The sequence below is a fragment of the Artemia sp. Qi Xiang Cuo genome, chromosome 13, assembly GCF_049724085.1.
Source record: "Artemia sp. Qi Xiang Cuo chromosome 13, ASM4972408v1, whole genome shotgun sequence".
Taxonomy (NCBI): Eukaryota; Metazoa; Arthropoda; class Branchiopoda; order Anostraca; family Artemiidae; genus Artemia; species Artemia sp. Qi Xiang Cuo.
In genome coordinates, this window is record NC_142806.1 from 10,386,362 (window position 1) to 10,458,450 (window position 72,089).

General features: G+C 34.8%; 1 long non-coding RNA gene across 1 annotated transcript; it reads right to left on the reverse strand.

Annotated features, from left to right (window-relative positions):
* Nucleotides 1-13,488: 13,488 nt before the first annotated feature.
* LOC148944931 (uncharacterized) lies at nt 13,489-39,284 on the reverse strand. The gene is made up of 3 exons (XR_016142744.1): nt 39,260-39,284; nt 31,607-31,843; nt 13,489-13,677 (listed from the first exon to the last, which is right to left on the reverse strand). It is a non-coding gene; the product is annotated as an uncharacterized LOC148944931 (long non-coding RNA).
* Between the last annotated feature and the right edge of the window lie 32,805 nt (nt 39,285-72,089).

Here is a 72,089-nt window from a genome sequence, read left to right on the forward strand (position 1 = left end):
AAGGGCTAGTGCCCTTTTTAATAGTCGAAAGGGAATAGAAGGCAACTAGCCCCCCCCCCCGCCCCCATTATTTCCCCAAACACACCGACTGACGGACCGTCTTTCAAACAATAGGCTATACGAAAAATGTGGTTCAATACCGCTCTCTAGGGCTATAATGAAAGATAGGTTGAGGTGGTTAGGGCACGTTTTGCGGATGAAGGATGACAGATTGCCGAAGAATGTTTTTTTCGGCCAACCCTCTAGGGCTAAACGGAAAGCAGGTCGTCCCCATGTGGGGTGGGAGGACGTCATAAAGAAAGATTTAAAGGAAAAGGGAACATCGTGGGCGGGTGTAAAAAGGGAGACTTTGAATAGATTGGGGTGGAGGAGGAGCGTGCGTATCTGTGTTTGCCTCAGGGGGCTTGATGCTGCGGTGAGTTGTTGGTAGTAGTAGCGGTAACTCATCACCTGAAGGCATGGAATTTGGAAGATCATTTACATAAATCAAAAAAATATTGGCCCCAATACAGATCCCTGTAGGGACCCTATATTTTATAACGGAAATATATGAGACGAGTCTTCACAAAACATGACTTTAAAAATTATTTCAGATAAACATAATCTAACTAAATCAAAGTCAATTAAAATTTTTAACAAATTTTAAAAATTGAAAAAATTATTTTAATTATATATTGTCTAAAAATATTTTTTATTTCAAAAAAAAAAGTTGCCGGCAAAAAAAAATAAACAAAAGCCACAGATAATAAATGACGTAAAGCAGCTACTGCTTGCTCTGTTGATCTACCACTCAAAAAACCAAACTGATTAGGAAAAAAAAACTTATTCTTTACCAGAAATGAAATAAATCTTCTTTTTATTATCTTTTCAAAAACTATAAAAACAGGTGATAAAATAGCAATAGGCCTATAATTGTTTGGTTTATCTTTATCACCTTTTATAAAAAAAGGTAAAATTTTAGCTACTTTAAGACAAACTGGGAAAAATCCATTTTTTATACAAGAATTAGAAATATATAAAAGCGGCTGAAAAGTACACAAGCTAATTCTTTAAACAGAGAAGTTGATATGCCATCACACCCTGTCGAAAATCCATTGTTCAAATTGGTAACAGCTTTTTGGTGCTCCGAAAACAGGATAGGGTATATAAATATAGTCTTATCTACTTTTTTGGTAAATATTTTCTATGATTATGTGTTCCAGCAGAAATTTGATCCACCAGACCATGTCCAAGTTTTCTAAAATGGTCAGCAAATTCTTCCACCATCCCTCTCTCATCATTTATCTTAACTCGTTCATGACTTGTAATGTGAGATGGAATATTGGATCAATGGTGATCTCACTGCTATCCCCAAGAAAGGTAAATCTAACGTTCAGTGTTCGACTTTTAGGCCTATAACAATCTCAACTACACTCTTTGAACTGCTTTTCGTTGATAGGTTAAAGGAGAAATATAGCATTCCACCATACCAGTTTGGTTTTCAGAATAAAATAGGGTGTGTCGATGCCCTAAGTGTTGCAGCTGTTGCAGCTTAGTGATGTTAGGCGTGCATTTGGCTCATTGGTACACGGAGCCAAGCTCCTTAATACGGCAAAAAGAAACGTTTACCCCTCTGTTATTCGCACCTTGAGAAACCTATATTCGCGGCTGAAAGTATGCATTAAAACTACAAGTCTATTTAAGTTATCATTTCCCAATTAATCAAATGTAGCACGTGCTCCAAGAAATAGGCTCTCTTGTCCCAGTAGCCTACCCAATGATCTGGATGATTTTTTTTTTTTTTATAAAGGAACACGTCAAGGTCCTATCACATCTCCTACTCTTTTTAACAACGGTGCCTTAGACGCTCAATCAAAATACATTGAGGCAGCAACAAACATAACACCTGTCTGTTATGCAGATGATGTAAGATTAATACATCCTATCTAAGGAAACTTCAGCATAATTGCAAGTGATCCTTGATCTTTTTATATTAACCTTTTTTTATTAACCTTGATCTCTCATAGAATTCAGCATCCTTGCTTGTAGGAGTGTTAAAGCTATACTTTAACAGTTAAAGCTTTTACTTTAACCACAATAGATTAGCAAATCAAGAAAGTTAACAACGTCATGTACTTGTGTTTAAAAAAAGTCTTAGCAGAAAGCACTCATATGAAAATTATTGAAGTCAATTATTTAGATTTGGACGCGGATCATTTGATACATGTTAAAATGATAGCTTTCTTATTCTTTTTGACTTTTTTCTTTGCAAAGAATTCAGAATTAACATTCACAGAGTTACTACCTCCACCAGAAAAAACCTCAGTGTTATACACTTGCTGATCCAGGATTTTTTTTGGGGGGGGGGTGCAAAATCGGTTTATCCGAAAACCCTGTGGTAGGAGCAAGTTTCATTAAAGCAAAATTGCGTTTCTTAAGCAAACAACACTACTTTAGACTATATTATGGGGCTCACCCCCCTCGGCCCTCCCCTGGATCCACCACTGTTGTTGCATCAGAACATAAGTAATCCTGATTCGTCAGTCAATAATCTAACTGCAAAATGTCAATAAAAAGGTTTAAAAGATAAAACTAGTCAAACTAAAACAAATAAAATAAATATATGGTAAAAAAGAATTAAAACGGGCACTAAAAAAGAAAAAGGGGGCCAAAACAAGCAAATAAATGCAAAAACCTGGGCAGCACCAATATCCAATAAAAAAAAGGAGAAACTAGACATGTACACAAGTACCAAAACTCCTTTCCCCAATGGAAATTAAAAAAATAAAACTCAAATAAAATTCTCAAATTTGGAAAGGTTTATTTTCCACAGGGAGGTATTTTCCGGGAGGGGGGGGGGGTTAAATGCCGGCCACCATGGTTCTTAAGAAGGAATGCTCGTAGAAACCTCATTTGATTGGAAATTGAAAGTTCTAGTTCACTTTTTACAAGTCAAAAGTGACCAGAGGGCAACTGGCCCCCCCCCCCTTTCGCCAAATGCATCAGATAAAAATTTTGAGATAGACATTTATTTAAAAATAGCTCGAAGTTCAGATAACAAAAACTCTGGTGTCAATACAACCCACTAGTTCCAGTTCACTTTTTAATAGTTAAGAGATCAGAGGGCAGCTACCCCCTATCCCCCAATGCCCTGTTTTCCCCAAATGCATAAGATAAAAGTTTAGAGATACAAATTTTGTTAAAATAGTTCTAAGTTCAGATAACAAAACTTTGGTGTCAACACAGCCCCAAGATCCAGGGACAGGTATTGCAAGTTATACCCTGGGGGCAATTCTGGTTGTTATAGGGATGCTTGTATAACTTCAAAGAGGGCTCAGTTGAGTGGAAATTGAAATTGGTAATTCATTTTTTAAGAGTCAAACGGCATCTAGCCCCCCCCCCCCAACTTTTTTCCCATTTGCATAAGATAGAGATTTTGAGATAGATGTTTTGTTAAATATAGTTCAAAATTCAGGTAACAAAACTCTGGTGTCAACACAACCTCCCAGGTTTTGGGGACAGGCATTGTAAATTATACCCTGGGGGCAATTATGGTTGTTCTGGAAGGGATGCTCATAAACACTTCAGAGAGCTCCTTACATAACCCCAGAAATTAAAGATTTGATTCAGTATAACAAGAGTAACTCTCACAGAGGTATGTTAGCCGTATCTGAAATAAGAAAAAAAGGTATCATCTTTGTAGGTTCATAAAGGGATTAAAATTGAAATTGCAACAAAAACGATTATTACATTGGGAAATAGCAAAAGCTGGTTGTAATACAAATGAGCTCATTTGATTGGAACTTGAAACTTGTTATTCACTATTTAAGAGTCAAGTGATTGGAGGATAGCTAGCCCCCCCCCCCAATCCATTTTTTTCAGTGACACTTCATATACAAGGGGTCGATGTATAAACTTCAAAAAGGGCTCATTCAACTGGAAATTGAGTTCTAGTGCCCTTTTTAAAAGTCAAAAGTGATCAGAGGGAAATTAGCCCCCCCATGCCCTGTTTCTCCAAATACATCCAATAAAAATTTTGAGGTAGCCATTTTGTTAAAAATCTTTTAATGATCATATAAAAAGGGGGCAAATACGGTTTTTATAGAAGGGATCCTTGTAAAACTTTAGAGAGAGGACAGAGAGATAGAAATAAATACATTCTTAGACCACACTGGCTATACATGACAAATGAAACTCAGAGGGAGAGAAAGTAACAAAATGAAAAATAAAATCAAAAAGGGTGAAAAAACGAGGATTTTGTCTGTAGGTCTGTCGAAAATCCAGACCTACTCAGAGGTGAAATTGTAAAGAGTATTCTTGATTATAGGCCATCTTTGTCACTTTCAACTCAATCAAAGGAAGAAATTAAAATCCTCCGAAATTTAAAAAAAGACAAAAACACAGTGATTACGAAAGCGGACAAGGGAAACACAGTTGTAATTATGAATTCTGCAGATTATGAATCAAAAGTTAACACCCTTTTAATGGATAAAAATATTTACAAAGAAATAAAATTTGATCCCACTGACAAATACACACAGAAGTTAAGAAATGAACTAGGAATTTTAAAAGATACTAGACTAATTACCCCTCAAATGCACAGAAAATTTTATCCAAAAGGTTGTTCAATCTCAAGGTTTTATGGTCTGCCTAAAATCCATATGAATGATATTCTGTTACATCCAATTGTAGCATGTTATAGGTCTCAAGCTACGGGCATAGGAAGCTTCTTAACCACAATTTTTAAGCCTCTATTAATCCCACACAAATCCTATATTAAAAACTCCATAGATCTTGTTGAGAAGTTAAAAAATCAAAGTAAAACAGAACATACCGTCTTAGCTAGTTTTGATACAGTTTCTATGTACACTTCATGCGATGTCCATAAATGTGAGAAGGTTTTACAAAGAAAACTGGAGGATAATTTAGCTTCATTGAATTACAAAATTTTGGAAATTGATACAATAATGACCCTTGTCTGTCTATGCAACAAGTTCTCCTCGTAGTTTAAATTCCAAAACAGTTTTTTTCTTCAAATAATGGGCTTATCCATGGGCACTGTCTTGTCTCCTTATTTGGCAAATTTTTACATGGACTTCATAGAACAGTCGGCTTTGAATAGTTTCTCCACGTAAAACACTCTATATCTGGTTTCGTTTCGTTGATTATATCCTGTCTGTTTTGGAACATGGACAAGACTCTCAAAGAGATGTGTTGGCACATTTGAACTCTTTTAATTCGAATCTCCAGTTCACAATGTAACTCGAAGATTCAGGTAAGCTGCCTTTCTTAGATGTTTTAATTATAAAAACTAATCCTAGTCTTGAATTTTCTATATATAGAAAGCCGACTCATAATGATCGATATCTACATTTCTCTTCCCATCACCCTCCTTCTGCGAAAAGAGGGGTAATAATCTCTTTAGTCGACAGAGTTTTAAAAATTTGTCCCCGTAATCATATAAATTCTGAACTAAATTATGTCAAGGATATTCTTTTCTGCAATGGTTACCCAATAAAACTCATTGAAAATATAATAGATAGACGATTAAAAAAGATAAAAGAACAAAATAGGGAGCTTGTCCCCCTTGTTTCAGTTACACCGGCAATTGAGAAAAAAACTCATCGTTTTACCATACATCCCGAAACTTGGAAAAATTAAAAAAAAACATAATCTCTCTGTTTCTTTCAAAACCGAACAAAAAGTTGAACACTTTTTCAACTCAGGAAAGGATAAAACAGACCCTGTACTGGGTAGTGGTGTCTACAGAATCCCGTGTTCTTGTGGAAAATTTTACATTGGAAGGACCCATCAACAACTAGTTGAACGTTTGCATGATCACAAAATTTCAATAGATAAGTCCCTGAGATTAAAAAATAACAATGACAACTTTGATTCGGCATTGGCTTCGCATGTTTTCGTAAATCCGACCCATCTAGTTCTGTTTGACAAGGCAACCTTAATATCAACTGTAAATGGTGTACCACAAACTTTTAAAGAGGTAATTGAGATAAAAATATATATGAACCAAAATTTAGCAATAAATAGACATACTGGATATATTTCATTAGGCCCAATTTACGATAGTTTAATCTTGAAGGACTCAATCAATATTTTCACCCGAAAAAACTTAAAAGAACCTATTTGCATACCTAATGAAAACCGAAATTGTAGACCAGCTAAAACTATTGCAAGACGAAAGATCCTTGCCCAATCATCTTGGTAAATTCATTTTCATTGATTCCTGCCTGGTTTTTTATTCAGTGTCTGTTCTGTTTTTTTATAGTAAACTTCGAAAGTTTAGATTCTCGTTCTTTTTCCTTTTTTGTTTAGCACTGAGGACGACTTGGCGGAGGTCCTTGTTGAAATATTTGCTTATATTTAATCATCTTCATGGTTCACTGGCTGACAAAATCCTCGTTTTTTCACCATTTTTGATTTTATTTTTCATTTTGTTACTTTCTCTCCTCTCAGAGAGATAGAAAGAAAGAAAGAAAGAGAGAGAGAGAGAGAGAGAGAGAGAGAGAGAGAGAGGGAGAGAGAGAGAGAGAGAGATAGAGAGAGAGAGACAGAAAGAGAGAGAGAGAAAGAGTGAGAGAGAGAGAGAGTGAGAGAGTGAGAGAGAGAGAGAGATAGAGAGAGAGAGAGAGAGAGAGAGACAGAGAGAGAGAGAGAGAAAGAGAGAGAGAGAGAGAGAAAGAAAGAAAGAGAGGGAGAGAAAGAAAGAGAGAGACCATACATGCAACCAAGTTTTTAGCACACTTAAATAGAGCAAAAGTATATAATATGTACACCAACTATCAAACAATGTCATCCACTCATTGCAAAGATGATCAATTTTGCTTACAATTCCCTCTCTTATTTTAAAACTGGCTTTTTCTATAATTAGCCATGGCTAATTGTAAAGAAAATAAAGTAATTGCGGGCATCATGCCATGGCTATTGTAGAAACAGATAATGGATTGATTTATCAGGTAACATTTTGTTATCAACGGCTATAACATCAATAGTGAGAAATATACAATTTTAAACTGTAAAAAACACTCTTTAGTGTCACTCAAAATGTAAAACAAATAAACTATAATATGAACTCCCAAAATCCAGCTGTTTCTCTCTATACAATGGAATATTTCAAGTGTTGATACAAATACTAAAGCAAGTCTATAGTTCTAATACTATCAAGATGGACGTGTACAAACTAATCATGAAATGTCCTTAAGAGCCAAAACGAGATTCAATCATTGGACTGAGCTCATTGTGCAGAAGTGATATCAAATTAACTGGGAAAAAAATAAATAAAACAAATCAACCATCCTAAAATGCTGTATTTCCTTCAATAAAATATTCTTAGTCAGTTTGCTTCTACTGTACCAAAACTCCTAATTGTTTTCTGTTTTCAGTAAAGCACTAGTTTTCTATAATTATATGAACATAGGGAAATGCCATCAGTTGGTTCATTTGTGCACTAGTTTTATCAATGTAAATTATTAAGGTGAAGTATTAATTTTTGTTTGGCAACTTTGCTCTTTTCTTTCCTTAGAAAAACTGTGTTTTTCTTTTATTAATAATGGGAAGTGTCAGGTGGTTTGGCTCCAACAACACATAGCACCTGGCCAAGGGCAGAGCATCAGGAGATTAGCACCTGCCCTATGCAGGCCTTGCTGGTCTGTATGCAAAAGTTTGTTTATTTTACACGTTTTTGGCGTAGTAGAGCTCACATGAAATTTAAGTAAAAAGAGCAGGGGATTAAAAGGTGGAAGGGGGTGAGTACCCCTCATATACATAGTAATATATGTTTGTCTTTAAATTTTAATTCCGCTTATTTACAAATTAACAAAAAATTCTCTTCTTTAATGGCTATAAGGACAAGTTGTGAATGCATTGGGTTTGACCTCCAATGAAAAAGCCCTGATGTAAACACTTTAAAACCATTCTATTCAATTATTTGGTCAAAAGTATATGTTCCTTTAATGAAGGTTCTCATGACAGACTTCCAATTTCTAACTGCAAATTGCAATAGTCCTTTTTTAATGAATGCCTAAGGGCCACTCCCCTATAGAGTAAGTACAAAAGTTGACTAAAAATTTATTAAGTTGATATTTATACCCAATTGAAATGCAGTTAAAAATGAGCCATCAAGGAAGATGAAATGTAATTAGAGCTCTTGACTGGAGAAGCTGTAACAGCAGGATAGCCTGTGGCTGAGAAGGTCCCTTTTTGTTAAATTTTTTTTTTTAAAGAAGATTTTATTTTCTTTTTTTTCAAACCTTCTGCTTTGGTAAAAAATTAGAGATTTTTTTTTTCAAAAAACAGTTTTTCACAGAAAAGTAACCAAGAGAATAACAGGTTATTTCAATAGGGATTTCAAAAAAGTGAAATTTTTCTGCAAAAAGTGAAGGGCTATGTAAACAAAAGTCAAGCAGAAAGAGACTCAAGCAATAATTCAAAATCAAAACAAACAGATATCATTATCAAAGAAAAACTCACACTCAAAATGACCTAAAATTATGATAAATAATCAATTAAGGCTATACAAAAAAAAAACATAAATTGCCAAAAACAGGCCAAGGGCTAGTACCCCCTAAGTCTGCTAAAGGATAGTGTCATTTCAAGCATTGTGTTTTCATTTGTAATATATTAAAAAAGAAAAAAAAGAAAATAACCATATTAACCAAGATCACTAAATAATTAATTAAAGTACATAGACTGTATATCATATAATACTTGTTTTTTGAAGTTTTGGAAACTTAGGATTTAAAAATTTTGTTAGGCCTATAATTGTTTGTGATACTCTCTGTTAATTTTAACGTTTCCCCCGGAGTCCCCGGCGGGAGGGCTGAAAGTTATGAACTTTACCCAATGTTAACATATAGTTTTGGTTATTGGGAAGTGGACAGCCGTGGTCAGGGGGAATTTTTCCGGGGCGGGGGGGGGAGGTGGTCAGGGGTTATATGGGAGTACCTTTCCATGAAGGAAGTTTTCATGGGGGAAGGGACATTGCTATGAAGGGGGCGTCGGATTTTCCAGCACTATTAAAGCAAAAGATCAGAAATTAAATTAAAAAAAAAACAAGTTTTTCAACTGAAAGTAAGGAGCAACATCAAAACTTAAAACGAACAGAAAATATTACGTATATGATTCGGTTCACCCCCTAGTCAAAACCTCGCTTTTTAAGTCAATGATTTTTTAGTACTTTGATAAGAGCTATTTATTCTTATTAACGGCCTTTGTGATTAAGGGGTCATTTTTAAAGAATTGGAACAAAATTCGAACTTTAGCTTAAAGAGCAAGGTATTGATTAGGGGGCGAACCCCCTAATATACGTATTAAAAATCTGTGGATATAGATTTTCGTTATGGAAGTTAATTCGTAAGTTACGTATATTTATTACTAATAAAAACGTTCGAAATAAAATTAACAAGTTTCGAGAAAGCCATTTAACCAAATAAAAGTAAAATTAATATACAAATTTTGTTTTAATTATTCAAGTACGGTGAGCCAAAATCAAAACCTGCAATAATTTAAAAACGTTCAAAAATTGAATATAAAAACAATGTTTTTTAACTGTAAGTAAGGAACGACGTTAAAACTTAAAATGAACAGAAATTATTCCACATATTAAAGGGGCTGTCCCCTCCTCAACTCTTCGCTCTTTATGCTAAAGTTTGACTTTCTCACAACTCTTTTTTTTTTAAAAAATAAAAAACTTTAGCGTAAAGAGCGAGACGTTGAGGAGGGGACAGCCCCTTTCATATACAGAATAATTTCTGTTCGTTTTAAGTTTTAACGTCGTTCCTTAATTTCAGTTAAAAATACTTGTTTTTTCTATTTAATTTATGGAAACGAATCGTACATAAACAGACAAAACTAGCTTATATTAATTGAAAATTTTGATAAAACCAGGTGCAGAAACTTAGAAAAATGTATCTGCATCAAGAAACAAAACGGTGAAAAATGTACAAAGTAGTTTAAATAAAATTAATAGCATAGTTTTGATTTGGCCTAAATAAAAACTAATTGGGAATAAATTACCTATTAAATCATAATCTAATGGAAATCTTCTGACTTAGCTGTAAATAAGTAATGTTAAAAAAAAATTTAAAAGGAGGTCAAAGCACCATATTTTTTTTTTAAGATGATTTTTTTTTAAGAATTATCATGTTTAAAATACTATAATTAAAAGTATAGGTAAAACAGAATCCACAAACTTGGAAGCGTTTATGTGCAGCAATAAAAAAAAGAAATACCCCCCCCCAAAAAAAAAAAAAACAACAAAGCCTATACAAAATTTTTTTTAACAGAATTATTATAATAGTCTCGCATCCATCTAAAAATAATAATTTTAATGAATCGACTATCAAATACAAAGCCAATTGAAGACTTTTTAATTTTTTTCTTAAATAAAATTTCACGAAAGTGATTTGAGGGCAACTAACCCCCCTCTCCCGCCCACCTTTTCCCCAAACACATCCAATCAAAATTTTGAGACAGTCATTTTATTAAACGTAGTTTTAAGTTCTGGAAATTAGGTTTTTGAGGAAGACAACTCCCCCACAGCCCTCAGGGCAGGAGTTCTAATTTAAGGATTCTCCGAATCCTTCCCATTATTTCTTATTGAAGGGATGCTTGCATTAACTTTGGAGAGGTCTCTTTTGACTGAAAATTGAAAGTTCTTGTTCACTTTTGAAGTTTAAAAATAGATCGGAGGGTGACTCGCCCCCCCCCCCTCTCCTCCACGCCCCAAATGCATCAGGGAAAAATTTTGAGATAGACATTTTGTCAAAATGGTTCAAAGTTATGACAACAAAAAACTCCCGTGTCAAAACAGCCCACCCGGGCCTAGGGGTAGGTGTTGTAAGTTATGCCCTGGGGCATAACTTATTAAAGGGGGTTTATAACTTATGGGAAGGGGTTTTGTATGGGAAGAACACCTAGGAAATCTATTATAATTATCCAATTATAAAGTTAAAATACATACTCTGAGATAAATGTAAAATTGCTTTGGCACACAAAATCCTATTAAGATCAATTCCAAACAGTCGTGATCCCTTTGTGTCAGCAAGTGAAATGGTCTAAACCCCCTTATTGGAGCTATTTTTTCAATCCATTCATTGTTGTCAATCGCTGTCCACAAGTTATGCAAGCTGTCTATTGTTCATATATGAGGTTTTTATCAAAGAGGTAATCGTATAGACTTTTAAAAAAAGCCTCATTCGATTTAAATTGAAAGTTCTAGATCCGTTTTTTAGAGTCAAGAATAATCGGACCGTAAGCACCCCCCCCTCCATGCCACAAAAACTTGAAACTTTTTGCAATCAAAAACGAACAAAAATTAATTTAAAAAAAACTTTCATAAAATTATTCTTTTAAAATCAAATCAAAATCAATTTTAAAATTTAGATAAGGATTTGAAATTAAATTTAAAATTAAAAGAAAAACACGACCAGAAATAACTATTAAATAATAAATGAACTAAAAAACGAACAGAAATTAAATAAACAATCATATCAAAAAACATACAACAAGTAATAATATAAATGAATAAATAGATCTTAAAGCGAGTAATGCTTAGATTTAATATGAAAATCAAGCTTAAAATGAAAAAAAATATTTTGCTATTAAAGTATAAATGAAACTTAAAACGAACAGAAATTAAATAGCAATCAATGCGAACAAACATACAATATATATTAATGTAAATGAATAAATAAATTTTAAAACGAGTGAAACTTAAATTGAATATGCAAATCAAGTTTGAATCGAATAAAAATAACTACAAACAAGAGTTTGGGTATCACCTCACTGCAGAAGCCTAAAACTTACTGCGTCATTAGCGCTTTACTGAAAACAATTCTTTCATTAATTAATATTTAAAGGACATTCCCTACAATTACCAAGTTTTAATCAGTTAGGGTTTAAATTTGCTTGGAATATATTATTACATATTTCTAATAGTATAACATTGGAACATGATTTAATTTTTGGACTTGTCTCAATTTCTTTTTAATGAAGATTCATAAGGATGTTTTTTTATAAACTGGGGGGGGGGGGGGGTCAAATTTGGTTGTTTTCGATACAGGTATTTTACAAAATCTTGGGGTTCAATTTCCCCTTTGACTTTTCCACCCATTTCTGAGGCACATTTGATTAAACTGATATGTTTAAATAATGACCGTATTTTGTTGTGTAGCAGCCATATTCTGAGGCATAGTATTTGTGCCTCAGTTTTCGGATGCCTGATTTCCCAGCTTTTTTATCCAAGCCTTTGTGCTTATACTTTTCTAAAAAAAGGGGACAAATTTGAACTGTTGTACAAAGGAATTTCCCCCTAAAATTCCAAAAATTGCCTAAAATTTCGTTGTTTTTCCCTAAAACAACGCAATATTTATTTACATTCATTATTTTCGTTCATTTTCAAATTAGAACTTTACATTATGTTTCAGGTTTCCGTTGGATAAAATTAAGCTCGAATTGAGTGGTTGATAACTTCCAAAAAGACCCTGACATTTACATTTAAATTCGCTCTGATTTAATATAGAAGTTAGAAAAATGATATTATTTCGTTCGTTTTAGCAATTTAAAGCTAAGTTAAGATGTGTAATACATATTTTGCACCACCTAAAACTTTCTTACTGGACATTCACACAGGAAGCAGATAGCAAGTAAATAGCTGCGATAGAAAGCAGCTTCCTATTTTTCCTTCCAATCCAGAAAAAAACAAAATATTTCAAAAATCCCCCGGATATATTCTGTTTCACTTACATCATCATCTACAGTAAGAAATGCTCGTAAGCTCAGCGACAATAGTTTAGTCGAAATGAGCGGAATTTCAAAGCAGCAAAAAAAAAAACTTCTTGCTTACAACTACATCACAGAGAATCATAATAATACCAAGTTTTTATTTTGTAAGGTAATTAGGTGAATTTTTGACAAGTCTTCCTTACCATTGTTCAGGCACTAAAAGTTTACTTGAAAGAATTCTGAAGAATCCGCCTATTCTAAATTCATTTTAAAAGTACCAAAATAAAATATCTGTTAAAAAAAAAGTAATCTTTGATTTTGTTTTGATTTTTCTTCAGGAGTAGGCTGACCGCCTGCTAAACGGTTTTAAGAGGGGGGCTGAGGTTAAGGTATGATTCAACAGATGATTCTTTGCCTTTCCACTTTTATTAGCCCATCATGTCCGACTCAAAGTAAAGTGCAACAGCACAAAAAGGACAATTTTGCAAACCGATACAACTACATTAAACACGGATACACGTATAAAAAAATTAATACTACTGACTACCAAAATACTGTTAAGCAAAAAGCATCTTCACAGTAAAATTAACAACATTTAAATTTGCTTTTATAGAGTTTTAAATAAAAAAGGGCATAAGAATTGGACAAGTGAGTCATACCCAAGATACGATTTCGTTGTCAAAACTAATTTAGCTTTGAACACGAAGTCTGTCTGGGCCACAGTAGTGATGTCATTTTAATAAATATATAAAAAAAGCTCTTACTTCAAAGAAAATCCGGATACCTTTTCTTTTCTCCAGCGTCGTGAAAACAAAAGATGACCCGCGCAAGAAAATAAGGGAACAAGCGGCAAGGAAGTAGTAGGTGCTCCTGTCAAAATGGCTGGAATGTATGCTCCAACGACTGGGAACATTAGCCCGCTTTCTTGAAGCCCGATGTTACCAACAGTGTATATCCCTGGAAAATGACATACACATAGATTAACATACTGTTAAACATGTATATTGTCAACAAAATAAACTTTTGTCTTCTAACACTTCTGCTCAGACATACTAATTTAACTAATCTTGATTAAAACAAACCACAAAAATGAAGTAAGTATTAATTGAGTAAATTAGTTAAATTCAAGTTAAATCATTAGCTCAATTAAATTAAGTTTATTATTTGTTGAAATTAAGTAAATTAAGCATTAACTTAAAAGGGTGCTTTCTCTTTCTGCTTATTCAATACAATAAAATTATAGTGAAAAAATAAAATAATCAAATCTTCTTAATTAATATATTTTAGTCAAAATATCAAGACAATAAAATTGAAATAATTTCAAAAGTTTAACCGTATATTAGTGTCAAAAAGAAAGAAAGTCCTATACTCCTGTGTTGAACATGTGTTTTGATTACATTGGTTTATTTTTATGATGTGTTAATGTCAATGATTTATTTAAACCTTCTGTTCAAAATGAAATACAACTAGAGTAGTGCAAGTAACAATGATGGCATTAACGATCCAAAGGTAATAGCTCCATGCAGAGTTTCTAAAACTTCAAATAGTGAGACGAACGCTAATATATTTTTCTGCTCCTTGGTCAACGTTTCCGTCTCATAACCATTTTGCAGCCCTTCATGATGAATCAGATAGCCTACTTATTGAATGAGATGAACCTGAAGTCTCTCTCCCGCCTAAATAGATTTTCCCAAAACCAAAGTAGACAGAATATACCAGTAAGCTTATCGCAGATCATTTCTGGTCTTCGTGAACAAAAAGCTCCTCCCACTTATTTCTGCCTTAGCTTGTTTAGCCTGTTTCTGCATTAGTTTTATTTCCGTTTGTTTCAATGCACTTTGATGGAAACAGTCGGAAACTGTCTAGCATGTCTAACATGTTTATATCTGCCAAAACGTTCTCCGGAGCACTCGCACCCCTGTCCGGGTTTTTATAATGGGAGAGATAGAGAATGATCATACTGCTAATTATATAAACTGTGCCCAAAACAGACAAAAGAAAGCAAACGTAAAAGTGTTGAAAAAGAAGTCCCTCAATCATATTTTGATTTTCCTTCTTTTTTTACTTTAAATGCGGAAAGTCTCAACGTTGATAAAATGGGGGAACTTGAGTGTTATGTTCATGTAACCGGAGCTGATATTATTACAGTTACAGAAGTACACAAACAAAGTCCTGAACATCTTACAATACAAGGTTACAAACAATTTATCGAACTAAGACATCAGAATCATCCGTTGGGTAAGAAAGGTGGCGGCGTAGCGTGTTTCATACGTGGGCAGTTGGCACCGCGGGTTCTGCAGATTCCCCATACTGATGACGATATGAAATAATTTGGATTATGATTCGACCAAAAAAGCTTCCGAGATCTGTAACTGGTATTGTTATTGGAGTGTTTTATTGCTCACCTAGTATAGCATCTTTCTAAAAAAAGGTCTTGGCTGAAAAGTTAGCTTCGTGTATTGATTTTATTACTTCTAAGTACCCGAATGTTGGAATTTGCGTTACTGGTGATAAGAATGGTCTAAGAATTGAAAGTTTTCTCAGAAGTCAAGGACTCAAGCAAATAGTAAAGTTTCTGACTATTAAACTTGACTTAAGGCTCCTGCCGCGTTGGGGGCGGCGTAGAGAGCGTCGCAACTCTGCTCCTCCAGGCTGACCGGTCTGCTGCCATCAGTGGGGCCTCGTCGACAGCAATGTTAGCTATCTCAAGGAATTTGTTGAGGCTATCCTTCCACCTTGTCTGAGGTCTGCCCCTCGGGCGAGACCACCCATGAGCTTTAGCGTCAAAATCGTAGATTATTCGGGCTGGGGTGGCCGTCGGCGTACACAGGAGGTGTCCGAACCATCTGAGAGTACGGTGCACTATTTGGACGGAGAATGGCACTTGGGAGGTGAGTGCGAGCAACCTTGCGTTGCTTACAAAATCGTCCCATCGAAGTCCCTCAATCCGATGGAGCTGTTTCGTCTGGCAGACGTATATCATTCTTGATTTGAGAGGCCAGGTTTCCGCTGCATAGAGGAGGACCGAGCTTACGGATGCATTATAAATTCGTATCTTCGTGCGCCTAGATATATGCGGCATTCTCCAGAGATTGTGGAGCCTTCCGACGAAAGACGAGGCTTTTGAAACTCGACTGCACACCTCTTCCACTACAGAACCGTCATTAGACAGCACGGAGCCAAGATAAGTGAAGTTTTTTACAACCTCAACAGGAGCTCCGCAAACAGTTATGTTCTCAGGGGGCGAGACTGGGCGTGGGGGCTCAATTGCCATTATCTTCGTCTTAAGCCAGTTTATTTTCTGCCCCACTTTTGCTGCCTCTTCCTGCAGGACTTCCAGAGCGATAGTCAACTGGTCGATCGAGTCAGCAACGAGACCAAGATCACCTGCGAAGTCAGCGTCCGTCAGAACGCGATTTCCAAACTGCAGACAAAAGGGCGGGCGATTTGTTGTTCGTGTTAGGTGACATGGACACGAGTATCACGCAATTGAACCGTTGCGGGGCGGCGGCACACCCTTGTCGTACACCGGTTTTGATTCCGAATGTCGTGCTCCTTTTGCCGTTGACTTTAACGAAACTCATAGTCTTTTCGTAAGGCCTTTCAAACATCTTGCAGTATTTGTCCAGTAGAACAGTTGATCAAAGGATCAGTCAGAATGAGTCGTAATACATCAATTCAAATACAACCTTAAACTCTACAAAGGTTACATATGCTTTCCTCCTGAATTCCTTTGTCTTCTCAATTAACTGGCGCATGGTGAAGATGTGTTCGACAGTTGATCTCCCGGGCATAAGCCCCACCTGCTGGACTCTCCTCTTTCTTCCGAGGATACTTGTGCATCTATCCAGCAGGGTCACCGCAACGAGCTTTCCAGGCACTGAAAGTAGCTTTATGCCTCTCTAGTTCGAGCAGATGCTCTTGCTCCACTTTCTCTTCCATAAGGGCAGGATTATACCAGCTTGCCAGTCCTTCGGGATCCATTCTGTGCGCCAAACCACAGAAAACAGCATATGGAGCCAAAGTAGCATCGCCGGTCAGGCATAGTTCAGGAGCTCAGCAGATATTCCACATACGCCTGCCGCTTTGTTGTTCTTCAAACATTTTACTGCTGTGTAGATTTCTGATGACGTGAAAGGAGTCATGTGACTATTAAAGGTAAAACTAAACTCGACGTAATTTGCACAAATTTTTCAGAATATTATAATGAACCTCAAGACCTACCTCCCGTTGGGGGTTAAACCACTACATGATAAAGTGGACTCCGCTGCCTTCGTATAAAGTAAAATATGCCATTGAGAAAATTTCCTGGTGACCTCTTTCGGAAAGGGGTCTCTTAGGATTTGGAAATTGGATTACATTCGAGTCCTGGGATGAGGTAGAAAATTTAGAGTCCTCTGGTGAAAAAGCAAAATTTTTGCAAGGTAAATGAAGAAAATAATGTGAAGAATGCTTTCCTGAGAAAACGTTCAAGCGGTGCAACACAGATCGTCCTTACATAACCCCAGAAATTAAAGATTTGATTCAGTATAACAAGAGTAACTCTCACAGAGGTATGTTAGCCGTATCTGAAATAAGAAAAAAAGGTATCATCTTTGTGGGTTCATAAAGGGATTAAAATTGAAATTGCAACAAAAACGATTATTACATTGGGAAATAGCAAAAGCTGGTTGTAATACAAATGAGCTCATTTGATTGGAACTTGAAAGTTGTTATTCACTATTTAAGAGTCAAGTGATTGGAGGATACTAGCACCCCCCCCCAATCCATTTTTTTCAGTGACACTTCATATACAAGGGGTCGTTGTATAAACTTCAAAAGGGGCTCATTCAACTGGAAATCGAGATTCTAGTGCCCTTTTTAAAAGTAAAAAGTGATCAGAGGGAAATTAGCCCCCCCCCCATGCCCTGTTTCTCCAAATACATCCAATAAAAATTTTGAGGTAGCCATTTTGTTAAAAATCTTTTAATGATCATATAAAAAGGGGGCAAATATGGTTTTTATAGAAGGGATCCTTGTAAAACTTTAGAGAGAGGACAGAGAGATAGAATGAAAGAAAGAAAGAAAGAAAGAGAGAGAGAGAGAGAGAGAGAGAGAGAGAGAGAAAGAAAGAGAGAGAGAGAGACAAAGGAGAGAGAGAGAGAGACAAAAGAGAGAGAGATAAAGAGAGAGAGAGAGAGAGAGAAAGAGAGAGACCATACATGCAACCAAGTTTTTAGCACCCTTAAATAGAGCAAAAGTATATAATAGGTACACCAACTAGCAAACGATGTCATCCCCTCATTGCAAAGATGATCAATTTTGCTTATAATTCCCTCTCTTACTTTAAAACTGGCTTTTTCTATAATTAGCCATGGCTAATTGTAAAGAAAATAAAGTAATTGCGGGCATCATGCCATGGCTATTGTAGAAACAGATAATGGATTGATTTATCAGGTAACATTTTGTTATCAACGGCTATAACATCAATAGTGAGAAATATACAATTTTAAACTGTAAAAAACACTCTTTAGTGTCACTCAAAATGTAAAACAAATAAACTATAATATGAACTCCCAAAATCCAGCTGTTTCTCTCTATACAATGGAATATTTCAAGTGTTGATACAAATACTAAAGCAAGTCTATAGTTCTAATACTATCAAGATTGACGTGTACAAACTAATCATGAAATGTCCTTAAGAGCCAAAACGAGATTCAATCATTGGACTGAGCTCATTGTGCAGAAGTGATACCAAATTAACTGGGGAAAAAATAAATAAAACAAATCAACCATCCTAAAATGCTGTATTTCCTTCAATAAAATATTCTTAGTCAGTTTGCTTCTACTGTACCAAAACTCCTAATTGTTTTCTGTTTTCAGTAAAGCACTAGTTTTCTATAATTATATGAACATAGGGAAATACTATCAGTTGGTTCATTTGTGCACTAGTTTTATCAATGTAAATTATTAAGGTGAAGTATTAATTTTAGTTTGGCAACTTTGCTCTTTTCTTTACTTAGAAAAACTTTGTTTTTCTTTTATTAATAATGGGAAGTGTCAGGTGGTTTGGCTCCAACAACACATAGCACCTGGCCAAGGGCAGAGCATCAGGAGATTAGCACCTGCCCTATGCAGACCTTGCTGGTCTGTATGCAAAAGTTTGTTTATTTTACACGTTTTTGGCTTAGTAGAGCTCACATGAAATTTAAGTAAAAAGAGCAGGGGATTAAAAGGTGGAAGGGGGCGTGTACCCCTCATACACATAGTAATATATGTTTGTCTTTAAATTTTAATTCCGCTTATTTACAAATTAACAAAAAATTCTCTTCTTTAATGGCTATAAGGACAAGTTGTGAATGCATTGGGTTTGACCTCCAATGAAAAAGCCCTGATGTAAACACTTTAAAACCATTCTATTCAATTATTTGGTCAAAAGTATATGTTCCTTTAATGAAGGTTCTCATGACAGACTTCCAATTTCTAACTGCAAATTGCAATAGTCCTTTTTTAATGAATGCCTAAGGGCCACTCCCCTATAGAGTAAGTACAAAAGTTGACTAAAAATTTATTAAGTTGATATTTATACCCAATTGAAATGCAGTTAAAAATGAGCCATCAAGGAAGATGAAATGTAATTAGAGCTCTTGACTGGAGAAGCTGTAACAGCAGGATAGCCTGTGGCTGAGAAGGTCCCTTTTTGTTAAATTTTTTTTTTAAAGAAGATTTTATTTTCTTTTTTTCAAACCTTCTGCTTTGGTAAAAAATTAGAGATTTTTTTTTTCAAAAAACAGTTTTTCACAGAAAAGTAACCAAGAGAATAACAGGTTATTTCAATAGGGATTTCAAAAAAGTGAAATTTTTCTGCAAAAAGTGAAGGGCTATGTAAACAAAAGTCAAGCAGAAAGAGACTCAAGCAATAATTCAAAATCAAAACAAACAGATATCATTATCAAAGAAAAACTCACACCCAAAATGACCAAAAATTATGATAAATAATCAATTAAGGCTATACAAAAAACAAACATAAATTACCAAAAACAGGCCAAGGGCTAGTACCCCTAAGTCTGCTAAAGGATAGTGTCATTTCAAGCATTGTGTTTTCATTTGTCATATATAAAAAAAAAAAAAAAGAAAATAACCATATTAACCAAGATCACTAAAGAATTAATGAAAGTACATAGACTGTATATCATATAATACTTGTTTTTTGAAGTTTTGGAAACTTAGGATTTAAAAATTTTGTTAGGCCTATAATTGTTTGTGATAATCTCTGTTAATTTTAACGTGTCCCCCGGAGTCCCCGGCGGGAGGGCTGAAAGTTATGAACTTTACCCAATGTTAACATATAGTATTGGTTATTGGGAAGTGTACAGACGTGTTCAGGGGGAATTTTTCCGGGGAGGTGGGGGGAGTTGGTCAGGGGTTATATGGGAGTACCTTTCCATGAAGTAAGTTTTCATGGGGGAAGGGACATTGCAATGCAGGGGGCGTCGGATTTCCAATCATTATTAAAGAAAAAGATTAGAAATTAAATTAAAAAAAAAACAAGATTTTCAACTGAAAGTAAGGAGCAAAATCAAAACTTAAAACGAACATAAAATATTACGTATATGATTGGGCTCACCCCCTAGTCAATACCTCGCTCTTTAAGCCAAAGATTTTTTAGTACTTTCATAAGAGCTATTAATTCTAATTAACGGCCTTTGTGATTAAGGGGTCATTTTTAAAGAATTGGAACAAAATTCGAACTTTAGCTTTAAGAGCAAGGTATTGATTAGGGTGCGAATTGATTATAATACATAATAGCTTATATTAATTGAAAATTTTGATAAAACCAGGTGCAGAAACTTAGAAAAATGTATCTGCATCAAGAAACAAAACGGTGAAAAATGTACAAAGTAGTTTAAATCAAATTAATAGCATAGTTTTGATTTGGCCTATATAAAAACTCATTGGGAATAAATTACCTATTAAATCATAATCTAATGGAAATCTTCTGACTTAGCTGTAAATAAGTAATGTTAAAAAAAAGTTTAAAAGGAGGTCAAAGCACTGTATTTTTTTTTTTAAGATGATTTTTTTTTAAGAATTATCATGTTTAAAATACTATAATTAAAAGTATAGGTAAAACAGAGTCCACAAACTTGGAAGCGTTTATATGCAGCAATAAAAAAAGAAATACCCCCCCCCCCAAAAAAAAAAACAACAACAAAGCCTATACAAAATTTTTTTTAACAGAATTATTATAATAGTCTCGCATCCATCTAAAAATAATAATTTTAATGAATCGACTATCAAATATAAAGCCAATTGAAGACTTTTTAATTTTTTTCTTAAATAAAATGTCACGAAAATGATTGGAAGGCAAATAGCCCCTTTTTCCCGCCCATCAGTCCCCAAAACTCATCCAATCAAAATTTTGAGACCGCCCGTTTATTAAACGGAGTGTTAGGGCCTGGACATTAGGTATTTGAGGATAACAACTCCCCCATAGCTCTCGGGGCAAGGGTTTTACTTTAAGAATTCTCCGAATCCTTCCCATTATTTCTTATGGAAGGGATGCTTGTATAAACTTTGGAGAGGTCTCATTTGACTGAAAATTGAAATTTATAGTTCAATTTTTAAGATTCAAATGTGTTTGGAGGGTGGCTAGCCCCCCCCCCCCTCTCCTCCACGCTCTAAATGCCGCAGGTAAAAATTTTTAGATTAGCATTTTCTTAAAATAGTTCAAAGTTATGTCAACAAAAAACTCCGGTGTCGACACAGCCCACCAGGGCCCGGGAGTAGGCGTTGTAAGTAATGCCCTGGGGCATAACTTATTAAAGCTCGTATAAACTTTGGAAAGGTCTCATTTGACTGAAAATTGAAAGTTCTAGTTCACTTTTTAAGAGTCAAAAGAGATTGGAGGGTGACTAGCCCCCCCGCTCTCCTCCACGCCCTAAATGCATCAGATAAATATTTTGAGATAGACATTTTGTCAAAATAGTTCAAAGTTCTGATAACAAAAAACTCCGGTGTCAAAACAGCCCACCAGGGCCTGGGGGTAGGTGTTGTAAGTTATGCCGTGGGGCATAACTTATTAAAGAGGGTTTTTAACTTATGGGAAGGGGTTTTGTATGGGAAGAACACATAGGAAATCTATTATAATTATCCAATTATGAGGTTAAAATACATACCCTGAGATAGATGTAAAATTGCTTTGGCACACAAAATCCTATTAAGGTCAATTCCAAACAGTCGTGATCCCTTTGTGTCAGCAAGTGAAATGGTCTAAACCCCCTTATTGGAGCTATTTTTTCAATCCATTCATTGTTGTCAATCGCTGTCCAAAAGTTATGCAAGCTGTCTATTGTTCATATATAAGGTTTTTATCAAAGAGGTAATCGTATATACTTTGAAAAAAGCCTCATTCGATTTAAATTGAAAATTCTATATCCGTTTTTTAAAGTCAAGAATATTCGGACAGTAAGCACCCCCCCCCCTCCATGCCATAAAAACTTGAAATTTTTTGCGATAAAAAACGAAAAAAAATTAATTAAAAAACTATCATAAAAATAATTTTTTAAAATAAAATTAAAGGAAATTTTAAAATTAAGAACGGGATATAAAAATACATTTTAAAATTAAAAATAAACACGAACAGAAATTACCATTAAAGAATAAATGAAACCCAAAACGAAAAGAAATTAAATAAACAATCATAGCAAAAGACATACAACAAGTAATAATGTAAATGAATAAATATATTTTAAAGCGAGTAACGCTTAAATTGAATATGAAAATCAAACTTAAAACGAAAACAAATATTTTGCTATTAAAGTATAAATGAAACTTAAAACGAACAGAAATTAAATAACAATCAATGCGAACAAACATACAATATATATTAATTTAAATGAATAAATAAATCTTAAAACGAGTGAAACTTAAATTGAATATACTGTTAAATATACTGTTAGAATTAACATACTGTTAAACATGTATATTCTCAACAAAATAAACTTCTGTCTTCTAACACTTCTGCTCAGACATACTAATTTAACTAATCTTGATTAAAACAAACCACAAAAATGAAGTAAGTATTAATTGAGTAAATTAGTTAAATTCAAGTTAAATCATTAGCTCAATTAAATTAAGTTTATTATTTGTTGAAATTAAGTAAATTAAGCATTAACTTAAAAGGGTGCTTTCTCTTTCTGCTTATTCAATACAATAAAATTATAGTGAAAAAATAAAATAATCAAATCTTCTTAATTAATATATTTTAGTCAAAATACCAAGACAATAAAATTGAAATAATTTCAAATGTTTAACCGTATATTAGTGTCAAAAAGAAAGAAAGTCCTATACTCCTGTGTTAAAACATGTGTTTTGATTACATTGGTTTATTTTTATGATGTGTTAATGTCAATGATTTATTTAAACCTTCTGTTCAAAATGAAATACAACTAGAGTAGTGCAAGTAACAATGATGGCACTAACGATCCACAGGTAATAGCTCCATGCAGTTTCTAAAACTTCAAATAGTGAGACGAACGCTAATATATTTTTCTGCTCCTTGGTCAACGTTTCCGTCTCATAACCATTTTGCAGCCCTTCATGATGAATCAGATAGCCTACTTATTGAATGAGATGAACCTGAAGTCTCTCTCCCGCCTAAACAGATTTTCCCAAAACAGACAAAAGCAAGCAAACATAAAAGTGTTGAAAGAGAAGTCCCTCAATCACATTTTGATTTTCCTTCTTTTTTTACTTTAAATGCGGAAAGTCTCAACGTTGATAAAATGGGGAAACTTGAGTGTTATGTTCATGTAACCGGAGCTATTACAGTTACAGAAGTACATAAACAAAGTCCTGAACATCTTACAATACAAGGTTACAAACAATTTATCGAACTAAGACATCAGAATCATCCGTTAGGTAAGAAAGGTGGCGGCGTAGCGTGTTTCGTACGTGAGCAGTTGGCGCCGCGGCTTCTGCAGATTCCCCACATTGATGACGATGATGAAATGATTTGGATTATGATTCGACCAAAAAAGCTTCCGAGATCTGTAACTGGTATTGTTATTGGAGTGTTTTATTGCTCACCTAGTATAGCATCTTTCTAAAAAAAGGTCTTGGCTGAAAAGTTAGCTTCGTGTATTGATTTTATTACTTCTAAGTACCCGAATGTTGGAATTTGCGTTACTGGTGATAAGAATGGTCTAAGAATTGAAAGTTTTCTCAGAAGTCAAGGACTCAAGCAAATAGTAAAGTTTCTGACTATTAAACTTGACTTAAGGCTCCTGCCGCGTTGGGGGCAGAGTAGAGAGCGTCGCAACTCTGCTTCTCCAGGCTGACCGGTATTCTGATAATAATAGGGCCTCGTCAATAGCAATGTTAGCCATGTCCAGGAATTTCTTGAGACTATCCTTCCACCTTATCTGAGGTCTGCCCCTCGGGCGAGACCACGCATGACCAGCTTTAGCATAAAAATCGTAGACTTTTCGGGCTGGGGTTGCCGTCGGCGTACGCAGGAGGTGTCCGAACCATCTGAGAGTACGGTGCGCTATTTGGACGGAGAATGGCACTTGGGAGGTGAGTGCGAGCAACCTTGCATTGCTTACAAAATCGTACTACCGGAGTCCCTTAATCTAGTGGAGTTGTTTTTTCTTGCCGACATCGACCGCGCTGAAGATTTTTGATTTGATAGGCCAGGTTTCTACCGACCAGAAGAGGGCCAAGCTTACGAATGCATTATAAATTCGCACTTTCGTGTGCCTAGATATATGTGGCATCCTCCAGAGATTGTAGAGCCTTCGACGATAGACGAGGCTTTTGAAACTCGACTGCACACCTCTTCCTCTATAGAACCGTCATTAGACAGTACGGAGCCAAGATAAGTGAAGTTCTTTACAACTTCAACAGGAGCTGCGCAAACAGTTATGTTCTCACGGGGCGAGACTGGGCTTGGAGGCTCAGTTGCCATTATCTTCGTCTTAAGCCAGTTTATTTTCAGCCCCACTTTTGCTGCCTCTTCCTGCAGGACTTCCAGAGTGTTAGTCAACTGGTCGATCGAGTCAGCAACGAGACCAAGATCATCTGCGAAGTCAGCGTCCGTCAGAACGCGATCTCCAAACTGCAGACCAAAGGGCAGGCGATTTGTTGTTCGTGTCATGACATGGTCTATCTGGCAATTCAACAGTTCCGGGGCGACGGCACACCCTTGTCGTATACTGGTTTTGATGCCGAATGTCATGCTCCGTTTGCCGTTGACTTGGATGCAACCCACGGTCTTTTCGTAAAGCTTGTCAAACAACTTGCAGTATTTGTCTGATAGACGAGTTGGTCGCAGTATCAGCCAGAGTGAGTCGCGATCCACCGAGTCAAAAGCAGCCTTGAACTCCACAAAGGCTACATAAGCTTTCCTCCGGAATTCCTTCGTCTTCTCAATTAACTGGCGCATGGTAAAGATTTGTTCGACAGTGGATCTCCCGGGCATAAACCCCGCCTGCTGGACTCTCCTCTTTCTTCTGAGAATACTCGTGCATCTATCCAGCAGGGTCATAGCAACGAGCTTTCCAGGCACTGAAAGTAGCGTTATGCCTCTCTAGTTTGAACAGATGCTCTTGCTCCACTTTCTCTTCCATAAGGGCAGGATAATACCAGCTTGCCAGTCCTTCGGGATCCATTCTATGCACCAAACCGCAGAAAACAGCATATGAAGCCAATGTAGCATCACCAGTCAGGCATACTTCAGGAGCTCAGCAGATATTCCACATATACCTGCCCCTTTGTTGTTCTTCAAACGTTTTAGTGCTGTGTATATTTCTGATGACGTGAAAGGAGTCATGTGACTATTAAAGGTAAAACTAAACTCGACGTAATTTGCACAAATTTGTCAGAATATTATAATGAACCTCAAGACCTACCTCCCGTTGGGGGTTAGCTACCACTACATGATAAAGTGGACTCCGCTGCCTTCGTATAAAGTAAAATATGCCATTGAGAAAATTTCCTGGTGACCTCTTTCGGACAGGGGTCTCTTAGGATTTGGAAATTGGATTACATCCGAGTCCTGGGATGAGGTAGAAAGTTTAGAGTCCTCTGGTGAAAAAGCTAAATTTTTGCAAGGTAAATTAAGAAAATAATGTGAAGAATTCTTTCCTGAGAAAACGTTCAAGCGGTGCAACACAGATCGTCCTTACATAACCCCAGAAATTAAAGATTTGATTCAGTATAAAATTCAACTAAGGAAAGAAGGGAAAATAGGATACGCTAATGTGCTCCGCAACAAAGAATGTAAAATGCCAAAAACAGCGGTGGCTCAGCATTACCACAAAAAAATTGACTATCTTTTTGAATTACAGCCTAGCACGCAGTGTAAGGAAATGGAGCGAATTGTGGGAGAATCCCCCACTGCTGTTGATTTTTGCTTAAATTCTAAAGATGAAACAGTTGGTAGCCAGTTAAATGGTCATTTGACCAGAATACTTCAGTCTTTGCTGCCTCTTGATGTAAATAAAACGAACCAAGAGTATCAGAAAATTCCACATGATGGCGAACGTTTAACTACTATTTCTGTGGATCAAATTTTTAAGTAAAATAAAGAAACTTAAAGGAATTAGTACAACTCCCATAGATAATCCGATTGAACTTATAAAAGCATTTCCTAACAAATTGACTAAGCCACCAACGCAAAATTTTAATTGCATTTGAACTTCTTCAGTTTACCCACAAATATGGAAAACAGGGCATGTTACTCCAATCCCTAAAAAAGATACCGAACTTTATTTCGATGGTGTGAGGTCAATTACTTTGACCTCCCTTGTTCAGCAAAATATACGAAAGTTTTGTAGCAAATTGGCTAAAAGCTGAAGTTGACCCCTCCTTGATCCTCATCAGTAAGGTAACAGAAAGAATACATCAACATCACATTATCTAGTCAGTCTTTTACATTTTATTTTTAAGCATGTTGATGAGCCTGGTAAATGGCTAAACTTAATAACAATTGATTTTAAAAAGGGTTTCCTTTTGATTGATCATAACATTTTAATTTCTAAGCTTTTAATTGATTTTAGAGTGAATGTTGCTGTTTCGAAAATGATACAGAGTTTTTTAATAAATAGGTTCCAAAATTTAAAATATAAGAAGTCTTTCTCTGAACCCGAGCCTTTTTTTGTGGTGTACCTCAAGGTACCATTCTGGGTCCTATTATTTTTCTAGTTATGATCAATTATATCGCTAATGATTGTAAACATTCATTAAAAAGCTCAAATTTAAATTGAAAACTTGAAGACTAAAACTTCCAGTTCAAATATGAAAGTTAATGACAGTAAATCTTCAATTTTAACTATTTCATTTTAAAATTCTTTGAACCAAATTTTCTGCCAACTATCTCTGATTCTCTTAAAGTAAGGAAGATTAAACTCTAGAGAGTTATTATTACCAGTGATTTAAAATGAGAAGCAAACACATCCAGTCTAGTAAAAAAGGGGAATACTGGGCTACATATGCTCAAGCTTATGTCGAAAGAAGGCACCCCTCCAGATAACCTCCTCCGAATATTTACATCTTTTATTAGCCCAATTCTGGAATATGCAGCTACTGTATGGCATTTTGGACTGACGACTGAGCAAAGTCCCAGGCTCGAAAGAGCTCTAATAATAGTATCAAAGCAGGCAGAAATGTCTTATGAAGAGCTACTGACAAAGTTTAAAAGATCCGCCCAAACCACAAAATTCTTTGCCTCCCACAACCCATAACAAAACGACTACCGCGCAGGCCTGCAGTGCCTGTTGAGAAACTTCAGCTGGTACGCTGTGCCCATCAGCGGTTAGCAAAAAGTTTTATGCCTAGTTTTGTAAATATGTACAACAAAAACTTCTAAATTTTGACTCATCATATTTTTTATGTATTTTCATTAATTTTATTGTTTTCTATTTATTTTTAATTTTGACTTTTTAACTAAGTGTTAAATTTTTTTTAATGTATTTTGTACAAAAAAAATTATGTTTGACGTGAACGTCACGCCTTTTTTTGGACGTAAAATTCTAATTCGGCGATCATGTTGTGATAGTAATTTTTAAAATAAAATTCTATTCTATTCATTCTATAACAAAAAAAAAATCACAGCAAATTTCCTCCCCCAGAATTGGGGAAAAAAATTGTGTTTTGGTAACTTCATTATCAATATAGAAAATATTCTAATGCCCCCCCCCCCCTAGATCCTGAAATAACTTTTTCGTATCTTCATGAAAAAAATTGGAAAAATCCCTGTCCTATGGCAGCTACATTTTCGTGAACTGGTCAAATTAGTACCACTGGCAATTGCACCTTGCTACTATGTCGAATTTTGAGGCAATAAGAAGAATAGAAAAAATTGATGATTCTCTTGTACAAAAATTTGAGCTACTTAAAAAAAAATGTTTTTGAGCCGAAACATTTTTGCATTTATATTCATTATTTACCTATCCCTATAAAACTTGCATCACAAAACCAAGTACAGGCAGAAACTAAACAGAGGATTATTCCTCATTAATTTGTCTCAAAAAGACAAATTAATGAGGCATAAATAATACAAAAATGATAAATATAAAACATGACCTTGTGTAAGAACAAACTACGGATTTCTCTAAGAATTTTGATAAACGAATAGATTTAGAATTTCTTACTAACCTTTCAGAAAATAAGTGTGGGTTCACTGAGCTAAAGAGTATGGGTAACTTGCAAATATGAAAAATGGCACTAGTGTTGACAAAAAATCACCAATGCCATCTAGTATTTACGGTTTCTTCGAATTTTTTCAAGGTTGGTAATTGTGTTGTTTTTGTTTTTCCGAAACTGAGATCTGGCACTTATTACTACATTAATATGGGTTGTGTAGTTGTGTAAAATAAACAACTAAACTAATAAAACTAAACTTGCCTTACTATTATATGGACAGAATTCCAAAAACGCCAAATGCTAGATGGCGTTGGTGATTTTGTTGACACTACCGCGTTTCTACTCTTATAAGTTGTACTCTATACTCTTTATAGAGTACACTTTAGTTGTACTCTATTAAGTACTCTATCTTTAAGTTGTACTCTATTGTACTCTTATACTCTTTGCCTTAGACTCAGAACATATTAATTATTTATTAACATTTTATGAGTATTAAACACACACATGAACCACTTCAAGAATAAGTTTGTATCTAATTTTATAGACGCCTTGAGGTTAATTTTGCAACTTTTAACGTTTTATTTGTTACTAAACCTCATATAGAGAAATATTTATATAATTAGGGCGAAAAGAAGCAAAAAAAACAACAACTTCCTAACAATCCAAATTTTTTTATTTTGCCATTTGTGTTTTAAGAGATCAACTGAAACAATCAACTGAAAAAAACTGAATGAATGAAAGTAAATTACACAAATTTAACTAAAATCGTTTTCTTGGGAAGTATTTTTTATGCCATTAAATAATAAAATTAACCTCAAAGACTGCAAAAGGATGGGTGATTTAATTTGCATCTTGACCCACCCCCTTTTATCATTAAAAATATCTTGTATACAAGGAAAGTTGCACCCCTCCTCCCTTAAACCCCTGCTCTTTATGCCTAAGTTTTATTGCAGCTAAACTGAGACCATTTGTGAATGCTGCAAATATAGCCACTTGGTAGTTGAAAGTGTTTAACTTACCAATTGCTTGTCTATACACTTGAAGTAAACATTTGGTTTTTTGAAGCCCTTGCACATCAATAAGCCATTCCACTCTTTAGTGCTGTGTGAAAATACATTTTATTCCATTTCACTGCCCCAGTCTTCGAGCATCTGTTCTTGACGTACTGGTGAAAGAAATCCCTAAGTACAGACACAATAGCGTAAATGGCAGAGGTTGAGGGGCGGGGTAGCCCCCTTATATATGAGATAAATTCCATTGACTTTAAGTTGAAATATCGCTCTTTATTTCGTTTAAAGAACTTGTCTTTAAAAACTTCCTTTCTCTTTTTTAATTCCGTATCTGGGGTTATCCTAGATATAAGGAGACTAACACCTCACAGCCTCCATTCTTTATATTACTTTCAACTTTTACACGACGATGCTGAAAAAAGGGCTTATTTATTGAATTATCTTTTCGAAATAAAAGGATCTTTTTCAATATAAACTATCGTTTCCGCAGTACAAAGAGTTTCCATACCCTTGGCAATCATACTGCACGTTCAATCCTCAATTCATCAGTACCTATTTTCTTCTAAATTAAAGGAGACGAGATTAAACTCATAATAATCTGAATACCACTTAATTTATCTGAAGCACCTCTCACTCAAGTTTGAAAATATGGGTCTAAAATTTTCCTGAGGCCTTAGGACCCACCCCTCCCCCCTCCAAAAAAAAGAAAGAAAAAGCAATCCGCTGAAATCTGCCCTAATAGGATCCCCTGGGCCGGCTCCCTTGGGGGCCACCCTAGCTGAGTAGATGCCTTGCTGGACTTATAATCCTATGTCCTTCGGGCGAGGGTCCGAGTCTTGATGTAGCACATCCTTTGGATTGGGTGGGGGACTACAGTGTAACTCTGCGAGTTCAACCACCTTGAGTCTGGGGAACTCACGGTTAAAAAAATTCCCACGCAACATCGGTCTTGAATGCCAGGTGAGGCAGAAAACGCGTGGTCCAGCTGCAAGAGGCAGAGAGAAGAGATCTCCCCTAAGAGCTGCTGTGCAACTATGTAATGCTGCATAACTGTTAGTTTTATTGCATAAATGATCTACATTAACAATACAATTTTTATGGACTGCATGCATGATCAGGGACAAGTGTCTAACCGCGCACCTGTTTAGCTTCCAAAACTGGGAGGCAATTTAAAAACCCTTTCAATACTTACTGAAATTTCAGCTATTTAGCATTTCGGCGCTTTTCGGGCTGAAATTCTTGGTTTTGCAGCAGAAAATAGCATTCTGAACCCTATTCAGATACACGTCAAATTCTGTGCATTTTTGTGTTAATGTCAATTTTGTTAATGTTTGTGTTTTTACCCTTCAGTTTCAGGGTTACACATTTTGATATATGAATGACCACATTATGAGACGTTTTGGGCTAGACATACAGTTCGGCTTATTTAGGCCACTGATTTTTGTAGTATTTATTTATTTCAAAATCAAGTAGCATATAAAATACATAAATGAAATTCCCAAAAAAAACTTCAACACATGAAACAGGATTGATTTATAATATGCTTACTAAAAACTGAATAAAATACGTAAAAAACAGCAACAAAGTACCGAAAATTATCTAATTCTAAAAAAAAAGGGAAATGGTTGTGCACAAAGAAAATATTTTAGACTTACGATAAAAATTATCTATCTTAATCCTAGCTAATTCCAACGGCTCTTTTATTTTAAATCTAAAAACTAGTGTTACTAAAAACAATTGGAAACCAAGTAAAAATTTACAATATTCAAAATAGCAAATGAGAAATGGAGAAAAATTGCAGATTTTAAATCCTGAAAAAGAAGGGTAGGATAGAGAACAAGCGGGAGGGTATCTGCATCAAACAGAGAACCTAAAATATAACTATTAGCTTCCTAGTTTGTTCCCCATGATAATTTATAACATAATTTCGTCACCATTTTAAAACAAGGTGCATAATTTTTGTTGAACAGTAACTTTTTAGATACTTTATAGATACTTTTTTCAGCCTTTCTTAGCAGTTTGTATTTTGTTTGTCTTTTTTTTGTTCAATAAATGTATTCCTTATATCTCTATTTCTATATAAATTGTTTTTAAATGCTTTAGAAAATCATCTAACCTTTTCCAATATACTATATGCTAGGCATGAGGCCTAGACTGGCCAGAGAAATGACTTTTGTATAATATTAGGTAAATAATGCAGAGGGTGAGAGGTAATCTTGGCATACCCATGGACATATAAAGACTCTTACCTTTGGGTTAGAAACCTTCAATGTGCGCCATTCCCTCTGAAAGTCCTTTTAAAAGTTGGCTTCTCGAACATAGTATGGCATATAGAAGAGGTCATATATGAGAGACAGGCCAAAAAATCCACAGAAAGTAGTGAGAAAGCAGGCCATATGTTTTAGTCTTCCTAAGTATAACAGATGAAGTCCAAACAGACCACCAATGAATAAAAGAATGTATGCAATCACTACATTCGTCACGATCTAAAACAAATAGAAATAATCAAACAAACAGTAATCATGGAATAATGAAAGAAAGAAGATTTATCAGAAAAAAAAAATCATTCTTGGACTATTTCCAACATTTATGGAGGGGGCTTCAGAATGAATTCAGGGGTATAGACCCCTTTCCCAGTCCCTGTGTACATTTCTGACTATTTTATTTACTTTAATAATATTCCACATTGTATTATTAAACCCAACTCTAAGACACCGCAGAAATTGAAATTTGTCACAGAATTTAGAAATGACTGTATTTTCCCAAATAAGGCAAGAAATGCAAGCCAGCCATCAAGCAGAAGAAACATGAATAAACAACCAGCAGAAATATATTGCACAAAAAGGTTTTTTTAGACAGTTCAGCAAACTATACTAAAAGAAATTCCATGGTCATGTACTGCCTTGGAGAAAAACATAGAAGCTATAACATGTAAAAGTATTATGCTTCTACTGCAAATTCATTGTATTAAGTTGTTACACTACAACAAGGAATAATTAGTCAATAAATTAGCATTGACCTAGTATAAGGTGATGTGTCTCCCATGTTTATGTACTGTGCTATTTTTTCCTGGGATCATTTACAGTAGACACTTGTACAAATTTAGGCTACGTTTTTTTACCCTAAATCTGAGTTCTAGAGCATTTTTTAAGAGCAGAAGCCACTCAAAAGATTTCTGTTGTATATGTCTCCACTACAGCATTGTACATAGTTTAGACAATTAGTATTATAATTATACACATTTAGTATTAGTACTACAAAAATATTACACAATAGTTTATGACAAGTGTAGTGACACAATTAATAGGGACCCAAAATTATGCAAATAGCCTAATATTATTTTTCCTTTAAAAGCTTCTTTTTGGTCTGAGAGTCCTTTTTTCTCCAAAAAGCAGCATTTTTATACTATTTCTCTGTGTTACCTTAACCTGGTACTGAACAGTCAGATACTTTAGCCTATTTGACTGCATCAGCATCTTCAGACTGGGTTCAGAAAAGAAAAATACATGTTATTTGTCTCTAGCAGTATTTTTTTCTATCAACTTTACAGGGTAAAAAGATGCCAGGAGGGGAGAAAAAATATTTAGAGATGAGTTGACTGAAGGACGAGATTCTGTATGTAGTAAATATGCCATTTCTAGGAAAAGAAATCCTTTTTTGATCTAACAGTTTTTACCCTTGGTTTCTTTTTCTTCTTTGACAGGAGTGATTTTTTCACTTCTGACCAGAGTTTACACTGTAGAGTGATTAGGTGTTTCTCGCCTTTTTAAAATATTTTCTGCTTTGTCATGACTTCAATCACTAGCCAAGGAATCACGTGCCAGACCTGAGATCTTGTGCAACATTTTTTTAAAATCCTTCCCAGAGCCCCAATTGTATACTGAAGAGGACGCACAATCCGCAGCAAACGGTACAATATTTTTTTTTAGCAAGGGGTAGAGCAGACTAGAACAAATAAGCAAACAAGATACCAAGACCGTAACCTGACATTAAGGAACGACCCCTGTAATAGTCCATTCCATGACCCAATTGTCAATGTCTAAGAGTAGCAACATAGCAATCAATATCAGGAGAAACAAAAGTACTTTCCAATAGCTACCTCTTTGTTTAATTAATTAAAAAAAAAACTTTTTCCACTAAACAGAACTCCATTAAACAAAAAATAAGCAAAAATAAAATCAAATAATCTACCAAGCATTAAACTACCACAAATCAGCATCAATAAATAAATGAAATCCAAAACAAACAGAAATTACAATAGATAACCGAGTCAAACTCAAAACAAGCCGAAATTAACATAAGTTGTGCACAAAACCCTATGCCTTCCCAAGGCCAGAACAAAATTTGCACTTTACTGAAAAAATACAAATGACTGTCTATTGTCAGTTTAATATACATATACTGATATTTAGTAATCAAAATGTTAATATTATTTGATTTACAAAAATTATAAAGTTAAAACATAATTTAACTCTGTTAATTTTAAATTATTTATTGCAATTTCTGGTCATTTCTGGTTTTTTATTCATTGATAGATATTTCTAGTATGTTTCATTATTTGTTTTAATCTATGCTTATGTTGCGTTTCCTTTAATTCATTGATATAAAATAATCTTTGTTTTATGCATGAAATGTTATTTTGCTTTGTAGCAGATTGTCTCTGTTGTAATTTGGCTCTTTACTTTTCCTTGGAAAATTTCTTCAAAAAAAAGCTATCTAAAATTCTTTTTTTTTATATTTAAATTGACAATAATTTTAAATTTCTTAACCACTGAAGGAATCAAGCAGCCAAAGCCAACCACAACCTTGGTCGGATCAAAAATTTTCTGACAAAACACCAACCAAAAGTTATCAAGAAGCTTTACACAGCCCAATTTTGTCCCCATCTTGAGTTTGGCATGTTGGTTGCCAACCTGCATTTTAAGTGTGACATGGAGAAACTTCAGAAGATCCAGTGTAGAGCAAAAAAGCTCCCTTTGGCCAAACAATAAATCTCTAATGAGTTTTGACTGGAAAAGCTTGACCTGCCTACCCTGTGGAAGGAGAGATGTCATCCTAGCATTTAAGATGATGGCCAGTGACACCATTAAACCCATTTTTGATTGCAGTGAATACACCAAAACATGAAGAAACCCCATAAAATTGCATCAAAAGTTTAGAAGAAAGCATGAAAAATTCAATTTCTTCACTGATTGTGTTGTTCCTCAGTGGAACTTACTTGGCAAATCCACCGTGTTAGCCAGATCAGCTGACAGATTCAAGATTGCTGTTGACCATGATTGGAGCAGCAAGTCATGGAATACACTGTGGGATGAGCCAGTATCATTCAGCAGGGTCTCTTAGGTGTGAACACCAAGTTATGGCAAACATATGCAAACTGCTACTTGTCACCCTCTACCACCTGGCACACTCATCCTAAATTGCTGTTGTGCCATGGCCTCAACTTTAAACTGTCCAGGTAATGGCTAGTGAAGACTAGTCATACATCTGGGTGCCACTACTGAATGGGTTTAAATTCCAGAGCTTACACTGTCAGAGCCACCCACCCCTTTTAGCCCTCAAACACACCTGGCTGGCAACACATCTTGTGACACCCAAAAATGAAACCAAATTGTCCTGTATGTACTTAATAGATTAAGAAAGATTAAAAAATTAAATAAGATTTAAAATGTAAAGATTATTACAAAATTAAAAGATTTAGAAACAAAAAGATTAAAAAAAGAAATGAGTAGAATGTATAAATACATAAATCAAAAATTATACAAGGAAGAAGTATTTAAGAGATGATGCCAACAATCTGGGAGAGGGACAATATTGGGATTATGTTTTTTTGTAGGACTACAAATTGTATGGAAAATTATTAAAATAAGCTTTGTACAATAGGCTAAATAGCAAAACAAGAGGAAAAGAAAGAGTTAGGAATAGAAGCAGAACAAGCAAGGCAGGTTAAGGGGGGAAACTAAGAGCAAAAAGAAAGTTTGATATTTGTCCAGAGTAAACGACAAAAGCACATGTGATCATATATCCCCTGAAAGGTAATATGGTATGTAATGTAGATCAAGAATGTTGACAAAACAGGGGTTTTTTGTTAATCTTTCTTTATTGATGATTAAATCATTTGCTTAGTTCTTGTAGTGATCTAATACCTACAAATGTATGCTTTTTCATGTTTGCAAGGTCCCTGGATCCAGAAGGTCCCATTTCCTATCTGAAATTCTACAAAACTTACTGATTATTGAATAATTCTAGATGGACTTTTTATCATCAAATTCAAAACCATAATTTACCTTTTAAGTAGGCCTATTTCTGCAGATTTTGAAAGTCTTAGAAATTTTGCCAAAGTTAGGCTGATGTTTATTTGAATTGATTTAATAGCAAACAAAGAAGTAATATTAACTGCAACAGATTACAGGAGAATGGATTGACTATAATCTATATAATTTGTGCTATATATTTGCACATCAGGAGGGGGTAAAGTAAAATAATTTACTTCTAGGAACAAAATAAGCAAGTAGGTTATTATATAAGCAGTTAAGTTAGGAAAATGAAACCTTCAGGAATGGGTCTACAGACTCAAGTATGTCCCAGGAGGGTATTTTGATGTACCTACCTCAATCTCTACTCTCTTTAGAGAGCAGTGACCTTTGACAACATTAAAAATCTTTGTGGTATGAAAGTGAAACCTTGCAAAGCAGGTCTTCTGCTTAACTGAAGAACAAGAAAACTATTTTTAGCTTTACTACAACTTCACTCAATCCAAATTTATGAGGCTTCAAAGACCTGCAGATAGACCAGCTAGAAATATAATTGAAACTTTTAACAGAGCTAATTTGATTAGAAATTAAAAGTTATAGTGCTCTTTCTAAAAGTCAAAAGACATTAGAGTGCAAGTAGCCCTCCTCCCAAGCCTATTCAATGTTGAAACATCTACTCTAAACTTTGAGACAGCTATTTTATTCATAAATGTAGAATGCTCTAGTTACTATGTAGGGATATTGAGTAGCATGTCAACATCCCAGAACTGCACATATGGCTCACTATGCTTTAAAACTAGGCTAAATTAAAATGGGTGTATATGTATGACCATTCCATTACACAAGGAGCCATGTTAAGAAAAAAAAATCTTATTTCTTAATATGCAAAATAATTCTAGTTGACATATTTTGCAGGGGGAAAATCTTTATCATTACTTCTTTCAGTGTTGTACAATTTCTTTAAACAAAATTTTTCACCATCCATTGACAGTTTCAAAGCCAATCTCGATAAGGAATGGGAAACCAAACTATGGCTCACGCAATGGGATGAAGATGATGTCCCGCGGCCCTATCATCACTAACTGGCGTACACTGGACTCGTCCATATCGCTAGCAAGTGCGATTTAAGGTAATTTAAGGTAAAACTGTGAAAAATAAACAGATTTGACTGGATTTATCTGTTCTCAAATAATCTATATATGAAAGTTAAACAATCACTGTTGTCTACCAAAATAATATAAATAGGCAAATATTGACAAATCCTAGGTTAAGGTTATATTAGCTAGACAGCCCTTAGGTGTTTGTTTAATAAACAATTTTCAAGAAACAAGGGAAATAGTGAGGTTAAAGGTCCCTCCCCTGGAAAATAAGTTAACTAGGATTAATTTGCATTTTATGAAAGAAGAATTGTTTTCTTAACATGTCTCTTTATGTAATGGACGGGCCATACATGTACACCTAAACCTGGATTGCATGTAATTCAAATGCGACAGGATGGTTGAGTAAAGTTGATTCTTCAGAAGTTGATCGTCATGAATGTTTCTGATATTTTGAAAAATTTGATAGATTTTAACAAAACTTTGCACACAGCTGTGATATAGGCACAGATTATCAGAGTTAAAGTGAAAATTTATTATTTTCATATTCAGAACATTTTGAAAAAAATTTTGAAATGACTTAAAAGTCAATTTAAATACAGTTGATATCAAATTAAACACCAAAAAAAAATGATAGAAGATGACAAGGTGTTAGTCACGGAGAGAACTTACTAGGACATAAGAGATTAGAATAAGGTTAAAACAGTAGACTAGCTATACAATACTTTCAGGGTGTTTTGGGCCTTGGATTTCCTTTTGAAATTTAAATGCTCCTAAAATAACCACTTTCCAAGATAGGCCGCTTTTGGTAAAAAATAGATTATCTATAATTTTTATTATGAAAATATGTCCTTCATCTTGGACCCTGGGGGGGGGGAATAGGGTGCAATCGAGGGCGCAACAACAAGAGCACTGTTCACAAAAATACCACCTCTTGATAATATACGTATGCTCTCAAGTGTGGTTTAAAAGTTTGTGTTTAGTGTTATGGACTAGGCACGAAGCGTAAGCGGTTTGCCCATTCGGGGGGGGGGGTATATATTCTATGAATAGGCCCATTTTGTAGCACTAAGATCTTAAATCTTTCTGCAAAGATTTTTGTTTTATAACTCATCTTTGTTCTAAGATCTAACAGCTGACTGATGTTAATGATTTTGCTATATAGAACAATGATGAGAGAACTTTGATGATATACTCATCATTGTGCTCAGACCACTCATCAGAGCAGAATTGGTCAATATCTACAAAATCATATTATTGAGTTAGGAATAAAGTGAATACACCATTTGATGCCTTTTTTTATGCTGATTATGAATATAATAAGCATTTCTATTGGAAATGAATTTGTCCTTCATCTTGGACCATGGGGGGGGGGAATAGGGTGCACTGTAGGGAGAACAACCAAGATGATTGGAACCAGACATCCACCCGATGTCATATATACGAATAAAGTGATGGTTTGAATACCCGTTTGTTTTACGTGCTATTGAGGCTTAACTAAGCTGTAGAGGTGTCACCCTTCGGCGGTGGCGGTCTATAGTCGATGAATAGGCCAATGTTGTAGCACTTAGATCTTATATCTGTCTGAAAATATTTTTGTTTTATAACTCATATTTGTTCTAATATCTAACAGCTGACTGATTTTAATGATTTTGCAATATATAACAATGATGAGAGAAATTTGATGATCTACTTATCACTGTGCTCAGACCACTCATCAGAGCAGAATGATGAAAAATGTGTACATTAACTGACAAAAGATTTAAGATTTAAGCACATTGATTAGTAAAAAAACAGCCCTAATATACAAGCCCTAAGAAATTCAAATTTTACTGACGCCCCTAGGTCCTAGCCTAGACCACCCACCATGGGGGGGGGGATAGGGTGCAATGTATGGGAAATAAACATGATGATTGGAAACAGATAACCACCATAGGCTATGGCTAATATGGAAGTAAAGTTCATTAGTGACACAAATGAATGTGTAGGCCTATTTGGTTTGGGGATGCAATTCTAGGTAGGCCTATATATTTGCACATTAGGGGGTGAGGGGATATATTCTATGAATATACACATCCTAAGAAATTCAAGAATGTCTTAGAAAAAATGAAAATAGTGAATATACAGGCTCTCCCACTGTATACCGCGTTAACTCTGAGTATTATGCATGGTATGCAGTAAAAATAGTTTTCTTAATATGTTTTCTTATGTCAAGCTGGACAACTAGGCTTAATAGGCCTACTGGTTCGTCAATTAAAATATTTGTATTTAGGCTACATACACTGTCAAATTAGCCACCTAGTGGTATCCCTGCCAATATAAAATAATCTACCAAGTTCAATAGACAGGGAATTATCAGGTCCCTGATAATAACTTGCACCAACTACTCGTCAATACTCGTGTCATCCTTCTTCAGCAGTGTAAAGGAGGTAGATCCTGTTCTTGTATAATCACTAAATACAAGTGTGTAGGCCTATTAAACTTATTATACAATACAACATACTATATGATTTTTTCAATATTTAAAAAAAATTAATATAACTGAAAATACCTTGCAATAACTCCTCACAGCTTAAGATGGACTACCAGTGTTGCCACCAGACCAAAAAAATTCGTACCGTCCAAACTCTTAAAACGTAACTTTTTCGTGCCTTTTGATAGGAAAGTCTCTTTTCAAGGCTGGGTGCCCTAACTTTGTTATCAGAGGCGGTACTTAAGGGGGGGGGGGGGACATTTGCTGCCTTTATAATTTTAAAAATATACTTTACCGAAATCTCATTAAAAATCCCCCCACATAAAAAATAAGTAGAAAAATAGGAAAATTTTTATATAAGAAATTGGAACGCAACTTTAAATAAATATTTCGATCCTATATCCAAAGGCCGTCCTCAGCCAAACAAATGAAGAAAAACCAATATAAAAGAAACTCACATTAAAATTCTATCATGCGTTCCACTCTTTTATTTAAAAATGTCCATATTATCTTACTTATTGCTTATGATGGACAGGCAGTTTGGTCTTCGTCACTGTCTTTGTTACTATTTAATCCCACCTTCAACTTTTAAAAGATGCCTTTTTAGTATCTTAATGAAAAGTTTTGAAAACCACCCTTCTTCTTTCTAAATATTAATAAATTGGACACCTTTTAACTTTAGCATCAGAAACATATATGAAATAAAAAAATGAGCCGATTCGGGTGCAATTCGTACTTTTTTATCCAGAAAGATTGATTGAAAATTTTTTTTTAAGCAGTAAAAATCAAAATAAAAACTTGAATTTAAATTAATTAAATTAAAAAAAAATCCTCTAGACGCCTGATAAATGAAAAAAATCCTGATAAAGAGATATTCGTCCTATGGTGTATTTACTCAATTTCTGATACTGCATACCTTAGTTTGTTCTCAATTTATCTGCGATTTTGATTTTATTTAGGATACTTGGAAGAAAAGGATGAGCAGAGATTGTATTTTTATTTAGAGAAATTTATATAAACAACTCAGATAATCGTTTAGGGCTTAATTTAAGGTTTACTTGTTATGTAGATATAAGACACAACATAATATACACTTATACAAGGAAGCAAACAAATTCAATTAGGAAACATGTTTAAATTGGGAGTTCCCTTTCACAACTTTTCTACTTTCCTTAAAGGACCATCTAGGATCTCCCAAGAACCTGGGTCAGGAATAGCTTTTCTGATATCCATAATATTAAAAACAGTTTTTGGAGTGAGTCTATTAAGAAGTGGGGTCTTTATCATTTTTAATTCAGAAAATTGTCACTCTGGTCTAGCACTGAAATGGGATAGACGCGTCAATGTGAGAATGAAATTTGCTAAAAATTGTAAGGACGGATTGTCAGTTCCATTTTTTAAATTGGCAAAACCATTCCAGAACTGTACCACAGACAGCTTAACATCTAAATTTGCCTCACTTATTATAAAAGGCAGACGTCACCACTCTGTTTTTAGTGTCTCAAGATCAAAATGAAGAACGTATTATTTAAACATCTTAAGAAAAGAGACAATTCACGTTCCTGGACTTCGCTACACTTGGGGATAGACTTTGAACTAGATCCAATAAACTAGGGTCTTTTGGGTTTATTCGCAATTGTATCTCAAACTGTAGCTTGATATAAAATGCTAAACAGCTTTTTTTTACATTTTGCACTTGGCGCACCTCGGCCGCACCCTTGTCGATGCTTTCAAGCTCGTATAGTTGAAATTGTGCACCAAAATGCATATCTTGTATGCTCCTAAAATTTCGAGGATCTGAAAAATCCATTGTAAATGGACAGGATTTATCAGGCCTCAGCTGACTCTCGTTAATGAAATTCAACCCTATTTCTTGAAGAAGGGATAAATCACTAGACATTAATTTATGGACTGTTACGTCTGCACTCTGAAATTTGACGTTTATTTTGTTAACAATGGGTAAAGCATATTTAAGAAAAATTAGACAATTTAACATTTGGATTCACAAAACCCAAATTAGGATTTACAGCAATCACGTTATTTCCTTCAACGAATGGTATCTTAAAAACTCTGTGGGTACGATTTATTGTTTAATCAAGCGGTCGGCAACTGATGAAAACGCCAACCATCTTGTTGCACATGGATAAAGCAATTGATGCTCTGCAACCTGTAGAAAATGCAGAAATTCTTTCAGCTCTGCTTGTCGCTTTGTACTTCCTGAAATATAATTATAGATGCTGTGATTGAACTGCACAATGTCAGATGAAAGTTTTTTAAAGGCGGCAGAAGAGCAGAGTGAGAACGAGTGGCAAACTCACCCAGTTACGACAAGCCATGGTAAATCATTTTTAATGGAAGTGGCCAGGCCGGTCCGCTTGTCTAACATTACACTGGCATTGTCCGAAGCAAAGCCAATTATATTTGAGTAAGGACTGCATTGGTCATTGATTATTTCATTGACAAGTTTATTCAAACCATTTGCACTGGCGTCGTGAAGCTCGAGTAGAGCAGGAAACTCTTCTTTTAATTCACCTGAATCAAAGCAAAAATAACGACAAATAATCACAAATAACTTAGATCCAGTCCTGTCAGTACTTTCGTCGACTAAAATGGAGAATTTTAGTCTTTTAAACTTATAACTGAGTTTTTCTATGGCAAAAGGAGCAATCACATTTTTGATTCAACTGGAGGTCTTGGTTCTTGCACACTCAACATGTTCAACAGTTGGAGAGTCACTAATATGAGCTTAGAGGACTTAGGTAACTTGTCCATAATACTTATTTCTTGTTTACTTGAAGCTATCCATGCAGCAAGAGCCAGTTCTAACTTAACAACTTTATCTTTAAGCAACACCTGTTCTTTTGATTTAGGATTTACAACTAGTTCATTGTTCTCAACTACTTTAATTTGATTGTGCATGCTCATGTGATTTCTCTTGTGAAAATCAGTTTCAGCATGTCTAAGCAAATGAGACATACCCCCAAATACTTTTTTCTGGCAATATTTACAGTAAGCAACGTTTTTACTGAAAGAACACCTTTCAATCCAATCTTTAAGATCTTCATGCTCAAACCACTTCTCCCTAAACTTCCTATTTTCAACTACCACTTTCCGTTTCTTCGCAAACCTTTCTTTTTTGTATGGACGCGTTATAGATGATCTTAATTCCTTATCTATTTCTATATTTTGGCTTTCGCAGTTTGGATTGCTCCCGACAACCAAATGTTCTTCACTAGCACATAGATCTGAAGTAGATGGGTTTTGGGTTGAATGTCCCGAAGACTCTTCCTGGCAGACTTGTAGTTTTGAACTAGGCCCCATATCTAACACTCAACCAGTTTTTTGCGCTGTCTGAACAGAAATAGGTGTTTTCGTTGATGATGCTGATTAAAGAGATTCCGAATCTGACTTCAAAAAAAAATTTCGTATATCCATTACCAAAATAATTTTCTTGTCTATTTGAAATAAAATAACATCTTATATATTTTAAAAAATTTAAAAAATATTATTATATTAAAAGCAAAATATTATAAAATGAAGTATACATAAATTAATTACCAATCTTAAACACGCTTTAGAAAATTAAAAAATTTTTTAAATTAATTTCTGAATATTAAATATTGAATATTGGTCAGCAATGATTAAAATCAATAAACCTTGAAAAACTTAAATGTTGGTAGGCATTTTTCTAACTAAACTGTTTTGAGAATATTTTTGGCATTAAATGATGAACTTGAACGGGCATATACCGGTGGGTTACTCAGACCAATGGCATTCGGAAACCAATTAATTTTCATAATGACCCCCGTTCTCTTTCATACTTTGCCTGTTCTTTAGCACGTGTCGAAAAATATGGATCTCCCTTCTCCAAGATTTAAGTCGATAATGATCAGTTAGTTTGGCATTCATACTCTTCCATCGAATTTCTTGAATAATATGATGCATTAAGGATAAAAAAGTGATGTGTCCTATGTTATATGACTTCAGAATCCCCACTGCGAATCATTCAAAAGTATGAACTTTCTTCTATTCAATTTCTCTCAAACTTTAGTGCATTCCACAGAAGTTTAAAGCGTGCTTTGGTCTTTGAGAGACCATTTTTTTTTCTGAACTGTTTTATTTAATTTGATATCATTCAGTTTGTAACACTGATCTAGACTTGGCTTATGTCCTTTACTGAAATGAAAATTCACAGTAATAATAATTTATGATTCTTTACATGTAAGAAATTAATATTTATTCAACTGCAACTTGTCCTTCCGGTTTACTTGCAAAACAAAAAGACATCTCCTCTCCCCCCGTTCAATGCGTGTATATAACCTCAAGCTACTATTTTACTTATGTTGTTGTTTTTAATAGACCTTATTAGTTTTTGGAACCAAAAGTTGATGATTAATAAGTACAAGATAAAATGCAAATCAATGAACAAATGACAATTTTTAGTTTTTCATAAAACCGTATAAACAATTAAATTTTTTTTTTATTGTTAAATTTCAATAAAAACCGATATTAATAAATATAACTTCTAAAAAGAAAAAAGAAATCATTTTAATCGATCCATTCAAGTCGTACTTTTTATATTTGCTCGGTCTCGTTCTTACGACCTACAGCCTTAAATTCGCATCCCTCCAACATGAAGATTTGAGGACTTCCGAATCACAGAATTTTTGTTTCGTTTTTATTTTATTGAACAAAAAATATTTCAATAGTTGTCTTAAGTTCCTATTTCAAATAGAAGTTATTTTTACATAAAATGCATTTGTTCTTTTTGTAATTTGAATCATAACTCCCAACCAAAAGAAAAAAGGAAATAAGAGAATATTCTTTCTAACTTAAGTTGTATTTGTTTGTGAGAAACTTTTTTAAACTTGTGAATTATTTTTCAAACACTCCCGAATGCTCAGTTACTTCCCAATTTTATCAGTATGGCACAACATTAAGAGCGTTTCCTTTTTCTGTGATAACTTTTTTTTTAATATTTTAATAGAAAAAATATTTTTTTTTTGTAATTGGAAAAAACAAATTATGAAAATATTTTTTTTTTCATAATACAAGTCATCATTTTAAATTAACGGGAAAAAAATTAAGTCGATTCTTAATAAGTTGATTTTTTTTACTTTTTTCCTCAATTAATTGACTTTTATAGTTTATGCAATTAAAACCTAAAAAAATTTTGTGTTTATATTATGTAAAAGACAACACTTTTTGATTTGTTAATTTATATTCATATATTCTTGAGAGAAAAAAAATTATCTGCTTTTTAGTTCATTTTGAAAATGAGTTTATTTTTTTGTTTGTTTGTTTGACCTCCTCCCCAAAAAATTCTTTGTACGTGCCTGAACTTGTGAAACCTCTGAAAACAGCGTGGTTAATAACCTAAGTTAGCAGAGCCTTAGGAAGTGCTCTTACCGGTTTGCTATACTGATAAAAGTGGGAAGTAACTGAACATTCGGGAGTAGTTGAAAAATAATTCACAAATTAAAAAAATTGTGTGACAAAGAAATAAATGGAAGATGGAGCAAACAGATCAATGAGTTAATAAAAGCAAATTGCAAATGATTTAATTTAAAAAAATAGGGGGGTTAATAAAAAACCTACAATTTAATAAAGAAATGCCAAAAAATTTTAAGAAATTTACTTTTTCAGGAGACTGGGCCCCAGCCCAACCTACGTGGTCCCTATCAATCAGTTTTTAAGCGAACTTTAATCATAAAAATACTTATACACTACTTTTCTTATTCTTCAAACAATTGGCAAATCTTTAATTTTTATTTTTATGAAGCCAAATATTTTTTTTTTTTAATTTTCTGAAAAAAAAAAACACGCTAAAAAAACAAAATTATAAACATCAAATTCTTAATGTAATATTATTTACAAATATGATGGCCCTATTCTGAAAATCCACCCACCCCTTGATGGTTCGGGATTTAGTCCTAAGAATACATTGAAATAAATCAACTAATCAAATTATTACTTTACAACATAAAAGAAAATGAAGGAATATTGCAAGTAAGGATGTCACCACAAGATTCGACACAACGATGAAACAAATTTACACAGCTATATATGGGACGTCAGAATGTGTGGGGGGTAAAGTGTAAAAGCAGCGACCATGATGCATGGAAAAAGTCTAGCATGAAATCAAAATTTCTGGCTCAACTAATCCATTCCCTTCTCAATTTTTGGAAATAGCGTTAGTTGTAGCAAAAAAATGGCTCATTTTTACAGTTTCAAATATTTTGTTAATCTAAGCCCTTCATAATCACCGAGAACGAGACCAAATTTTTTATCAAAACATATATAACGCCCACCCCCTCCGCCGGGAGGATACACCACCGTCCCCCGAGGGGAGGAGGGGGGTCTAACCCCCCCCCCCGAAATGTTGTTGTTACGCGTAAAAACGTAGCAAAAATGGATATAAATAAAATTTGTATGCGGTGTTGAAGTTTTTTTGTGTAACCCCCCACCCCACCCGAAAAAAAATTTTTTTTAAAAACCCTTCCGAAAAAATCCGGGGTACGGCCTTTGGGGGGGGGGGAGGTTTTTAGTGTTGTTACCCGAAGAATAATACATATAGCCTATAATCACATATTTAAAAAGAAATAATAAAGAAAATAGCTTCTTCCATTATTTACCTGTTTTTATCAAAAATTTTCCTCCCTGGCTTCAGTTTGTTACTTTTCAATATAATTTCAATATCACTGCTTGCAGAACAAGATTCAAGTTCAAAACCAACTGATGAAAATTGGTGACTAACTGAATTTTGTCACTTGTCTCTAAGCGAATGATAATCTTTGCTCGAGAGAGAATGTTCTTAACTTAGTATCCAAAGTGGGTATTTTCTCATTCGAATAGATGAGGAATTGTGTTATAAGACTAAATGATCACGATTTGAAAGAATATCGATACTCATGTCAGTGTAATTAAAATGCGAACAGTGAATTTTTTCACAGGGGAAAAATATATTACTCAGAAACTGTGAAATTTGTTCATTATTTAAAAGCGCAACATAATTGTAACATAAATTCAAAAATGTAACAAAAATGTAAGGTTTTAGGACCGTACCGTATAACGTACCATAATATTTAAAACGTACCAAAAACGGTACGAACGTAACCTCAGTGGCAACCCTGGATCAGGGTTTCAAACTTTCTGTTCCGTGAATATGTCCACTGAGCACCAGAATATATATCATTTTCAGCCAAATTTTGTCCATATTTTGTACTCTTTGAATATTTGTACAAGGCTACCAAATTGATCTTCCATCCTGACAGCTGAAATAAAAGCTATAATTGAGGCTCTTAAGGTACTTCAAGCAAAACCTCGACTATCCAAAAATATGTCGTCTTCTCGGACTCAAAGTCAGCTTTATAGATGATTTCTAAAGGTTTATCATCCTTAAATACATAATTTCCAGAACTTTAAACTACGTTGAAAAAAATGGCTGTCTCTAAGCTTTGATTGAATGTGTCATGGTAAATTGTGGGCGTGCGAGAAAGGTTAATTATTCTCCAGTCACGTTGTACAATTAAAAAAGGCAATTTCAATTTCCAATCATATGAGCCACTTTCAAAATTTCTGCAAAAACTTTCTATATAAATTTTATATGCCCCCAGGGTATAACTTACAACCTTGAACTGAGGGCTCTGATTGGGTTATTGTCCTAAGAGACATCATTCCAGAACTTTGGACTACATTTAAACAAATGGATGTCTCAAAATTTTGAATAAAAAAAAAAAAAATTCTATAAAAAAACCTTTTATCCCCCTAGGACATAAATTACAACCGTTTATCTGCGGGCTGTCGGAGAGTGTCCACCAAAAAAAAATGTTTTCTATCTTGAAATCTCCAGCATTCAACCAACTGACTATATAAAAGATATTAGACCAGGTGGGGGTGTCACAGACTAGCGCTAGGGGGGGGGGGATAGTGGCCTTCAAAAACAGATCGGCAATTGAAAATGGCCCGCTACTTTTGAATTTCCAAACGAATGAGACCTTTTTAAAGTTACTACAACAAATATTACAATAACAACCAATATGCAACCGGGGCATAAAATATAACCCGGGTCCTTAAGACGGTGGGGGGAGCGTCCTGCTCAAAGTTATAATTTACTGAAAATTAACGTTGTGGAACAAAATTTCTATTACAAAATTTTGATTGGATGTGTTTGGGGAATGGTGAGCGTGGAAAGGGTGTTAGTTGCCTTCCAATTACTTTCGACTATTAAAATGGGCACTAGCCATTGTAATTTCTATTCGAATGAATCGTTTTTGACGCTTCTACGAAAGCACGTTCTGTAAAAACTTTGTTTCAAAGTGAATTTTGGAATGTTTTTATTTGAAATGCATAATATGGAATATTTTTTTAGTCTTGTGTCATGGTTTTTCTCGTCGGTGTTACATTCTGTTGATGTGTCATAGTGCATTTTTGAATTTTGTCCTTGGAAAATATGATATGGAATATTTTTGTAGTTTTGTGTCGTGGTTTATCTTGTCAGTGTTACGGTCTGTTGATGTTTCAAAGTTAAGTTTATACGCTTTTTGTTTTAATCGTATGACATAGAATATTTTGTAGTGTTGTTTTGCGGTTTACACTTAAAATTCAGGTTGGAAGCCAACATGCCAAACTCAAAGATAAGAACAGAATTGAGTTGTGTAAAGCTTGTTGATAACTTTTCGTTGGTGAATTTTCATAAAATTCTTGATCAAACCAAGGATATTGTGTGCCTTAGCTGCGTGGTTCCAACACGGACTAAGAAATTTAAAATTATTGTCAATTTGAATATAAAAAAAGAATTTTAGAAATCTTTTTTAAAGAAATTTTACAAGGAAAAGTAAACATCTATGTTACAACAAAGACAATTTGATACAGATCGAAATAAAATTTGATGAATAAGACAAAAATTAATTTACATAAATCAGTTAAAGGGAAAACAACACCATAACATATTTAAGCAAACAACGAAGCATACTAGAAATCTCTATCAATTAAAAAAAGACATGAAATGACCATACCTGGCAATAAAGTATTTAAAATTAACAGACTTAAATTAAACCTAAAATTAACAGAGACTACCATAAAGAATTATAGGCCTAACTCCACCAAGCTTTCTTAAGAGCAGAGTGTCATTTGACCTACAATTAATAGAGTTAAATTAAACCTAAAATTAACATAGACTAAAATAAAGAATTAGAGGACGACCGAAAACTATACTTCTAAAGAGCAAAGTGTCCTTTGACCTGCAATTAAAAACAAAATACATTTAAAATTTTTTATATTTTTTAAATATTTGATTCCTAATTCTCAATAAATACAAATAACTAAAATGATCATATGAGATACAGTCTATATAACTTAATTATTTATATAATGATAGTTATTAATATGGTGATTTTCTTTTTTTTTCTTTTTTTATATGAAACATTAAATCACAATGATTGAAAGGACACTATACATAAGCAAACCTAGGGGGTGTTAGCCCTTGGCCCGTTTATAGTACGTTTTGTTCCTTTTACCATTAAGTAAATTCGTGTCTTAAGGAGTAAAGTGTTGTTAGACTCGTAATTATGCACAGGATGTTAAGTATATAGTATAAAATGGAAGTAGTCTTATTAATTTAATAATAAAAAATGTGGTTTGAAAGATTAAGGATTGAGAAATGGATAAATATTTATTTAAGACTAAACCCCTCCCGGTTATTCGTTACAGGTGTAAGCTTTGGGGTCTTAGAAAAAGTGGGGAGTTTGAGGGAATGCAAATAAATTATTTTAAGATAATTCCTAGGGCCCATAGATCTACTCACAATATTGTACCGGAAGAGGATTAAGGACTAAATAGATTAAGAAAAGATAGGTTAAAAAGAATGGTAAAGTTTAGGATAAAAACTTCAAGAAGTAAAAATAGGCTAGTATAAGAAGCGTATTTTAGTTTGTTTGATGATAATATAGATTGAGGGTTGCCACAAGACAATATGAAAATTTTAGATGACGTAGGATAGTAGTATTTTTTTACTGAAAATTTGCCATATTTTGAAAAAAGGGGGAAACCCCCTAAAAGTCATATAATTTGAATGAAAATAACCCATCAGATTAAGCGCATCAGAGAACCCGACTGTAGAGGTTTTAAGCTCCTATCTGCAAAAATGGGGAATATTGTATTTTTTTCCGGAAGAAAGATCACGGATTTGTATTTATTTTTTTTCCCAGGGGTGATCGTATCGACCCAGTGGTTTTTGAAAGTTGCAATAGGGCTCATTAAAAAGGAAATGAAAAGTTTTAGTTATGTGACAAAAAAATTGGAGGGCTACTTGGTCTCATCCAATTCTTATTTCTTTCCCAAAGTCACCAAATAAAAATTTCGAGACATCCATTTTGTTCAGAATAGTCGAAAAACTTAATAACTATGTCTCTGAGGACGACTTAACCCCCAAAAGTCCTCTGGGGACGGGATTAAAGTTATGAACCTTGCCCTTTGTTTACACATAGTAGCCTATTGGTTATTATTAAGTTTCGGGACTTTTTTTAATTTTTTTCTGGCTGGGGTGGGTGGGGCGGGGGTAGGGGGTTACGTGGGAGGATCTTTCAATGGAGTAATTTTCCATTGGGGAAGAGAATCTCCATTTTGATTTCATAGCATTATTTAAAAAACAATCAGAAATTAAATAAAAAAAAAATTCAACTGAAAGTAAGGAGCTAAATTAAGACTTAAAACGAACAGAAATTACATATATTGATATTAAATCATAACAATTAAGCCCCGAATGATTACGAAAAAATTCAGCAAGAAAAAACGAGTTTTGACTTTAATAGAGCAGTTAAAAAAAATAATTAAAGACAAATCAACACTTTTAATTAAAAAATATTTCCAATATTTCAGCCCCACGTCCGGGAGCCTTTCTCAACGGGAAAAAAACAACAAAAAAATTTTTTAAGAAAACAAACATAAACTAAACTAACACGAACACTACACACCCATACAAATAATAAGATTATAAATAAAAAAAAAAGAGCCTAACTCACATTACAAACACACTGCCAGCCCCGACGTTATAAGAAAATGAAAAAAAGTTAATGTCTATAGTGAAACCATGGGTTGCTCTACTCTTAACATTCAGTGTATAAATGGGAATCTATTAAAAGTGAAGACTATATTTACTTCAACAAACCAATAAATATCACCTACCCCCATCACCCTTAACTAAATCTCACAGGTTAATCAATCAATTCATGAATCATAAATTGGATGGATTTTTCTGTTGCTATATCTGTAATTTTATATCTGTGTATAAGAGATTTCCTTGTGATTAATGTGAACTTTTTGTTATTTTATGTAAAAAATAATACAAAAAAATCAGTTTATTATATTGTCCATACAAATGTGATTTTTCAACCATAAATAGTGTGCACATTGGAGTATCGATGAGGATTCAATCATCATTTATTTAGATATATTAAATAATTAAAAAAAATCACAAATATTGAAACAAAACATACTTAGTTTGTAAAATTAAATAACTATGAATAAGTTACTGAAATTTAAAGCCAAACTTTGACTTACTTTTAAACAGATGATTAAACTGACAATTTTTAACAAAAAAAGGACCAACTGCTATCTATCCAACACCACACAGGTTATCGGAGCTCTACCACAATCTCTACCGCTTTTAAGAGGTAATGAATGAAACTTAGCCAACAATTTTGAGTGAGCAATAGTTAGGAAACATCAATGTCCTCAGTAAATTTTAGGTTTAATTTCTTCGAGACTAAAAACATAATGCAAAAGCTAATAAATTCAGGGATTTTGATATCTCGCTCTTGCAGAAACGGCTTCTGTTCACGGTTACACTCACGGCCTGCTGCTAAAATACAACAAGTGCCCAACTGTTCGTGCTACCCAGTGATTTTCAGTGCTAGATTCACAAATTTAGACAGCAATAGGTCTAAAATTGTGCTACAATAGCAAATTCTTCTACAGATGGCACCTCTGAGGACGTGCCCTACGTAATAATATTTGCTAAAATAGCACTTTCGTGCTAAATGTGGCAATCTTGCTTCTGATAGCTTGAATACTTAGAGACGAAGTGATCAGCCATTTTTCGATCATTTGATATGTCCTCTCGCCTTCTGTCCACAAAAATATACGTAGAGTTATATGTGTTTTTTATTGAAATATGCGTATGTTACTATACGCAACTGTGGTGGTATGGTAGAGTTTGGTCTGTGACCAACTGTCAGTAATAGTGAGATCTGCCGGAGAACTAGCCAGCTGCTTATTTCTGAAGTGTTTCTTATATCTGAAGAAAGAAACATGGAGTTATCTTGTAGCCGAGTTCCAAGAGGCTGAGCTCTATGCACGAGGCTGAGCTGAAGAACACCGAGCCCGTATATATTAGGCAGCATTATCAGAGAGGGGACAGAGAACTACACTACTGCGTAGATCTTACGGTGATTTCCGAACAATGTCGAGAGGGAGCCACCCACCCAACAGACCCAAATCTACATGAAGTTCAGACCCATTACAGGTGTGTTAGCTCAGGACCGGCTGAGTGTAAATATTATATAGGTCCTAACCCTTAAAATTGATTTTTATTATAAAACATTTGACCGTACAAGGTCAGTTATATTTTTCAATTTTGTAGCTATGAATTAACTAATCAAGAGATGAGTACATAAAAAAAAGTTTCAGTGTGAGCTTTAAATCTGTTAAAAGTAAGAATTAATTTTTAGTGACAGTTGGCCGGGATTTGAATTACGACCCTAGTCAATCTGTACAACCAGATTGTCAACAGGGCAGAAATTAATAAGTAAATTTGAAAAACATACGCGTCTAACAGAGGTAGCTTATTGTTCAGCTTCGTGAGTTAAAAAACAAATTTCAAATGTTTCAAAAGTCATTTTTACATAATAATTTTACAAAAACTAATGACTTTCCTCTTCAGAATTTTCAATAGTTTGCAACATTACTATATTTGAGATGTAAACCTTGAAGTGTAACAATTACCTGGAGTAATAGGGTTTAGCATGTCTGCTACTTCGAGCATTATTTATAGATGGGATAACGAGAAAAACTCAAGGCGATAAGTTCCTCTTTACATGAAAATCGTATTTATTAGAGCTTAAGCAATGAACGAAACTACCAGAAAAGATTCTAAGCTACAAACATCTTATACTAGTGTGAGAAGGTAAAATAAGTGACCAGGTGTCCACATTCCCCACCGCCTCTCATTAAAAGTACATTTAAATTATTAATTATTAAATGTTTATTTTGGCCATAAAGTAGTTGGTGGCGCAAAGTACAACCCAAGAGAGGTGAGATACAAGATACGATAATACTAAAATTGAAAATCTAATAATTATATCCCACCTCCTAATAGATATCCTTACTAGTCTGCGATTTCAACTTCAAACAGGTGTCATTGCTGGTTGATGGCACACAGCCAAGTTATCAATTTCCTTCATATTCCCCAAAATAATAATTTACTTATTTACTTCTATTTGGTAAAGCTAATGATTTATATTATAAATTTTCGTTTGACTATATTTTTAGTCATTAAATGGTCTTAAGTAAACCGAAATCAAAAGCTTCCATCACTAAACTGATTGAACCATTATTGACCGTCAAGTAACCTGTTTGTAGATTGAGTCTAGCTGTTTGGTTGATCGATATAGATTGAATAACTCTTTAAGATCCTAGACGGTCAATCTTGCTTTAATCAATTGATTGACGGAAAGTTTTGATCAAAATGATTGACAATCTAGGGTGTTCTTTACTCATTTGATGCCAGACTTTTAACATTTCCTGTTTACAATAGTTTCTTTTTAACAGCATTCAAGAGCATGTAGCAGGACAGTCCTAGCGTTGAGTTTTCCTGGGTTGAGTTTTCGAGTAAAATTCTTAAACCATCAAACTTGAGACTGAAATTATTACTTCGCCAATTGATTGCTCTAAAATGATATTCGATGTATTGGTCTATTTTATCTAAATTATAATTATTACATTAATTTAGCAGTATAGATTAATTAGTGTAAATATACCGTACTTCTTTTTCTAACATAAAAATTAATTCTAGAGTTACAAGTCCATGATTTTGAGAAAGATCACCTTCCCATCTGACCCATAAATAAGTACTAAGTCTAAGAACAGTCATCTATTAAGTATATGATAAGACGTAAAAAAATAAATTATAAAGTTGTACTTTAACAATCTTTTAATTATTTACTTATATAAATAGAAAATTATAATTTTCGATTCGTTTTTATTTTTTACTTTAATTTTTAATAATGAAAAAATTTCTTTACTGATTAGAAGAATCTTTGCGGAGCAGAAGATCTAGAATGATAAGTAATTTCGTTTAGCGAGGGATGAGCAAAAAGATAATTTATTGAAAAAAAGTAAAGGGTTCAATTTCTTTTAAAATGTAAAAATAAGGAGAAAAAAAAGGCATAAAAAACAATTATACGGAGAATGAAACGAACTTAAGGTTGAGAACCCTTGATTTTTATTTTCACTTTAAAATTAAAAGAAGCCATGTCTGTTGCAACGACTTTTAATGTAAAAATACACGCCATTACACAAAAAGACGGCAACAGTATACAGACTACACAGAATTAATGATCAAAATTTACTGCTCAGCTCTAATTTTCAACCTAGAAAAGAAAAAGGACATTAACCGATTGGAGATAAAAGACGTGTAAATAAGTGATAAAAAAAAACAAAGAACAGGGCTAAAAATTGAAAACAACCCTAAAACAGAGTGAACCAAATTACCATTCGATCCGCCATGAAGTATGGGCTTTAAAATCAAAAACTGTACGAATTTTTCATTCTATCGTTAAATATTATTACGAAAAAAAGAAGAACAAGCTGGGAGAACCAGAAAGAGACATTTAAATAATACTTATTACAAGGTGTAAGTATCTGATTTAAAATAATTTATAATAGTTTAAAAATATTAGATTTATTTGAAAATTAAGGCTAGCGGCTTCAAAAAAGCGTTTACTTGAATCACAATACGATTGTGCATCCAAATGGTCAAAAGAGCGTTATTGCAGTTCTCAAGAATAGATAAAGTTATTCAGTCAAGATTTTTATGACACATTCAATTTGTGAGGTGTGTCTGAATATGTCTCTGCGGCGTGTAACCGATGGTTGCCGGAGTAGCACTGCATTCGGTTGCCAAGGATTGTTCATACGTAGTGCGTGGTCAAGCCATCTCCACCGGCTAACTTTTATTACATATAGCACATGAGGGTAACCCTTGTCACGGATGTCACCCTTTTTATCTCCTTCCTCCTTAATAGAATAAAATTTTATTGTGCATAATCCTTTTTTATTATCCTACTCTATTATTATTACACCGTTTGCTTTTCAAGCCCATCCCCAACAACGCACATAGGTACTCAAGTTTTTTTGGGAAAGATGCAATTGGTCAGCAGGGACTCCTACTGAAAAACCGTGAAAACTTAGCCGGTTGTCAGATAGATTGGATCAAGTTATTTCTTTTGATTGATTAATAGTCCGGGAACTAGCATAACGTTAATTATCCATTTACCCCTTATAGTAATTTTTAATAAATACGTATTTTTTTCTAGGTTTAGGGAAAACAGTATACAGAATAGAGCTGACTTAAGGAAATTTCAGAGAAACAGAGTTGATTATAGCTTTTTCCAAGCTGAAAAAAATTACCTTTTTTACGTGAGCATAAGTGAAATTACAAAGCATCGTCAATGAAATGTTTACTTTTCGCACTAACAGAGGTGACTTATCCCTCGTAGCACTAAATCAGTGTGAAGAGTGTCACAACTAACACCGCGTCCGCAAGCACGGCTGTCAAAACCACTGGCTATACTTTAGACAAAATAGTCAAATTAGGTCGTTCACATACATCAATTTCCTAGGTGTAAACATGTTGTAATGACATCATCCAGTGCTAGCTGCTCAAAAAATAATTAAACCTGTTGTATTACACGAACAGATGAATGCTTAGGATATGAATTTACGTTAAAAGCACAATTTTGGAATAAGTATGAATTTTATAGATCAGACAAGTTTAAAAGCTGAGAGCATCTCACAAGACTTCAGTTGTTTCCAGCTTAAAAATCAGAGACCGTCATGATATAAGAGACCTTTCGTTAAGGAATACGCCTTGCTAGAAGCAATACCGGTGCTAAGCGTCACCATGATCATATTCTGACAGTTGTAACTTAATGTTGGTGAGGACATCAATGTATTTATTCAGTATATTCATGATTTTCCACGGTAACCTTTTGGAATGACATGTACATTATATATATACTTTCATAAATATAAATAAGAGTGGTACAAATATATCAGCACTATAAATAGCTAATTACGAAATATGCATGTGTTATCTTATTCAAATAATTATCTTGATTGTAAAATTTCAAATAATTTAATTAAAACACAAGAAATAGCTCTCGTGGGCAAAGTAAAAATATTATTTACCATTAGAAATATAAATTTTTCTTGTAAGGATTGGTCAGAATAAACAAACTAAATTATAAAAACAATTTGGAGTTATAATAAACTATACTTAAAAAAATTCGTAATTATAAAAAAAACTAAAGAATAAAAACAATCGCGAAAATTAAAATCATAAAACCACAGGGCACCAAACAAGACTCCCCCACTTCCCGGGGGGTGAGGGATATCTGCTAGGGCCAAAAGGTGGGGGCCGGACTACGCGGGCGTGGTGAGGGGGGAGGAGGGCGGAGCCAACTCTTTGGTGTAAGTGTTCTCAGTGGAGAGAAAGGGATTCAGGCTTAAATTATTTTAGGTAAAAAGAGGTAATTTAGAATGGACCCGCCATAAAGGATTTGCAGTTATCTCGTCTGAACAGGTTCTATTTTATCGGTTTCATCCTTGGTAAGGACAATACAAGTTTAAAGGGATTCAAGTTTAAATTCTTTGAGGTAAAAGAAGTAAGGTAGAGGGGAACCGCTATAAATGATTTGCAGTGATCTCTTCTGAACGGGTTGTATTTTATCAGTTTCATCCTTGGTAAGGGCAATGTGGCAAACCGGACAAGCTAACTCAACTATATCTCCGTAATCCCTTGTTTTTGTGATCAGTGGATATGAGGAACCAAAGAACTGAAAGTTACTGTGATGGGGTTCGGGCCTCTCTTTAAGAGAATTAAACACGATGAAATTTCTCACAGATAAATTTAGTCCAATGAGAATAAAGGAGACAAATTAGCGTCAAGAAATGAGGTGTGCACTTCGTTGGCACATGAAGCGTAAAATATTGTCCATCCATAGCACCATCTACAAGCTGCTACTTGACATCTTCTACCGTCAGAGATTGATTCTTCACAGTTTCAAACAGAGCGTGTTCGATGTTTAATCATGTCTGCCCACTAACGACTGGCAGGTCCACAACCAAAGAGTCAAGACGCCCTATGTTCTTTTGAAACGATTTAAATTATTTGAAAGATTGTACTAATATGGTTTGGTGAAACTGTCCCACACTCAAACTATCGATGTGATTTAAGTGTACTGGATGAAAATGCTGGCAAAATTAATACATTTCTGGGATTTTTTGATAGATAATAATTAAAAAATAGATATGAACTATTCTTTAAATTACTAAGTATCTTTAACTAGAATAAATGAAGGTGAAAAGGTCATGTGGGTGACAAGAAAATAGAAAAGAAAACTAGAATTTTTAATTTTCAGCCAAAATAACCCTCCTCCAAAGTTCATTTGACCACCTCAACTATAAAAAACTTATAGTCCCTGGGGTATAACTTACAACCCCTTTTCCGACTCTCGGTGGGGTGGTTTCAACCCTGGAAGTATTGTTATATGAAATATGGATTATTTTGAAAAAAATGACTATCTCAAAATTATCATCACATAAATTTGGAGAAAATAGGACTTGGCAAAGGGGGGGGGGCAGCTGCCTTCTGATCGCTTAGGCCTCCAGAAAAGGTACTATAACGGTTCAGATAAAAAATATATTTTGGAGGAAAACACTCCCTCAGAGCCCACAGGGCACGGGTTGTAAGGTACACTTTGGGGGCAAACAAGGTTTTTACAAGTATGCTGTGTTGCAAACACTGCAACAACAGCTCTTTCAATTGGAAATTCAAAGGGCTAGTGCCATTTTTAATCTTCGAATTTGAATGGAAGGCACAGCGCCCCCCCCCCCAGGATTTCCCCACACCGACTAGAACCATTGTTATATATACTTTTTATTCTTCGGTGTAGATGTTCAGATAGAAAATATAATTTTGAGGAGTACAATCCCCCACAACCCCCAGGGCAAGGCGGATAAGTTATGCACGGGGGGCGTATAAGGTTTTTTTTTATTGAACTCTTTGTCGCAAAAATTTGAAAAAAGTATTATTTGATTTCAAACTCACAGGGATAGTAGCCTTTTTTATAGTTGACAGTAATTTGAGGTCAATGAGCCCACCTCACCCGCATCCCCCGTACACCCACACCGCACCTTGAACTTGTAAGATAGCCCGGTTTGAAACAAGCTTTTTAATGGGTTTACAGTCGTTCGGTAAGGTTGACACACCCTCCCCCCACAGCCGACAGGGCTCGTGGGTTACGTTTTAACCTGTGTACTATCAAGTGTGTAGTGTATGCCTTGTTGGATAAAAGACACAAGGAATCAATCAATTGTACATTGAAAAGTATCGCGAGATTTTTATTATTTGAAAGTGATTGGATTGTAACTCAAGCCCCTCTCATGCTCACTATATTCCAACACATCACCTCAAAAGATTGATATATCTTGTTTTCAAAGGAGTATAACCTTCTGGGGAAGTGAAGTCATTGACGAGGAGACCCCACCTCAGCGCCCTCAGTGCACGGGTGATCAGTTATGCCCTGGGACCAGCTACGGTGCATAGAAACAGTGGGTTTCTCAATTATAGTCAGCGTAATTGTGCTGCCTCAGTGCAGAACGTGGACAATTAAAACTAAGACGAGACACGGGGACTAAGTAAAGAGGAGGACACTCCACCACAACCCCTAGGGCAAAGGTTTTATGTTATGCCCTGGGGGCATATACGAACGCTGTTGGCACAGTGTATTATTTATTTATTTTTCCTTTAGAGCAGGGTACTGTGTATTAAAGAAGTTGTTGTAGATACTTAGAACAGCTCATTTTCAATTTAAAGTAAGTACTTCGATTCATAGTTTGAAGTTCTGGAAATTCGTTTGTAGAGTATGACAACAATCATCACAGACATCCTGGTACGGGTTGTAACTTATGACCTAGGTGTATCTAAGGTGTTTATAGGAAGCGTTGTCCTTATCAAAAGGGCTCATTTGATTGGAAATTGAAAGCCCTAGTGCCCTTTTTAATAGTCGAAATTGACTGGAAGGCTTGACATTTTTATAGTAAAGATCGAAGTGGGTGTAATTTATTATTTTTTGTTATTGTTGTTGTTTAGATCAGGGCACTTCGTATCGAAGGAGTTGTCGTGGGAACTTCAAAAAGGGCTCATTCGTAAAATATTGTCCATCCATAGCACCATCTACAAGCTGCTGCTTGATATCTTCTACCATCAGAGACTGATGCTTCACAGTTTCAAGCAGAGCGTGTGCGATGTCTAATCCTGTCTGCCCACTAACGACTGGCAAGTCCAAAACCAAAGAGTCAAGACGTCCTACGTTCTTTCGAAACACTGTACAGTATGGGACAGAGTGGTATCAATTGGGACGGAGAAAAGTTCACACAATAACTCTCACTAGGTTAGTTAATTGTCATGGATAAGAATCTTGTAACTACTTAATACCGTGTGGGGAGTGTATGATGGATAAGAATTCATAAATAGATATGAACTATTCTTGAAATAACTAAGTTGCTTTAACTCAGGACCCTTTGTAGCTCACGGCGACACTATAATGTTTACCCCGAATATTCAGACACATTTATACATATTTCTGTCGCTATGTGAAACCTATAACAATGCAATAGAAATTGTTTATTTCAATACTAGTGATGAACCTCTAAACTTGTCATAAGTTAAAACCGTTGGTTCATATGAGGTGATAAACAATGAATATTCAAGGGATAGGACTCTCTTAGCAGCATGAGGTATAGAAAATAAAAAAGAATCCCTCTCTATAGAGGAGGCCAAAATTGTATGGAAAGACAGTGAATTTTTAAAGAGAATTACAACAGGTCCGTTAAGCTCAGAAAGAAAACAAATAGTAGAGACAGTCTTATTAAAACTGAAACGAGCTTTTGCAACTGGACCTTATTATGTAGGGCTAAATGACCTTCCAGGATATAAAGTACAAATAGACCCAGATATACCTATTAAGTGTGTCAAACAATTCCCTTTACCATTTTTAATGACAAGAATGCTAACAAAAACACAGAAACGAAATGGTAAGAGTAGGAACAATTGAAATAAGACGTTCCAAATATACAGCTCCAATATTTTGGATAGTAAAACCCGGAATGGAGGGGAAAATTCCACCAAAAAACTTGCGGAATGAAAGTAACAGTCAGTTCCTCATAGATTTAAGGGCAATAAATAAAGCGATAAAAGACTCACAGTGGGGTATTAGAAGAATTTCAGAGGTCATCTCTGACCTATCTAATAAAACCAAATTCATTTCAACTATTGATATTAGAAATGGATTTAGTCACTGCAATTTAGCTGAAGAAAGCCAAAAATATTTTAGTTTCTCAATTAAGGGGATTTCTTATGTATTTAAAAGCGTACCACAAGGGTCAGTTTTCTCACCCCGCGCTTTTGTTGAATTTTTAAATCAGGTCTATGGACCCAAATTGTCTTCATTTTTGTAAAGTTATCTAGATGACTTGACAATACATTTGTCAGGGAGCTTTAAAGATCATTCGCAACATATTGGACTAATTTTAAAAACAGGCCCTAAAATTTAATCAAAGGTTTAATATTGATGAATCCCCATTTTTTTCGGAAGAATTTGACTTGTTCTGGTTTCCAGTCTGCACAAAAGGAGTGAAACCACAAGCACAAAAATTAGAAGCTATAAAAAAATTAGAACCACAAAGTGACGTCACAGGAATTAGGTCATTCCTAGGCTTAACCGGTTATTACAGGGGTTTCTATCATAATTACGCAAAATTAGCCGAACCTTTAATTCGACCAACTAGAAAAAACGTTCCTTTTATCTTCCGCCCAGAACAAAGTGTAGCCTTTGAAAAACTAATGACAGAATTATTAAATCCAAATAGTATTTTTCTAGAATTTCCTGATAAAGACAAATAATTTTACCTTGTCACGGACGCCTCGGAAAAAGTATTGCTTCATTTTTAATGCAACAATGTGAAACAACTGACGTATTTTGAATAGTGGCAACATATTCAAAGTTTCTTAGCGGCGCAGCCTCTAGGTTTGATAACCACAACAGGGAACTTTTTGCCTTAGTACAAAGTCTAAAGTACCTCCAAAAGGGAAATTTAAGGGCCACGAGAGCCCACATATTTGTAGTCTTTGCTAAACTAACACATGTTAAAAGATCCAAGGATCTTCACTCAAAATTATATAAGATTGCGGTTTTATTAGCCAACAATTTGTATACTTATTACCACATTAGCACTAACAGAAACCCTGCAGACTATTTGAGTCGCCCTAGCTCACAATTTGTTAAGGAAAATAGGTCAATTAATCTTCATGAATTAGAAGAAGAATATTTAGCCCTATTAGGAAATGAGGAACCGATTGATTTTTTTTTGAATATTATAAAATAGATGAGGGTATTTCAACTAGAAGACCCTAAAGGTGGCAATCAATGAAATAATAGAATTAGAAAATACACTCTTAGCCTTAAAATCTCCCCAGGATACACATAAAAATAACGAAAAACCTAAGGAGGGTAGAAATGAACAGTCGAGCCAGACTGGTTTGACCAGGCTCTGTGAGGGATATGAGTCAAATACGGGTAGCTCAAACATTCCCGGAGCTATCAAAACATCGAAAGGGGATGAATTCAGTAGTAATACTGAAGAGAGTTTCCTTCTATAGGAAGGAACAAAACTGGGTACAGGGATAGATGCCTAACCTCTTGGTCTATCCATGGCAAACTGAAAGAGGTAAAAGTAAAGGGCAGTACGCATGCGTGTGTTACTGACAACAGGTAAATTTTAGAGGGGAGTGAAATTGAATCCTTTAAAGGACAAGTTCTAACGGCGGAACTTGCGAAGACCAGAACTACTATGGGAGTTACTGGCACTATGGGTAATCGGGCTGAATCCCAAACGTCCAAGGATCCAGACTCGGAGAGGGAGGAGCCGTTATGGATATGACAAGCTCGTGAGGTGGAGCTTGCGAAGATTAGGAGTAATAGGGCTGATTCCCAAACGTCCAGGGATCTAGACTCAGAGAGGGACGAGCCGCTATGGATACGACAAGATCGTGCGGTGGAGCTTGCAAAGACTAGGACTATAGAAAGGGTCACTAGCATGGATAATTGGGCTGGGTCTGGAATACCCGAAGACCTAGGCACCAAGAGGGGTAAGACGCAGGAAGAATTTCCAAAATTTGACGTTTCTGGCAGAGCTCAAATTAACAACAGACCAGAAACTTCAAATTTGGGGGAAGGGAATCCTTTTGTTGTGAAATGGTTAAGAGATCCCCAGTTGATCCTAGTCGAAGGGATATTGTACGCAATAGACGACTCAGAAAAAAGGAAACAGATGCATTAATTTAAAATCATCCTACCAAAAAAACTAATTAGAGGAATCATTAATCTTATGCATACGAGCCTTTTCCTAGGAGCACACATGGGGATTGTAAAAACTTTGAATAAGATAAAACAAAGTTGTGTTTTGGAAAATATGTACTGCCAAGTTGAGGAGGCGGTAAAGAATTGTGATATATGTTTAAGGAGGAATAAAGTTAGCAATATATATCCTAAACTAAGGGAAAGTATTTTCCCCGACCACCTATTTCATATCTGGTGAATGGATACCACGGGAAAATTACAACTTTGCGCTGACAGTGACCAATATTAATTATCGCGGTAGAGCATTTCACTAAGTATACAGTCATAGCACCAGCCAAAGACCTCAGGTCAAAATCAGTGATGAAATTTATGATAAAAGGAATCATATCACATTATGGAAATATGGATTTCCTACTGTCAGATAATGCCTCCTGCTTTACAAGCAAAACCTTTAATGAAATGGCCAAAGAAATAGGATTCAAAATTTTACATTCATCACCAAGAAACCCCCAATCTAATGGATTAGCAGAAAATGGAGTAAAATGTGTAAAAAGGAGTGAATTCTTACCATTCATACAATTAGCGTTAAACACTAGTATAGGTGCTAGCAGGAAATATACACCCTTTTTTCTACTACATGGTCTCGAAGCGAAATCAGTTTTTGACAACATTGTTTTTAATCCGAGATAGGGGTTCTGTTCTGAAGATGAATAGGTATCTTATCTCGTTCAAGAAGTATTGGTCAGCCGACAAATATGTATGAATGAATTAAAAAGGGCCCAAAAGGGCCAAGCGGCACAATACAACAAAAAAAATATTGGAAACCGAAATCTTCCCTAATAATTTAGTGTATGTCATTCAAAAAAGTTCATCAAAAAATTATTCTTATAGGGGACCCTATCTAGTTTTATCGGAATTATATAAAATGTATTTTTGTTACACGAGTTAAAAACTTGTAATCGACGGTTAGTAAATATAAGACAACTTAAAAAGATAAACGAAAACGAAAGGTTCTTAGCCATGAACCACGAGATTGCAAAACAAAGGTAGATGACAAGCACTTAGATCCTATACCAGACGAAATTGAAGGGGAGTAAACAAATAAAACACTGATAGAGGAAGACATCCCCCATAATATTTGGCAATGTAATTTAAAGGGAAGTTTATTAATTCAAATAAATGAAAACAATTTGGAAAGTATAAACCAACCTTACATTACGACTTCAATTGAGGAAAATGATTCTAGTAACGCAGAAACAGATACAGAATTGAGTTTACCAGAGCCTCAATTGCAACCCATTGACGGAATTAATAGTGAAGAAATAAATGACAATTCGGAAGAAAATACTTCTGTGCAAACCGTTCATAATTACGAACAAGGAAGATTTATCCATGAAAGAAAAGCTAAATCAAAACCAATAAATTATAAAGATCCTAGTTTAAAGGATTTTCTTGACGGAAAATGGCAAAACCTTAATAAATAACAAACATACCTTATTCTAAACTTAAACCTTCAAAAGGCTGCTCCAAACCGGTATCCTCTGGAGATATACAAAAACCTTCAAAATCAGCAACCTGGATAGTATATAATTTGGTTTCCTTTCTCACTAGATTGGTGTGAAAGTGTTCGAGGGTAAACAAAGAAATTCCTCCGAGGACCAAAACCATACACCGATGATTAATAGGGTGATTTTCATAGGATGAAATATTCCAAATCCTTAAATTGTCGGTTTGGTCTAAGAAAACACTATGGTGGGTGTGTAAAATAACCTTCCCGTCACTTGTTAAAAAGACAATAAACTTTAAACTGGACATAACTTAAACAAATTATTCTAAAATAAGGGGGGGGAGCCTGGATACAAGCAAAGATCTCCTTTATCAAGATCGGCAACACTAAGAACAGAATATTTGAGTATATCTGAATTAAAATCCTTATGAAAATGCAAACGTCTATCACAATAGGCAAGCCTCATACCACAAGGGATTTAATCTGGGTATGGCTTAATAACCATATGAAAACACCGAAAGTAAGGAGGGCAAAGTTCACAAGAATGAGAATACCATAAAATAAGACATTCAACTTTCTCACTGCAAATTGTGTCATGAGTATGTAAAATTATAGACGTTACGGCCTACTGGAACTTTATAAATCGACTAGCTGCAATGTGGCGACACAAAAATTGAAATTGTGGGTTATTTGTGATTTCTCAATATCAAATAAACAAGATGGGTTCAGAATGTTCGAAATGTTCAGAATTCTATTCCCAGTGTCAAACACTTTGTATTTCTTTCAAATAGAAAACGAGTTTAAATATTTTGGGTTGAGTAAAGATCAAACGAGATATTTCTTAGAAGATTACAATATAGAAAAAAATGTAACTTAAAGGGTATACCACTATTGTGCAACCACCAATTTCTTATTAGAAGCACAAAAATCAACTCCTGCAGTTTAGCAAAATACATGGAAAATAATGCATTAATTAATAAAGCGTGCGAAACCAAAATTATAAAGGAAAATAAAATCCTAATCCAAAGAATTGGAAGGGAAAAGTATATAAACACATCTACTTTCAAAGAAGAAATCAGAATACATTTTGAATACAAAACAGAGAAAAACAGTAAATTCACATATATAAAGGGCAGCCCAATAGTGGAATTGCCAGAAGAATGTTCTCTAACTGCAGAGATGTTAAAAATAAACAGTATGTACAGGGGACAGATTACAAAAGAAATGGCACCTTCAAACATTTCATAATTAACCTAAAAGGGAACTTATCCATAGCTGGAATAGAAAAGGAATAGGACAAAGAATTTGAAGATTTAATCTCTATATATTTCCAGAACAACTCCAAGACGCAGATTGGCATAGCTGAACCGAGGAAAATTCACATATCCTTAAGAGACGAAAGAGGAAAGAAAATAGATAACTATTGGACATTTATTCTCAATACTTTTAATCTATTTATCTCTTTATTAGGACTAGTTTCTATAGGAATAATATTCAAAACATTAAGAAAACTATGGTTAGACTACAGGAAACAAAAGTCTCAAGGCTTTCACGTAACTGTGGAACAAAAAGAAATTGAACTAAATTGATTCTTAGCAAAGTTATGGTTTCATTAAAAAAAATAACTGTACTAACAATTTTAAGTATGGGAGGTTGTGAGAATGTGAGAAAGCCATCATAACCTGACTAAATTGTAAAAATAGCAAACTATGACTTTTGAGTAATGATAAAAGTAACGAAGTATTAATTTTCTTTGTGTAAGGACAATAAACCTAACATTAGATTTGTATAAGAATACCCTTGATCCAACAAGGTCCATAAAATGCAAATACAAATACCGGACCACTTCAAACTCGAGAGGTCAACGGCAAGAATGTTACGCGACTTGAATCACATGACAAAACAGGGTTTTTAATAGAGAAAGTGGAAACTAACTTTTTTAAAAGAGAATTATTATTAGGATTACATCAAAACTGGTCTCTGGCCAATGAGAAAAGAATGACAAAATAAGACAAAAATTAAAATAGGGATTCGGGAACGAAAACAGGGTAGTCTTTTTTGGAACTAACAACGAGAAAGTGTTTTACTTTGTAATTAAGGCAGACTACCACTGTCTGTCTGAATTCCCCTTGGAGATAAAAGTTTGAAGATAACATTAAAATAAGAAGAAAACCTCTAAAAGATTTCTGTCACTTGGAGATAACTTTAATACGGATTTAGGAGACAAGAATAACAACTATTGCTGAAGTCTAACATTTTATTATAAGTTGGTGATTTAGGTTTATAATTCGGTAGTAATTTCACTTAGCCAAGGTTTGAGCCATTTGGACAAAAACAGCATTTTTAAGGTTAGAATAAGCTAAAATAAATTTCTTCCAAGAAATTTAAAACTTGTAGAAGAAGCTTCGAATAACCGAGGGTTCAAAGAGGAGGAAGAACCTTAACCAAGAAATCAACGTTAGGAGAGCCTTTTGTGCTTCCCTTTTTCAGCCTAGAGTTCCTTGGAACTTAGCTTGATAAAGACCTTATACCCAGAAAATTGGACTGATCAGAAAACAACATTATTTTCCCCCTTGTGCAATCTTCAGACGTTTATATGAAGGAGAACACTGTTCCCTTTTTAATCATTCTTTCATTTCGTTAAACCCGTACTGACTGTTTATACAAGGGTGGCCTCAATGTTTATACAGATAGATTAGGGAAAAAGGGAATAATATCGTCAATCTAAGAATTTCCAGACCTTTAGGGTCCAGATATATTCAATTGAAAGTTTTCCCTGCTAAAGTTAAAGCTTACTAAAGGTCCAAGGATCACAAACCCCTTTTTCAAGAAATAATAAGAGGATCTCTTGGTTTGGGTTAATGTAAATTGGAATAAAATCAAGTACGGTTATTCCTAGCTTAGCTCAGCAATAGTTTGAACTAAAGGAATTTAATACCCCAGAACTCAAGCCTTGACTAGCTAGTCAAGTGTAACTATTTTAAGTAGAAACATTTGATAGCCTAGAATTAGCTTAATCTTTTTCTTTTCGGTAAACATTTGTGGATTGAAAAAGTAGACCATAGACATCAGACCTAGAAGAGGTTTAGAAATACTCAACATAATTAGAATATTTTTCCTTTTATCTTCTTTTGTAATAAATATCAGTTGTCACTGAATTCTGAGTACCGATTCTTACCCCAAAGCCTCAGTTTATAACACGCTACCAAATTTTAGCCCTGATAGTAGGGGCAACCTTACAATATCATCAAACAGTACAGAAGCATTGCTGATATGCCCTCTTGACATCCTATATGGGCATAGTGTGTTTCAGTTTATTTCAATAGTTTCAATATTGTCAAAAATTTTCTCCTTAATACCCTTAGGCTTATTAGCAATAGTAGTAGCACCAGTAGTTATAGTAGTAGCAGTAGAGTTAATAGTAGTAGTCTTAGCTTTAGTTGCAATATATAGTAGTTGTAGGAGTACAAGCAGTAGTATTCTGATGCAAATACTGTCTTTTGGTTAGCTCAACATCCCCTACAACAAGCCTTGTAAGTTTTAATTTCTCACACGAAACTGTTCCGAAGATATCACTAATATGCCCTTTGACAACCTGCATACAGATGGCAGTTTGCGATCCGTCAAACATTAATTTGCAGAAATATTCTCGGAACATTTCACCTTCATACCCCTAGGTATGGTTTTGATAGCAGTCACAGCAGTAGTATTACAACTCAACTTCATACAATTAACAATTGCTATTACATTGTCGATGTCCTTTTGATAACCTGTATATTTATATACTTACTGAAATTTTCATCTTAATGCTCTTAACCTTAAAAGTAGTTGCGATAGAAGTAGTAGTTGCAGCAATAGAAAATAGTAGAACTAATAAATGTCGCAGTAGTAGAAGAATTAGTAATAGTGTACAAATGTTGCCTTTGGGTAAATTTATTTACCTCTTTTAGCATTCTCTGAGAGTTCCAACTTAATACACAAATCAATTCTTAAGATACACTATTATGACAATCTGAATGCACAGAGTGTCTTATATTATTCCGAATTTACTATTGTCTCTGTAATATACTCAGAGATACAGAAACATCTGGGATCACTCTGGTTCTCGGAGCATACGATGTTCGAATGCTTGTGGTTCCCTTATACACTCGTAGGCCATGTTGGAGTTACACAGCCATGGTGTTAGTTTTGATGTAATTTTCCCATTATATTATATGTATAGGCATCTAAAACCTCGTTTGAGGTTGGGAAACATACTTTCGGATAGTGAGCTTCCTGTATTCGTCGGAATAAAGAAAGGAGCCATCATATAACCGATTATCAAAATCATCTCATCTCTTCCTGCGCAGATTGGCCTATCTATTAATTGCATTTCAAAAGGGATGGATATATCAGTGCTTTGTTAGACGGACGATCTGTTAAAACCATGCCGGTCAATAGCTAGTCTTCAACGGAGTTTTGATAACCTATCATAGGCAGCGCAATCACACTGCCTAAGTAAAGAACGATGTTGGCACAATGTATTATTTTCTTTTGGTTTTTTGTTTTTAATACCAGGGTACTTCGTATCGAAGGAGTTGTCGTAGAAACTTCGAGAAGGGCTCATTCGATTGGAAATCGGAGTGGCTAGTGCCCTTTTTAATAGTCGAAAGTGATTAGAGGCCAACTAGCCCTCTCCTCAAGCCCATCATTCCCCCAAACATATCCAATCAAAATTTTCAGATAGCCAATTTGTTCAGCGTAGTTGATTTCCAGATAGAAAATATATTTTTGAGGAGGGCACTCCCCCACATCCCTCACGTCAAGTGTTGTATGTTATGCCCTGGGGGTATATAAGGTTTTTATAGAAGGCGTTGTCGTAAAAAACTTCAAAAAAGGCTCATTCAATTGGAAATTCAAAGGGCTAGTGCCCTTTTTAATAGTCAAAAGTGATTGGAGGGCAACGAACCCCCCTCCCACGCCAACTTTTTCCCCAAACACATCCAATAAAAATTTTTAGATAGCCATTTTATTCAACGTATCTTTAAGTTCTGGAAACTAGGTCTTTGAGGATGACACCCGCCTCCCCCCCCCCAAAGCCCTCAGGGCCAGTGTTGTAAGTTATGCCCTGAGGGCATATAAGGTTTTTATAGCACGTGTTGTCGTAGAAACTTCAAAAAGGGCTCCTTCGATTGGAAATTGAAATGGCTAGTGCCCTTTTTAGTAGTTGAAAGTGATTGGAAGGCAACTAACACCCCTTCCACGCTTATTAATTCCCCAAACATATCCAATAAAAATTTTGAGATAGCCAATTTGTTCCACGACGTTAAAAGTTCAGGCAATTATACTTTCGAGCAGGACACTCCCCCCACAATCTTCAGGGCAAGGGTTATAAATTATGCCCTGGGGGCATATAAGGATTTAGTTTTAGAAATTAGGTCTTTAAGGATGACAACCCCTCCCTCCACAGCCCTCAGGGCAAGGGTTGTAAGTTATTCCCTGGGGGCATGTAAAGTTTTTATTGGAAGCGTTGTCGTAGAAACGTCAAAAGGGATCATTCAATTGGAAATTGAAAGGGCTAGTGCCTTTTTTAATTGTTGAAAGTGATTAGACAGTGACTAACGCCCCTCTCAAGTCTACCATTTTCTCAAACACATTCAATCAAAATTTTGAGATATCCATTTTGTTGAACATAGTTGAAAGTTCTGAAAATTAGGTCTTTTAGGATGATAACCCCATCAGAGCCCTCAGTGCAAGCGTTGTAAGTTATGTGCTGGGGGCAAATAAGGCTTATGTAGAAAGTTGCTGTAAAAATCATAGGCAGCACGATAGTGCTGCCTAAATAAAGAAAGAGGTTGGCACAATGTATTACTTTATTTCCATACCAAGGCACTTTGTATCGAAGGAACTGTCATAGAAACTTCGAAAAGGGCTCATTCGATTTGAAATTGGGGTAGCCAGTGCCCTTTTTAATAGTAAAAAAATGATTGGAGGGCAACTAGCCCCCGCCCCCCCCCCCGCCCGTCATTCCCCCAAAAACATCCAATCAAATTTTGAAATAGCCATTTTGTTCAGCGTAGTTGATTTCCATATAGAAAATATGTTTTTGAGGACGGCACTCCCCCACAACCCTCAGGGCAAGGGTTTTAAGTAATCCCCTAGGGGTATATAAGAACGATGTTGACACAATGTTTTATTTATTAATTTTTTCCTTTAAAGCAGGGCACTTCGTATCGAAGAAGTTGTCGTAGAACTTCGAAAAGGGCTCATTCAATTGGAAATTGGACTTGCTTGTGTTTTTTTTTAATAGTCGAAAGTGATTGGAAGGCAACTAACACCCCTTCCACGCCCACCATTTCCAGAAACACATCCGATCAAAATTTTGAGATAGTCATTTTGTTCAGCGTAGTTGATTTCAAGACAGAAATGTTTTTGAGGAGGACAGTCCCCCACAGCCCTAAGAGCAAGGGTTGTAAGTTATGCCCTGGGGCCATATAAGTTTTTTACAGAAGGTGTTGTCGTAGAAACTTCAAAAAAGGCTCATTCAATTGGAAATTCAAAGGGTTAGTGCCCTTTTTAATAGTCGAAAGTGTTTAAAGGGCAACTAACCCCCCTCTCACGCCCACCTTTTCCCCAAACATAATGTCATTTTATTCAACGTAGTTTTAAGTTCTGGAAATTAGGTCTTTGAGGATGACAACCCCCCCCCCCCCAAAGCCCGCAGGGAAAGGGTTGTAAAATATACCCAGGGGGCATATAAGGTTATTATAGAACGCGTTGTCGTAGAAACTTCAAAAAGGGCTTATTCGATTGTAAATTGAAATGGCTAGTGCTCTTTTAAATAGTCTTTAAAAAGTGATTGGAAAGCAACTAATTCCCCTTCCACGCCCACCATTTCCCCAAACACATCCATGAAAAATTTTGAGATTACCATTTTGTTCCACGTAGTTCAAAGTTTAGGAAATTATACCTCTGAGCAGGACACTCCCCCCACAGTTTTCAGGGCAAGGGTTATAAGTTATGCCCTGGGGTATATAAGGTTCTCATTGAAATCTTTGTCGTATATTTATTTTGTTCAACGTCAGTTGAAAGTTCTCGAAATTAGGTCTTTTAGGGTGATAACCCCCTCAGAGCCCTTAGTGCGAGGGTTGTAAGTTATGCCCTGGGGGCATATAAAGTTTTATAGAAAGTTGTTGTAGAAATTTCAAAAAGGGCTCATTTGATTGGAAATTGAAATTTCTCTTTTTAATCGTCGAAAGTGATTGGAGAGTAACTAACCCCCCTCTTACGCCCACCATTCCCCAAAAACATTCAATGAAAGTTTAGATATAGCCATTTTGTTCAACGTAGTTGATAGCTCTGGAAATTATGTATTTAAGGATGACAAACCCCCCAGAGCCCCAAGGGAAAAGGTTGTAAGTTCTGCCCTAGGGACAAATAAGGTTTTTATAGATAAAGTTGTTGTAAAACTTCAAAAGAGGCTTATTCAATTGGAAATTGAGAGGGCTAGTGCCCTTTATAATAGTCGAAAGTTATTGGAGGGTAACTAACCCCGCTCTCATCCCACCATTCCTCTAAATACATCCAATCAACATTTTCAGATAGTCATTTTGTTCAAAGTAGTAGAAAGTCCTGGAAATTAGGTCTTTGAGAATGACACCACCCCCCAGAACTCAGGGCAAGGGTCGTGTTATGCCCTGGGGGCATATAAGATTTGTATTGAAAGTTTTGTCTTAGAAACTTCAAAAGGGTTCATTCGATTGGATATTGAAAGAGAGAAATTGAAATGATTGGAGAGCGTCTACCGCCCCTCTCACGCCCGCCGTTTCCCCAAACACATCCAATAAAAATTTTGAGATAGCCATTTTGTTTAACGTAGTTCAAAGGTCTGGAAATTAGGTCTTAGAGGATGACAACCACCCTAACAGACCTTAGGGTAAGGATTGTAATTTATGCCCTGGGGGCATATAAGGTGTTTATAGAAAGCGTTTCAAAAAGGGTTCATTCAATTGGAAATCGAAAGGCCTAGTGCCCTGTTTAATAGTCGAAACTGATTGGAAAGCTTGACATTTTTATTGTGAAGATCGATCGAAAAAATACAAATTAATATTCGTTGTTAGTTTGATATACATATACTGATATTTAATAATCAAAATGTTAATATTATTTTATTTACTAAAATTATAAAAGTAAAAACATTTATATTTTTTTCATTAAAGTGCAAATTTTGTTCGAATCTTGGGAAGGCATAGGGGTTTTGAGCCCAACTTATTTTAATTTCTGCTCGTTTTGAGTTTGACTCGGTTATTTATTGTAATTTCTGTTCGATTTGGCTTTCATTTATTTATCGATGCTGATTTGTAATAGTTTCCCGCTTGATAGATTATTTTATTTTATTTTTGCTCATTTTTTGTTTATTTGAGTTCTTCACTTTTCGTTGAAAAAGTAATTTTGTGGAAAAAGTTTTTTTAATTAATCTGATAAATATCTACAAATAGGACTAAGAATGAATGCAGCGAAGTCCCAAGTCCTCTTCTTTAATTTAAATGGTACTTATGTGCCCAATAGAGTCCATCTAGGTGATAGTGAGGTGAAACCCACCACTGTACTAACATATTTAGGTCTCTCGATTGAGCCTTCGATTAAGAATGCACGAAAGCTTTTGCTTCGGAATGCTGAACGCAAACTTAGAATTGTTTATGCTGGTGTGGTTACATCGCAA